Source organism: Phalacrocorax aristotelis, chromosome Z (genome assembly GCF_949628215.1).
Source record: "Phalacrocorax aristotelis chromosome Z, bGulAri2.1, whole genome shotgun sequence".
Taxonomy (NCBI): domain Eukaryota; kingdom Metazoa; phylum Chordata; class Aves; order Suliformes; family Phalacrocoracidae; genus Phalacrocorax; species Phalacrocorax aristotelis.
In genome coordinates this window covers 12,070,334-12,142,422 of record NC_134311.1, presented here as the reverse complement: position 1 = coordinate 12,142,422, position 72,089 = coordinate 12,070,334, and the positions used below count along the sequence as shown (strand labels likewise).

Here is a 72,089-nt window from a genome sequence, read left to right as displayed (position 1 = left end):
TCAAATGTTGATATCTAGCCATGAGGAGGCATTCTGTTATTTATTATTAGAAGAAAAATATTATGACACTTGTGTAATAGTTCGGTTTCTAATGTGATAGTTTATTTCCCAGGACTACAGACTTGTGGCTGCCATATATGAACTGGAAACCTGAGTCCTTTTTACAAAATCGTGTGTTAAGCTCTTAAACTGTTTTCCGTGTAGATACCTTATGTTACCTCTGCAAGCGCAGCTTCTAACTCAGAAGAGAACAGCTGTCAATAAGGGTCTCAAGATCATAAAACATGGAGAAAGGTTCCTGGAGGACATAAAAATGTAAACCGCTGGATAAAACAGGAGCAAAAAGCCCAGGAGAGAACCCTTCAGGAAGAACATAACTGGAACTTACTGACATAATTGGAAAGCTATTGAGGGGAAATATTTAGAGCAAAAGGTGATGACAGAGGTGGTTGGGAGAAGAAAAGAGGTTATAAAATGAATGTATGAAGTTTTATCTGTAAGAGTTCAGGGAAAGGGTTCCTGCTCTAAAGTTTACATTGTATTGTGAAACATCTTGAGAAAAGAAAATTGGGGTTTGACTCTTCATTATTAGAATATGAGGTTCTTTACATATATGATACTTACATGCTATTTTCCTTCTATTTTCTTAATATGAACCTTTATTTGTATTAAAAATTTTCTAGCTGCCCGTGTCTTATCTGTAGTAATGACAATTATATTCTTTATTTTAATTTACTGATGTGTTAAATACATTCAGAACTACTTATCTTTAAATTTGTTAATGGCTTTATTTTAGATGTTTGGGTTTTGTGTTTTGTTTTTTTTTTTTTTTTAATATATCTTATCTAGTTTCTGTCCTTTACTTTCTCCATGTATGAGTAATGGTTTGATTTCTTCAGGAAACATTTGTAAGAAAAATTTCATTTTCTAAGCTTTTGACCAAGGAGTGACTTTCTTTCATCTAACCTCAAGGTGCCAAGAAAGGAAGTCATAGAGGCGTAAGATGCTCTCCTATAGATATGGAAAGGGGTCATCTATCACTTCAAGTATTTGAGATGCATTCACTTTCTCTCATAATCTTCTTTCTTTTATGACTAACGCCTTGTCAAAACACCATCTCTTCCAAATTAAACCCATTTTGACTAACATAACTGAAATAAAAGCCTCTTCTGTGGCTACTTTTCAAATATTTGTGTAATATTAAAAATTGCTGATCTTTGTTTTTTCTTTTCCTTTAAAAACATGAATGGCAAAAACCTCTCTTTCTAAGCGGTGTTTACAACAGACATGCTTTAATGAGATGAACTTTATGACAGTAGCCTTTTGAAAGGTAAAAATGGCATGAAAACACAAGATAATACTCTTAGCATGAACCCCGGGGCCATAATTATGTGGATCAAGGAAGAAATTGTGTTAACAGTAGTTGAGACTCATTCTGTAAATTATGGAGAGGAATATGTTATTATAATATCTTGTAATAGTTGTGAAGCATGAGTTTTAAGGATATGCTTTGTATGCATGTTGTTGATGGGTTTTAGCACCACTTTTAAAGAAACTTCACTGATTCTTCATGCAGCTGTTTGAAGTATAGTTCTGTTACTGAGATCCTGTGCAGCCACAGAAAAGGCTGTAGCTGGGAGGCAGATTGCTTTGTGCGGGTGCTTTGGAACCATCTCTGTAGAAGAGTCAGCCTTGAATCATGTAGTCTCTATGTCTCAACATCTGCTTTGTTGAGAGCTCAAAATGCCAGTGTTGAAAACAAGGAGGAAGGATGATAAAGGCCAGATGGATGTCTTTGTACATGTATTTGTTCAGGCAGTACTCCTTTACATTGTATATATTGCATTATATATAATATATTATGTATACAGACAATATTCCCACTGGTAGCTGGAAGCGGCCAAGTCCACAGTGATAAGCAGTGGAAAATGGAAATGAACCCAATACTTACGTTTTCTAGGAAGAAGCTCAGATTCTTCAGGACTCTTTGACTCCTTTGATGAAAAAGCTGACAAAAGCAGTCTGAATTTGCAAAAGAAGTATTTTAATAATCCATGTCTTTCAATGTGAAGATTTTGAGGTGGCATATATACTGGTTTAAATATGCAGAAAACCAACATAACTTTTTTGATTCTCACGCAAGAAACCTGTACTAACCAACTAACCAGTCTTTTTAGTATATGTTCTGAACATTGTTATGCTCTTGATATTTATGACCATGTAAAAATGAATCTGACATGGCTTTTTACAGAAGAGTGATGGAGCAGCATTTGAGTGAGCAGGAGAACCTTTCTCTTGCTATTATGCTGTTACAGCTGGGCAGTATTCGAAAATGAACATAAAATGGAAGCAGAAATCACCTTTCCTAAAAATCTTAGCATAAACAGGTGTAATATATGCATTCTGCAATTATGAAGAAAAAATCATTAATGATGTTGTCTTGCATCTGCCTGCTCAAGCAAATGACATTGTAATAGCAATAGTATATCTCTAAGGTATTGTACCACCACAGAACTGACTTCACTTTATTTGGTCTAAAATGTACAGATCCTATGGTGTTAGAACCATAAAAAATATCTTGCATGGGCAAGTGCTTTTTCATTGTCTTTTGGACTTTATTTTTTTCTTTACATGGAAGTTCTGGCTTTGTGCTAACACTAGAATCATATGGGTCTTGAGTCTCATGACTCATCTATTATGAGTTTGTTTAAGCAGGATTGCAGAATATGCAAACTGTAAATCTCGCTCTCTGTAATACCTTGTGCAAGTACCGCTGTGGTTTTAGGTGCTTCTGTACCAAGGATTGAATGTCCAGCTTTAATGGAGTACAAAAAGAGGATGGAAAAGATACAAGAAAAGTATTATTACGTGGAAAAAAAACCAAAACAAAACAGATTGCCAAAATACGCATTGTGCAAGCAAAAACAGATACGGTCAGAATGTAGAGTTGTGTGGGGGGGCTATGATTCTCTTACGTCACACGGTATTGTCTTTGCAGTGAGGAGATGTTGATTATTTCGATTTATACATTGCATTAAATGAAACAGATGCAAAATAAAACCTCTAAATGCAATGTAACTTCCTGCTTCCTGTATTCAATTAAATAAATAAATAAATAATTATAAACCAGAGAAAATAGTTTTTCTACATGACAGTCCTGAAAATGCAGAAAAAATTACAATTAAACATTACCTTCTTTAAAAAAAATCACATTTTATTAATTCTTAAAGTGTTGCCTGGATGCTGAAGAAAAGCAACAAGAAGAAATACAGCTGTGGATAAATAATGATGGACTTTATATATATATGTGTGTGTATATATATATATATATAGGTATCTGTGTATATATATATATATGTGTGTATATATAGATATATTTAACAGAATCACAGAATCCCAGCTTGGAAGGAAACTCAGGGATCACCTAGTCCAACCTTTCTAGGAAGAGCACAGTCTAGACAAGATGGCCCAGCACCCTGTCCAGACAACTCTTGAAGGTGTCCAACGTGGATAGGTCAACCACTTCCCTGGGGGGATTATTCCTATGGTGACTGTCCACACTGTGAAAAATTTCCCTCTCGTGTCCAACTGGAATCTTCCCAAGAACAATTTCTGTCCTTTCCCCCTTGTCCTCTCCATGGGACTCTGTGTAAAAAGGGAGTCTCCATCTTCTTTGTAGCTACCCCTTAGGTACTGGAACATGGTGATGAGATCCCCTCTCAGCCTCCTTTTCTCAAGGCTGAACAAACCCAGCTCTCCCAGACTATCCTTGCAGGGCAGCCTTCCCAGTCCTCTGATCATCTTGGTGGCCCTTCTCTGGATCCCTTCCAGCCTGTCCACATCCTTTTTGTAGAGCGGCGACCAGAACTGTACACAGTACTCCAGGTGTGGCCTGAAAAGCGCTGAGTAGAGAGGGGTGATGACTTCTTTATCTGTGCTGGTGATGCCCTTTTTGATGCAACCCAGCACCCTGTTGGCCTTCTTGGCCACAGCAGCACACTGTTCGCTCATGCTGAGCTTTCTGTCCACCAGGACCCCCAGGTCCCTTTCCACAGAGCTGCTCTCCAGCCAGGTGGATCCCAGCCTGTACTGCACTCCCAGATTATGTTTTCATAGGTTCATGATCTTGCACTTCTCCTTGATGAACTTCATGAGGTTCTTGCTGGCCCACTCTTCCAGCCTATCCAGGTCTCCCTGCAGAGCAGCTCTCCCTTCTGGAGTGTCTATTTCCCCACTCAACCTGGTGTCATCGGCAAACTTCATCAGGCTACACCTGATGACGTTATCCAGATCACTTATAAAGATATTGAATAACATTGGGCCCAATATTGATCCCTGGGGGACTCCACTTGTGACAGGCTGCCACTTGGAAAATGAGCTATTTATCACCACCTTTTAGGTGCGGCCTGTCAGCCAGTTCCCCACCCACTGCACAGACCACTTGTCTAGGCCATAACCCATCAATTTCTCCAGGAGGAGACTGTGGGGGACCATATCAAAGGCCTTGGAGACGTCCAGGTAGACAATATCCACCGCCCGCCCCATGTCAACCAGGCAAGTCACTTTGTCGTAGAAGGCGACCAGGTTTGTCAAGCATGATCTGCCTTTAGTGAAGCCACGTTGGCTTTTCCCAATCATGTCCTTCATTTGACTTGTGATGGCCCCCAGGAGGTTTCATTCCATAACATTCCCAGGGATTGAAGTAAGGCTGATGGGCCTATAGTTACCCGGATCCTCCCTTGAGCCTTTCTTGTAGATAGGGGTGACATTTGCCTTCCTCCAGTCCTCTGGGACATCCCCTGTTCTCCATGGCTTCTCAAAGATTATGGAGAGTGGCCTTGCAATGATGTCAGCCAGCTCTCTCAACACCCTTGGGTGGATGGCGTCAGGGCCCATTGATTTGTAGGGGTCAAGCTCCTGTAGTAATTCATGTACTCTTCCTTCACTGATGGTGGGTTGGTGTCTGGATCAACCAGCAGTTTTGTTCCCAAAGCCTGGGAACCAACAGTGCTGGTAAAGACAGAGGTGAAGAAGGTGTTGAGGACCTCTGCCTTTGCAGCATCATTGGTGATTGACCCTCTTTTTCCATTTAACAGTGGGCCTATGTTTCCCTTCTGTTTCTGCTTATGGTTGACGTACTTGAAGAACCCTTTCTTGTTATTTTTGACATCTACAGCCAGTTTCAATTCGAGTTGGGTTTTTGCTTTTCTAACTGAACCTCTGCACACTCTGGCAATGCCCTTGTAGCTCTCAACAGATAATCCTCCACTTCTCCATCTCTGGTGCACTTCCCTTTTGGATTTGAGTAGACCCAGGGAGTCATGGTTGAGCCAAGGGGTCCTCTTGCTCCGCTTACTTCCCTTTCCTTTGTAGGGGATAACTTGGCTTTGTGCTTCCAATAGAGAGTTCTTGAAGAATTCCCAACACTCGCTAGCTCCTTTGTCTTCCATGGAAGCTTCCCATCAAATCCCTCCCAACTGAGCCCTGAGTGAACTGGAGTTTGCTCTTCTAAAATCCAGAACCCTTGTCTTAGCGCTGACCTTCAGCACACTCAGCAGGACCCCAAACTCCACAATATTGTGGCCACTGCAGCCAAGGCTGCCACTAACCGAGCTACTACAAAGCAGGCTTTCTCTGTTTGTGCATATCAAGTCCAGCAGCGCCTCCTTCCTGGTTGGCACATCTAACATTTGTATCAGGAAACAGTCCTTTATATATTCCAGGAACTTGGTGGACGACATGCGAGCTGCCGTGTTGTTGTTCCAGCAGATGTCTGGGGAGTTGAAGTCACCCATCAGGACCAGGTTCTGTTGACCAGAAGTTGCTTTAGTGCCTCAAATATCGCTTCGTTGGCATCGTCATTGTGGTTAGGAGGTCGATAGCAGATGACCACTGTGAGGTCCTGCTTGCAGATGACCCCTTTGACTTTAACCCAGAGGCATTCGATAGAGCAGTCGCAATCACCATAGTTGACTTTGGTACATTCAAGGTGTTCCTTAACGTAGAGTGCAACTCCTCTACTTCTTCTACCTTGCCTGTCCTTACGAAAGAGCTTTTAACCATCCATTGCAATCCCCCAGTCATCTGAGTTGTCCCACCATGTTTCAGTTACTCCTGTGATGTCATACCCTTCTGAGTGGGCACGGAGCTCCAGTTCCTCCTGTTTGTTACCTAGACTGCATGCATTCGTGTACATACACTTGAGGTGATTACTCTTCTGTTTCACCTCTTGGGAGACAGCTAAGGAACCTTTATCACCACACTGCTTGGCCTGACTTACTCCCCTGTTGGACGTGCTGGTGTGAGCGTTTTCTCCACAGATCCCACCCCCAAGTCCTTTAGTTTGAAGCCCGCCTCACCAAGTCAGCCAGCCTACTGCTGAAGATTCCCTTGCCCCTTTTAGACAGATGGATTCCATCCCTCCCTAGCATGTTGTTGTCATTGAAGAGCACCCCATTGTCATAAAAGCCAAACCCCTCTTGGTGGCACCAGCCACGTAGCCAGGAGTTGATATATGTTATGCACCTGTTTCTGGCTGCTCCCTTCCCTCAGACTGGCAAGATGGAAGATAACTTGGGCACCAATGTTTTTCACTTGCTCCCCCTGGGCTCAAAAATCTTCCTTGATTTTACCCAGGTTATGGCTCTCATCAAGTCCATCAAGCAATGGACCAATATTATCTCTGACCCTTCTTTTGCTGTTAACTTATTCAAAAATTCCTTTTTGTTTTCCTTCCCAGTGATGGTCAAATTGAAGTCCAACTGAAATTTGAAGGCACAAATTTCCTCCCTACAGTGGTGAACAGCATCTCTATAGTCCTCCCGTGTCACCTGTCCTTGATGAGTTTTTGCTGGGTGGTGTTCATAAGAGGTGGCACATTGATTCTTCCATCGTAGGGTGGGGGAGACACCAAGGACTGCTTTGACACCTGTATGCAGATCTCTTTGGAAACCAGTGTGCTTCAGTCACCTCTGGATTACTGGTTAAAACCAATTTGCCCTCTAATAATGAGACACTGTTGCAAGTTTTCAGACTTTCAGTTTCCCCTTGGTTTTTCTTTTTTATTTTTTTCTTCTTTTTCCCACAGGCCCTGTCTGATCATATATTTCTAGCAATGCAGGTGTATGCTTCTGTGTCCCCACCACTGGTAAAGTCAATGAACACCTGCATTCATACAGTCATGGGCTCATACACAGAATATGCCTTTTTCCATTTCAGGTTTTTTTTTGTTTTGTTTGTTTGTTTGTTTTGCCAAGTTCTTTTCACCTATTCAATGTCTGTTTATTTTCCTGTCATCCAGATCCTCTCAGTGTTTGTTCAAATGGTTCCTCCATAGGACCTGACATCTGTGCTGTACAGGATGTGCACTCTTCTCCTAAGTGGCATGTTAATTTGTTTAAAAAAGAATGTTTTTAATTTATGGACAATTACAGCAGGAATGTAAATGGACTGGACTTTGTGTTTTAAAGAGAGTTGAATGGATTAAGAATGAATCACTAGCTCTTTTCTTTGAAAAAAGAAAACATAATTTTAATGGTTCTCAAATATAAAGTTGATTTTTCTGCAAGGCTCTGCATTCTTTAATTCTCTAGGACTCAGTGTGCCAGGAATCTATTATTCCTAGAAATGCCAAAAATCTTCTTTGAAGGGTAAGAATATTTCTGAGAGTAATAAAGGATGGGATTTCCTCTCCCCCAAAATTTTCTACTTCTCTCCTCCCTTCTCAATGATGGTAATGATAAGGTTGAGTGTTTATAGGTAAGGATCAGGGGGAAGGCTAACAAGGCAGATATCCTGGTGGGAGTCTGTTATAGGCCACCCAACTAGGACGAGGAGACAGATGAAGTACCCTATAAGCAGTTGGCTGAAGTCTTACAATCTCTAGCCCTTTTTCTCGTGGGAGACTTCAACTTACCAGAAATCCGCTGGTAATACAACACAGCAGAGAGAAAGCAGTCTCAGAGGTTCCTGGACTGTGTGGGAGATAACTTCCTGATGCAGCTGGTGAGCGAGCCAACCAGGGGAGGTGTCCCGCTGGACCTGCTGTTTACAAACAGAGAAGGCCTGGTGGGTGAGGTGGTGGTTGGAGGCTGTCTTGGGCTCAGCGACCATGACATGATAGGGTTCTCAGTTCTTGGAGAAGTGAGGAAGGGGGTCAGCAAAACCGCTACCCTGAACTGCAGAAGGGCAGACTTTGGATTGTTAAGGAGTCTGGTTAACAGAGTTCCTTGGGGGGCAGTCCTGAAGGGCAAAAGAGTCCAGGAAGGCTGGATGTTATTAAAGAAGGAAGTCTCAAAGGCACAGGAGCAGGCCGTCCCCATGGGCCATAAGTCAAGCGGGGGGGGAGAAGACTGGCTTGGCTGAATAGAGAGGTTTGGCTGGAACTCGGGGAAAAAAGGAGAGCTTACTGCCTTTGGAAGAAGGGGCAGGTGACTCAGGAGGACTACAAGGATGTAGTGAGGTTATGCAGGGAAAAGATTAGAAAGGTGAAGGCCCAGATGGAACTTAAACTGGCCACCACTCTTAAAGATAACAAAAATTGTTTGTATAAATATATCATTGACAAAAGGAGGGCCAGGGAGAATGCCCCTCCTTTGTTGGATGTGGAAGGTAACCTTGCCTCTAAAGACGAGGAAACAGCTGAGGTACTTAGTGCTTTCTTTGCCTCAGTCTTTAATAGTCAGACTGGTCATCCTCGGGGTTGTCAGGGCCCTGTGCTGGGAGACGGAGATAGTATGCAGAATGAAGTCCCAGTTATTGAAGAGGTGGCAGTCACCAACCTGCTCCTCTACCTGGATGTTCACAAGTCCATGGGGCCGGATGGGATCCACCCAAGGATACTGAGGGAGCTGGCAGAGGAGCTCACCGAGACACTCTCCATCATTTATCAACAGTCCTGGTCAACCGGGGAGGTGCCAGATGCCTGGAAGCTAGCGAATGTGATGCCCCTCTACAAGAAGGGTCAGAAGGAGGATCTGGGGAACTACAGGCCTGTCAGCCTGACCTCGGTGCCGGGAAAGGTCATGGAGCAGGTCATCCTCAATACCATTACACGGCACATGTGGGACAACCAGGGGATCGGGCTCAGCCAGCATGGGTTTATGAAAAGGAGGTCCTGCCTCACTAACATGATATCCTTCTATGATAAGGTGACGCTCTTAGTGGATGAGGGGAAGGCTGTGGACGTTGTCTACTTGGACTTCAGTAAGGCCTTTGACACTGTCTCCCACAGCATTCTCCTGGAGAAGCTGGCTGCTCGCGGCTTGGACACGTGCACTCTGCGCTGGGTTAAAAACCGGCTGGGTGGCTGAGCCCAGAGAGTGGTGGTGAATGGAGTCAAATCCAGCTGGGGGCCGGTCACGAGTGGTGTTCTCCAGGGCTCAGTGTTGGGGCGGTCCTGTTCAATATCTTCACTGATGATCTGGATGAGGGGATTGAGTGCACCCTCAGTAAGTTTGCAGATGACACCAAGCTGGGTGAAGTGTCGATCTGCTGGAGAGCAGGAAGGCCCTACAGAGGGACCTGGACAGGCTGGATCATTGGGCCGGAGCCAACGGTATGAGATTCAACAAGGCCAAGTGCCGGGTCTTGCACTTGGGTCACAGCAACCCCATGCAACGCTACAGGCTTGGGGAAGAGTGGCTGGAGAGCTGCCTGGAGGAAAAGTACCTGGGGGTGCTGGCTGACAGCCGGCTGAACATGAGCCAGCAGTGTGCTCAGGCGGCCAAGAAGGCCAATGGCATCCTGGCTTGTATCAGGAATAGTGTGGCCAGCAGGGGCAGGGAGGTGATCGTGCCCCTGGACTCGGCACTGGGGAGGCTGCACCTCGAGTACTGTGTTCAGTTTTGGGCCCCTCACTACAAGAAGGACGTTGAGGTGCTGGAGCATGTCCAAAGGAGGGCAACAAAGTTGGTGAAGGGTCTAGAGAGCCGGTCTTATGAGGAGCAGCTGAGGGAGCTGGGGTTGCTTAGTCTGGAGAAGAGGAGGCTGAGGGGAGACCTTATCGCTCTCTACAACTACCTGAAAAGAGGTTGTAGTGAGGTGAGGGTTGGCCTCTTCTCCCTAGTAACAAGCGATAGGACAAGAGGAAATGGCCTCAAGCTGCAGCAGGGGAAGTTTAGCTGGGTATTAGGAAAAACTTCTTCATCGGAAGAGGCTGCCCAGGGAGGTGGTGGAGTCTCCATCCCTGGAGGTATTTAAAAGAAGGGTAGATGTGGTGCTTGAGGATATGGTTTAGTGGTGGACTTGGCGGTGATAGGCTAGCAGTTGGACTCGATGATCTTAAGGGTCTTTTCCAACCTTAATGATTCTTCCTTGTTTTTACCCGTGTTACAGCTGTCGGTGTAATTCATGCCTACATGAAATAGTAATAGCGGTTAGTAGTCTTTTTGGCTGATGAGCTGTGGCACCCTCTCAGCAATGTCTCGGACCTTGGCTCCTGGAAGGCAGCATACCTTTCGTGTCTCCTTGTCAGGTTGCCAGCAGGGTGCCTCAGTACCCTTCAACTGAGAGTCACCCACTGCAAGCACTTTTCGTGTCTTTTTACAATATCCACTGTATGTTGCTGGTACAGTTTCCCCTTGTGAGGGACTTTGCAGACCTTGATCATGGGTGTCCTCAGTGGTTAAGCCTTCATATCTGTTTCTGATTGTGATCGTGGAGGGTGCAGGCTGATCTGGAATCCTGCTTCTGTGAGTCACCAGGGTCCATGGTCCCTCATTCTTGGTGGTGTCTGCCACAGGAACATGATTCTGGAGCCATCTGTCTATCTCTGCCTCAGCTCCTCTAATACTGCACAGCCTCTTAACCATTTCTTGCAGTTCTGCCACCTGATGTAGCAGGTCATCAGCCTGTGCACACCTCGTGCGAGTACTCACCTTATTGTCAGGAGAGGGGTTTGGGCAATTGCTGCAACCCACTGCCTGTACTGATGTTTCCTTTCTTACCAGACCTGCCTGGGTGGATGTGTCTGACATCTTGGGGGCTTTTGCTGAACGAATACTGATTTTAGCTCTGAGGCGAGCGCCCACCATTAAGCCCGAGACCAAAGCAGTTGCCTGAGCTGTAGATCTACAAGTGGGCTGTGGCGTCCCTCCTGCTCACTCTGTCTACACAAACTGCTGTGCAAACTGCCATGCCACACCCTTCTGACACGCCAAGCCCTGTTTGTCCATCTTGTTCGCCGTGCTTCTGGTCACTCATGCTCCTTAGGGGCCATTTCAATCTCCCGCCATTGCTGCTGGCAACGCCCCACGCCATGTCAGCTTCATGTCAGCCTTACAGACCTATCCAGTTTGTAGGTTTTCAAATGGATTTTTGCAGTTGAAGCTCATGACTCTGTTTTCAGCAGTGTGGAAACCTTACAGAGATGCTTTTGCCCTTGATGGCCTTCCCACCCCTTTGTCAGTATTCACCTCATTGTTCTGATACATCTGTCTGAGGGATCAAGCTGTGCTTTTTGGGTATATGAAACTATCAACTTCAGGTGTAGACCTTCCTGGCAAGAGAACTAATACTGTGGAGCTCATGGAATAAACACCCTTATAGTTTTCAAAGTAAGGCATAAAAATGAGGACTCCAGTTTAATTTTTTCTCCGTATGACAAATGGCAAGCTAATGGCACAGCAAGAAGAGCTGGAGCATGAGAGAGTAATATAAATTTAATTGACTGTATTGGGCTGCAGGTTAGCTTTGATTAATAGGATCTTCTGTGCTGAAATGCATGAATCCTTTTAGTTTATGCTAAAGAACAAAATCTTCTACCAGAAAAGAAGCCAGTTGTATTCCACCTCTTCGCTGAAGAATATCAAGGCCCATACTCTTTAAGGGTATTAACTTGCTTGTGCTTTATATCAGGCTCTTAGAGTTGGACATATCGGTGAGGAAAGACTGACCGTAAGAAATGAAAAATGACAGTCAAGGTAAGTTGCAGCTAGTTCTGGATAGAGTTTGCATTCTCAGGTCCTTAAGTGCCCAAGCTTATTTGAGAGTTTAGGTTTCAAATACAACGGGTGAATGCAGTGAAAAAACGTGTGTTTCTAGGTGTCTGTCAATACAGAAAACTCTGCACCCTATCAAGTTTAATTTTCTCTTCTGCTTTAATGATATTTGATGGTTTCACGAAAATTCATTTAGTAAAAAGCCATTTTTCTTTTGAAAGCAGTGTTTTCATAAAAGTTTACTCAAATGCATATTTTTCTTAGCTGTGTTATTCCTGTGCTTCCTGATGCATTTTACATTATAAAAACAATTATTTTCTTCTGGAAAATGCTAACCCTGGAATTCAATAAGGTAATACATAGCTTTATGTTTGTGTGTCAACCCCAAGTCATAAAACACACAGGCATAGGAACCTTTACAATATAGCATAAAATGAAAGACCATAAGCAAGTCTTTTGTGCTAGCAGTCTTCAAAATTCTCTTTCACTGCATCTGACTCTGCTTTGTATAACTATTTACCTGACTACTTCCTCTGTAAGTGATTAATTTATAAACACATTACTGTGAAAAAATACTGAAAGCTACTTCAACTTATCACACTATGGAAATTTTTTTTTTACCTCTTTTTTTTCTTTCTTTAGGTGTTACATAGGACACATGCCTTTGTGTGAACTTGCATGTCTAAGTTGTTCCAGTAGATAATAGTTGTCACTCCCTGACCTCCAGTCTATCTACTTCTAAATAGTGTATGAAAGGAGATGAAGAATGCAAATGGCTCTAAAGATTCTACAATTCATAAGATGGATTGGTTATCAATGACATTCTCATATATATTCATGTTTAGCTGTGGTCTGTCACTCAATGCACATGAAGGAATACAGGAATTGTAACTTATTGTAACTTGAAGGGACCACAGGTGCCTTGCATCTGGGTGTAAACTTTCTCCAGTATCTGTGAAAATGCTGCTATAAGATGTTTCATATCCTTCTAATCACAAGAATAGCCTTGGATCAGAAAAGTGTAAAGAAACTGCAGGTGTGCTGTATTTCCAAAAAATGTCACATCCTCTGCAAAGCTAATAAAACTCTAATCTTATTAACAGCAATGGTCTTTCTGCTGTAATTGTAAAATGTATGTTATTGCTCATCTCACCAGCACTGAGGTGCGAGGAAAAAATAGAACCAGATCTGTGTGAGAAGATTTGTAGAAGACTGCCACAGCATAATGCATATGAAAAGAGTTTTGCTATCAGAAAGTTGTAGGCCTAATTTCCAAACTGACAGCTTGTGTTCACCAAATTTCATCATACTGGGGGTCAGATAAGCCCTCTGAAAAAGAGTCATACCAGAACTGCTAATTTTTTAACCCTAACCCTAACTTCAAATTTTTGTAAACCTCTATCCAGCAATCTCCATAGAACTGTTTTACAAACACTTCCATGTGATCTTTTCTCTTGAATATATTCATAGAGTTTTCACTATGACTGGATATTAGTTATTCTGTTCTATAATGTTTTTGGCATTGCACTTCACCTGACTTGTAACACTGTATTTGCACTGCAGTTCTCTATGCATCACCATTTGGTGAAGCCACTGAATAGTTAAGAACTAGACAACTAAAAACCTACTTTGCTAATTATTCAAATGCTTTCTAAACTAATTAGGCCAGGAGGAGTGGAACGACAGAATAATCTCCAAGAATAAAAATAATATGGGCCAACATATGTTATTTTGTCTTGGCTAACAAGGTATTCTTTTTTTTTTTGTGGCTGTTTTCATTTTCAGGTTAAACAACTGCATAAAATTAATCAACACGGTGAGCTTTCATTCTTGTATTTTAGCAGAAAAAATCAGTGAATTTGCAGAGTTTTCTAAATGAGCTTGGGCATGTTATTTACAGGTATCTAAATTTCTTTCCAACTATATTAAAAAATTATATCTTTTTCCTTTTCCAGAATTCATTCACGTGATGAGTGAACAATCATAATCCTACACTAGTCTACACAGAGTGGAGTGAGATGAATGTATAGAAAAAAATAGAGTAGGCTTAGATTTTAGAAAAAAGCCTTGGAAGGAGCAAACACATGGACAATATGTTCAGTCACAAGTCTCAGGTATGTTCACATGCACATTTACATTTGTAGTAAATGGCACCTGTCAACAACCTTCACTCTTTTCAAACAGGCATAGGAAAACTTCATTATCAGCCTTTCTATTTCTTCATTTTTCACATTTAAGTATTAATCTGACTACCCATGTCCTCCAAGTAAAAGCTAGAATTTACAATCTAATAGAAAGTGGAAAGATGAGAGAAAAAAATGTGAATAAATAAATGCTATCAGTCTAAATGAACTCATAATCCATTAGATAAAAAGGTGTGTGAGGATAGTTAGCTTATGCCAGTTATAATGTCTTTGTCATTACTAGTGACACTATACTTATAAATCTTAGCTGAGAATCCTGTCCATATATTACTTTAAGAAGACTAAATTACATTCCTCTGACTTTTAAGGGAGGGAACTTTTGCCTATTTATTTAGTACACATTTAAAAAGATGTATTCTGGACCGGTTATATGCTTCTTATCCTATAAACTGTATGCAAGCATAGCTATTTTATTAAGTATATGTCAAAAGAAATATTAGATTAGAAAACTTTGGGTACCTGTGCTGATTTTGGCTGAGAAGGGGTTAATTCTCCTCACTGTGGGGGTCGGCTACCTTTCCAGCTTCCCACGCTCTGCCGCGTGGCGGGGGGGAGCTGGGAGGGGCAGGGCCGTGGTGGGGGCGGCTGACCCCGACTGGCCAATGGCAGGTTCATTCCGTACCACGTGACACTGTGACCAGTATATGGAGGGGGGGCAGCTGCGGCTCGGGGGCGGCATCGGGTCGATGGGTGGCTGCGGCGCGTGCGGTTTGTTTCGGTGGTTCATTCCCCTCCTCCGTCCCTTCCCCCCCCACCCCCGGAGTTTTGTGCCTCTCGTTCTCCTTTACATTGCATTTCTGTTGTTGTTTCTTTTAATTTTAATTATTAAACTGATCTTATCCCAACCCACGAGCGTTACCCTTCTGATTCTCTCCCCCATCTACCGGTGGGGGAGTGAGCGAGCGGCTGTGTGGGGCTGAGCTGCCGGCCAAACCACAACAGTACCTAACAAACCTTTCCTTGCAGATATGCCTGCAAATGAGAACCCATCCTTTCTCCACAGATGAGGTATAGCAGATTCAGGCACTGGCAAGGGAAATTTTCTATTATCTCAAACCAGTTTTGTCCTTAGCATTTGCCCAAAGTTGTCCTTAGCCCTCTGACTGAAGCTTTTGCGTGATTATTGGAGGAAGCTGGTGCAGCTGATTTTAACTGAGTTATTGAGGCAAAAGAGAAAATTAATGGAATTCAAACCAAACCACTAGCTTATATGACAGCTAGATGTTTGTCTACTGACACACATATAACTTTTTAAACAAAATGTCTTGACCCTCCATTATTGTATTATATGACTGAAAATAAACTGAATAATAACGCTCCAGGAATACTTCATTTTAACTCCTGAGTCTCATTCTCCATGCAAAGTGTGTGCAACACTAAAGAAGAAATTTTGTTAATGAATGCAGTTAGTATCTCTCCTTGCTTAGAAGATCCCTTTGGGCAAAGTGCTGGTCCTTTAATACTTGGCAGGGATTTTGCTATTGACTTCAATGAGTCCCAGGTTTACATGTAGTTTAGCCAAACAGAATTTTGTTACATACATTTCCCCAGAGGTATAATTGACACTTTTCGAACCTCTGTGTGCTAATTTAATTTATACACCTATAGCAATTGTTTACCAAAAAAAACCAGAAAACTAATCTACTCTGTCCTTGTAAATAGAGTCTTCTGTTACACTAAAATTTCAATTAGGCTACTAATGCAGTGCGTTGCACTTGACATTAGTGGGACCTTCCATGCTCCCAGAACAGTGACTGTTTAAACAGTGAACTGCTGTACTTAGAAGCAAACTTGATGGATGGATGTTAATTTGCTTTCCACACAATTGCTTTTGTGAAGTATACAGTTACAAACTTCTGACAAGATATTTGGGTGCTGACCTTCTTCCTCTTCCTTAGGGTTTCAAAACTTCCTTTTTCTATTTCTTTTTTTTCCTTTTTACTTTTTTTTTTATTAGACAAGAATAAAAAGAAGCTTTGTCTTGACATTTGACTCCATGCTGAGATCTGCGAGCTTTTACCATGTGCAGGCTCACCATGTGTTCAGCCTCAAACATATGCCAGTGAAGTAATTCAGTGTAAGTTACTAACTTTAAACTAAGCATTTGAATTAAGGTTTGCAACAAATACCTTACTAGAAGCACAGTACAAGCAATCCTCATTTTGGGAACACAGACTTGTATCCGAGCTAACATTGACAGTAAATGCAGAAAGCCATCTTCCTGAGGTGTTAAAGAATATAATAACTTTTTTTTAATGCATTTTTCAACCCCCTTACAATTTTTATTCTTCTGTAGGATCTTTCAGAATTTTCAGTTTCTCCATCTCCGGCTTTCAGCTACATATGTAAAGAAAGTATATTCTTGCATCTTTTTGATGAAAACTAAGCAAATTTTCTTGGTAATGTTATATTCAGAAAACTTTCCACAGGAGGTTAGGAAAGCAGGCAAGCTACACAATATCTAGTTTGAAAACCTGTCATCTGCATATTTCTCTACACCTGTTGCCCATAGACCAGAGTCCAATGCTTTTTAACTGGCAATTTTTCTCTAAAATATTATCTTAGAATTACGAATACCACCACAGTATCAATGTCATCCTGAGTATGCAGACAACTTGAAACAATGATCCCTTTTCCAGCTCAGTAAAGTATTAGTTCAGCTCTTAAGTCACAATCTGATTGTCTCCTAGTACACAGGGCCTGGAAAACCATATGGAAACAGAACACGTTTTTTCATTTGGGTGCTATTACTGATGGTCATTACTGTCTTAAAATCACCACCAACATACCTGGCAAAGTCTCCATTTATCTCAAATACCCTATTTTGAAAATTTCAATTTTATAGAAGGAATATGGACAAGATTTTTCTGCTGTGTTTGTCAGTCAGTTTCTTTCTCTGCAATACTGTTTTAAAATATATTAACAGCTTGTATGTTTGAGGAATTATTTTACTGGCAGTTGGTAACAGGATGACATTAACTAGTACCTGGCTGAAGGGCAACATTTGTCCATGTTCACAGTACATTAAGGATATAAAGCTACTAGAGATTGTCCAGAGGCGGGCCACAAAGTTGGTGAAAGGTTTAGAGGGGAAACAGAATGAGGAGCAGATAAAGTCACTTGGTTTGTTCAGCCTAAAGAAGAGGAGGCTGAGGGCAGCCCTCATGGCGGTCTGCAGCTTCCTCACAAGGGGAGGAGGAGGGGCAGGGGCTGATCTCTCCTCTCTGGAGACCAGTGACAGGACCCGAGGGAATGGCAGGAAGGTGTGCCGGGGGAGGTTTAGGTTATATATTAGGAAAAGATTCTTCACCCAGAGGGTGGTGGAGCACTGGAACAGGCTCCCCAGGGAGGAAGTCACAGCACCAGCCTGGCAATATTCAATAAACACTTGGACAACGTCCTCAGACACACGGTGTGAATTCAGGGTTGTCCTGTGCAGGGACAGGAGTTGGACTCGATGTTCCTTGCTGGTCCCTTCCATCTCAGGACATTCTACCATTCTATGATTCTATGATTTTTTTTAACAATGATGTATTACATTAAAATATTCCTGGAGTGACAGCTCTCTTGGTAGTACATTAGACTAATATGGCTTACCATAGCAAGAGTGCTATGAGGATAAATTGCAGAGAGATACTGTCAGAGCACTGTAGTCTTCTTATTTTCACTAATCCAAATTAAGTCCATGCCTATGCTGAGAATGCAACTGTAGTACAAAGTTTAAGATTTTGTTAATTTTTAAGGATTTGCATGTGAATTTGAAAAGTGTGGTATTTTAGAAGAAGTTAGAAATGTTCTGTCCAAATAACATATTTACCTGCATAAAGGAAAAAAACCCCACTTTTCTGTATGAGGACCCTACTTCATTTTAGCCCTATGCAAAGAGAGGAGAAACAAAGCAATGGCTCAGCTGACAGCACTTTTAAAAGACCTACATTTTGTTGTGTGGATTTAGGTATTCCTAGAAAGCATACGAAAGTATGAATTAGATTCATTACAAACTTCCTGAGACTGCAAGGTTGCACTGGAAATCTTGCCAGAATAAGTTTCTGAGATTTCAATATTTTTTTGTGCTTTCAATCTTCTACGCTTCATTAAAAATTCCAGCTAAGCCAAAAATTCAATAAAGGTACAAGGAGAGTGTAAACAGCTCAGATAAAAAGAGGATGTGGTGTTTGCCAGGACAATAGTGGAGGATACCCTTATTTTCTCCAAACCAGCAAACCCACCTCCAAGTTTTCAAACTGTACTGTTACAGTCAAATCTTTGCATGGGAAGTACAAGGTTGACATGGATCCAGCGCCCTGTCCAAGCAGGATCATCAGGGAAAATATTCAGAAAGATTGTTCCAAAGGTAAAATAAGGTAAAGATTTCTGCCTTCCCAGCTAGACTAAGTGGTCCATGGGAATTGCACAGAGAAGGCTGGAAAAGCAACACAAAGCCTAAGGTCAGTGAATGCCTCATTTTATTATTATCTGGTTAATTATCTGAAACATGTTTAATTCCCTGATAATCTGTTTTTTCAGCTGCCCCACATTCCCAGTAGCTTCCACCTTACTAACTACTTTGCCCTCAATTTCCAGGGCCCCAGTGTCCCATTCGAGCCTGAAGCATGGTATCTGAAATGGGATTGTAATGCATTAATTTAAAGTGCTGTTACTGCAGTGCTTACCAGATATGTCAACGATGCTGCTGGAAGCTGAAAGAAACAGATGAACAGCTTAAGGACACTGTTGTATAAAACACTGCCCACCAATGACTTAGTAAACAGCAAAACAGAGCAAGTAGGTATCACGATGCACTGCAGATAATGATCGTGGAGGTGAAAGTCCCATTTGGAAAAAAATAATTTATTTGGTCTCTTGGTACTGGGGTAATTCATTTGCCCAACAGGAGAAGAGTATTTGCAAGTGCAGCAGAAAGAAAACATGATGAAATTGTCGGGCATTTTGTGCAAAAATTTTAAACTCTAGTTTAGAAACTGAACAAATTAAGTACAAGTTCACCAAAAGCTCAGAAGAATCTATTTTATACCAAAACATTTTTAAATATGTGTAAGGCTTTTAAGGGCCCCAAAGTTTAAAAGTTATTAGCCCTGACACAGTAACACAGCTGGTTTGATTGCATTATTTGGCAGCCCAACCCACCCAAAAATATATAAAATTGTGAATTATTAAGAGTAAGGATAGTTTACATTTTGTGTTAAGTTATTGCATATACAAGATGAATAACAAGTTCCTTAGTCACCCATGCAGTAGTTTTAAATCTGGGAAAAAGCCACAGTAAGCAAATAAGAAGATGTGTTTCTGAGCATTCACACCACTGTAAATTAATATAGAATAAGAAGAGATGAGGATTTAAAACTGAAGGGAAGTAGCTGGCCACTTGTACGCTTTCCTTCCTGAGACGAATCAACAATAAACTTCTGCCTCTGGAGGCCTGAATTGAAAGCACATAATAAGTTAATAATGGTGGTGTCTGACTTCCCCATTTAGCTAGCATTTTCACTATTAAATAATCAAAAAAATTTGGCATGATTACTTGCCATGACTGACAGAAAGCAGAGGGCTAGCAATAGCATGGGACCAGAATAGGAGGAGTATGACAGGCCAAAACTGAGGAATATTGGCAGGTCTGTATAGGGATACACACAGACACACAGTCTGTGGTGGGCTGAGCTCTAATTAGTGCCATTAGGTTCTAAATTTCAGGAGTCAGACATGCAGTACACAGATATATATTACAAAATCCTCATCATGCCAAGAGCAAAGATTTTGCGCGGGAATGGGAGAGAAGCTGTGGTGGTTCCTGCTTGGGATGGCCAGTGGCTGGCAGAGATGGTGGCCAGGGATTCTGGTGGCACACCTGTGATGCAACGGCTGCTGTGTTGAGTTTCTGCAGCTGCTCATGTGTCATGGTTTTAGCAGGGATAGAGTTAATTTTCTTCACTGCAGCTGGCACGGTGCTGTGCTTTGGATTTAGTATGAAAACAATGTTGATAACACACAGATGTTTTAGTTGTTGTTGGGCAGTGCTTGTACTAGCCAAGGACTCTTCCAGCTTCCCATGCTCTGCCGGGCGCGCAAGGAGCTGGGAGGGGAGGGGGCACAGCCAAGAGAGCAGATTCAAACTGGCCAAAGGGGTATTCCATATCGTGTAACGCCATGCCCAGTATGTTACCTGGGAGGGGCCGGCCGGGGGAGGGGGGCAGCAATCGCAGCTCGGGGATGGGCAGCATCAGTCGGCAGGTGGTGAGTGGTTGTATCATTTCTGTTTGGTTTTTTTTCCTTTTGTCCCTTTTCCTTTTAATTATATTATCATTATTGTTATTACTATAATAACCATCATTATTATCATTATTATTTTATTTTAATTATTAAACTGTTCTTATCTCAACCCACAAGAGTTTTTTTTGCTTTTGCTCTTCCTATTCTCTCCCCTGTCCCAGAGGGGTGGGGGGAGTGAGCGAGCGGCTGCGTGGTGTTTAGTTGGTGACTGAGGCTGAACCACAACATCGTGTTAAGTGAGACTGCCGTGACACCACCTTGAAGTCAGAAAGGCAGGGACCTTCTGATGATGGTTCCTGTGTGAAGGTGGCCCTGGGTGGCTTTGCCAGACCCCTACAGCCTTAGTCACTGTATGGCAGTACAAATTTCCACTGCAATTCAAACAAAATACATTAATCTTCTTGTGCATCAAATTCTTCAGATGACAACTAACAGTATAAAAAAATCATAAATATTTTTAAAGACCCTGTAGTAATGTGCCTCACCATAAAATTTCCCTGCAGCAACTCTTTACTGGAAACTATTTTGGCTTTAACATTCTAACATTAGATATGACACTTGAAGTGAAGGAAACCTTTTTTTGCCTTTTTATTCCGTGAGAGATGTCACTTGGTCCAAAGGTGAGATAGCATCTGCTTAAACAATTTATTGCCTTCAACCAAAAAGTGGGTGTGTGAATGTGTCTTATTGCCGTGGCAAACTGTAGATCATGGAATAGTACATATGATGTAATTATCATTGGACAGTTGAGAAGGAATCGCTAAACACCATTTTGTTTTTTAGAAGGCACTATCTTTAATGGTTCAGCATCCGAGGTGGTGATAATGAGCAGATTTTGTTGAAATATAATTACAGAAATACACTGAAATATATTTACAGTATGAAATACTCTTTCCTGTGAAAAGACATGTGTGCATATTCATAACAAAAGATTTCTAAACATAACTTAAGGGCTAAGACAAGAAGCAAGGAGATACATAGTATATTATGAAAATATGTACAGTGTAGCATCTCCAAAGTGATATATGGAGAACTTCTCTGGCCTGGGAGTTCATAATAATAATTGGTTCAAGACAGTTGTTAACTCTGCAGAGAAGCTAATTATTATAATTCTTGTAATGCTCTTAACTGTCTTGAATATTCCATCTCCTAACAAATCAGAAATATGTTCAGTTTAATAAATTGATGAGAGTGGGGAGAAAAAAAGACTGAACTGCAGGATGAAGGAGATTACTATATTGTTAATATTACTGCATGTATATTTTTAATATTGTTGCAGACATAACACAAGACTAACATAAAATCAGCACCCAAACGAGCTAATCTGGAATAAGACAAATTCTATTAGATGAATGCACTACAAGTGAGCAACCAAAGTCACATAGTGCAGTTGAGCTCAAGACTGAAAAAAATTCAGTTGCCCAATAGCTGTCCAGTATGTTAAATAACCAATAGGTTGTCAGGTTTTTTTAAATCATCTTTTTATGCACAAGAGACTGGTTCATATTGGGAATTGAAGGTCTCAGTAACAGAAACATCTTTTCATATCTACAGGATATGTCACTTCAGACTGCTTGGTACTGTCCTGGAAGCACCACTTTTGCAGAGATGAGGAATTCCACAGTGGATGCTTCTTCTCCACCACATCCTCCTTCTCTCCCAGCTGTCACATTCACTGTCATCATCTTGCCATGACATTTGAGATGGATATAATGTGGGTGGAAAAATCAGATTATAAAGGCTTCTTATTTGGCTCACCTCAGAAATACATAAAAAAAAAATAAATTCCAGCTAACACTAGTGAATAACTTCAATTTTGCATATATTTCCAAGGTGCAATGTCCACAAGAAACATCTTTCAACCTGGTATTTACATGTATTCTACTATACAGTAAATAAAAAAAAAAATAGTGTCATAGTAATCATGTTATGTTAATTAAAAAAAAAGACAAATTTAGAATAATTTTGATGCTCATATTTCTATTAAGACTAAGTGTATTTGCTTAATATCTAAAAAGAGTCATTAAACCAAGGGGGAAACCTGTATAAGACAGGAGACATAATCAGGTCAGCTTTTATTTGACTAGGTCTGGTGTAGATACAGTGAAGGTATGGTGACGTGGATTTAACACTTGTTAACTGCCCATATTCCTTACCAGGCTTATATTACTCTACCGAACACTATTCTTCTGTGCTTTTTGAGATAAAATGAGGCTTGTCATCAGTGGTCTACATGTGCTACAAACCATTCTGTTCCCAAAATAAAGTTTTTTGAGAGTCCTCGCCTGCTCCTTGGATAAACATTGCTAATTGTTGCAATTAACAGGCTGCATTTCAGAATGAGTAGTTCATTATAAGCAGGATTTTTAATCCTATTTTCTTACTCTGAGAAGAATATTTTTGGACTCTGACAGAGTATTTTCTTACATGGATTATGCTTACTGGCTGAGGAAACTGAACTTACATTGTGCAGGTGGAGCTGTGCAGTAAGGATCAGCCTACCTCAAAGAAAATGCCGGTGAAATAATTTGTGGATCTCATGAGCATTTACTCCTTTTGTAGCTATGAAGTACACAAGTATATCAGGGTGTATTAAACAGCTTCCTCCTTAACAACCATTTTCGTCATAAAGTGGAGAAATTAAATAAGAAAAGAATTAGTCATCTAGCAGTGGTTTAACAATTTCTCTATCAACAGCAGATAACAACTTCTTCTACAAAAGTAATTAAGAAGAGGCGATGCTTTCTTTTAAGACTAACAAAGGGTAAAGTTTCCATTTATGGTTTACGCCACAAAAGACTTATGAGGTCAGAATAGCTTTGCATAAAAAACATGAACAAAAAGATAAATCTGAGATTTCAACTCCTACTAAATTTTGATAGACCTAAGAGGAAATCAGATTTTAATTTGGAGATAAGATACCTTTGAATGGATTTTGGACTATCTTGTCATAAAGCCAAAAGTAGAAAACCTTCAAGTTGAGGAAAAGTCCTATGCTCGTATGCATAGAAGCATAGCACCTATTCATAAATTAAAACTAGCCAAGCAATCTCATGAAGGTGCTGAGAAAATGAAAGGATGACAGCCAGGGATATTTTAAATTTGGTAAGCCTTGACAGAAATATGCTTTCCTCTTTCCAGAAGAAAAGAATATAAAATGTTTAGCAATGAACAAGCAGCAGCATGCTCTGATCCCATTACTCAACTTTACAGCACAGCGCTTTCCTGTTCTTCCCTGCCAGCAAGCCACTAACAACAGCAATCAAATTGAACAAACAGAAGCAGAGAAGAACATCAAGGAATGGCAGCCTTCCACTTCAGTGCCACAGAGAGGTGAATTTTGCCATACTGCTGATAGCGAATGAGATTAATGTTTTCATTATCATCACTTTAATTTGATACTGATTATAATATACTGATGGCTTATCCTATTAGTAGACTGTCTTGGACACAGTTGTGTGGACACGGAGGCTTACGATAAACTTGACAAATAAAGAGAAATTATAAGACTGATAGGAATTCGGCATTCTTAATGATCATATATGTCCCAAGACTTTTCCTTGAATTATTCCTTCAGAGAAAGTAAGATGGATCATGTGCCTCAACCTTAAAGACTCAAAAATTCCACAGATAAGTGGGAGCCTCTATTAGTTTTGGGAATAAGGTTCTTGAATTTTTTTCAAAAGCAAGTCTGTATTGAAAAAAGTGTAAGCTCAACTGAAGGCTTCCACAAATGAAGACATAAGAAATATTATAACTAAGGCAATATTTATATGCCCATGTTCTTCTTTCTTTTTCCTTCTTCTTTAATAAGCATATAGTAATGAGAAATGATCACCTGTGTTTATTTTCCTATGTTTTTTCTTCTAATGACATTTTGTGCTAAAGCATGATAGAGCTCTTGCTTTAGCTTGTGCTTAAGTAGCACAAGTCATTTCCTGGATCACTAAAATTTGGGTCCCAATTTTTGCTTTCCTTTACGTTAAGAATCATGTTTGCTTTCTTAAGATAAAAGCACTTGCCTGTCAGACTGTCAAGTTGCATATATCTGTCACGATCCACTGTTGGGTTGCACAGTTTGGCAGAAGTTGAGGCCCCTAGCTTTCTAACCAACCTCAGATAATTCTGGGTGGCAAGGGGTGGCTGGGTTAACTTCTGAGTGATGTTCAATTGGATGTGTTATCGTGACCAGGTTTGTTGTATTTTCAGGAACAGAATTAAGACTCAAAACGGAGTCAAGTCCCAAGTCACTTTATTTGGCCGCCAACAAGTACGAAAGAGAAACGGAAAGAAAGAGGAAAAAAAAAGGAAAAAGAGAGACAGAGAGTTACAATAGCTACCACCATGGATCTGCGGCGTCCCGTCAGTCCGATGTCTCTTCAGTCCGGTGGGGGAACGTTCCAACTGGCCTCTGCTGGTTCCGCCTTTTATAGCATTGTCCCGCTGCGTAGTCAATGAGCCGGTTTGCATGGCCACATCTCCCACTTGGCAGAGGGGCGCATGCGCAGTATCGTCACTAGAGGGTGCTTGACGGTTCCAGAGGGTTCCAGGGGGTCCTAGCCCCCCTCCCATATGTTGTAAGATGACCCTGGGGCCAGGCGCATGTGCAGAGGACTGGGCCTATGTGCTCCGAGACAACAAGATACAGATATATATGTTCCTGCTGGGTAGAACTTCCTCAGTTGCCGTCGTGGTGAAGCCTTGGTAGTCAAGCCATTCTGCTAAAAATGTTGAGACAAGTTTTTAGTCCCTTACAATATCTTGCTGATGTAACGTTTACTTTGTTTTAGTAGCAGAGTGGACTGATGTAAATCAAGAGAAAGAATGTAGTGAGATGACTTGTATCTACAATACTACTCTCACCATAACAGTAAAAAACAACAGTTAAGTACAACTGATAGTTCTAGTAACTGCAGTTAATCACCTGACCTATGATCTTTACAGGTTACCAATACAAAGTACGTTTCATGCTTTTGTACTGGATGCCATAGGCTGGATTCTTCTGACCATTACACCTGAGTAAGAATGGTATGACAATAAATTATCAGGCTCAATACCAGTGTAGCTCAACTCAAGAAGAAGGTGAAAATAACACTGGTGACTTCATGTACTTTGGCAGGCACAGTGTCATCTAACATCAGTAGTATGCCTCTAAGTCAATACCTGTTATTGACTGAAAAAGTTGTCTGGGAATAATTCCCTGATTTAAGCTTTTATTTAGGCATCCATGCAAAATTGAAAAGTGATGCCACTCATTCTCTCAGTGCTTTTGTAGGCTATACACAGTTTATTGAATGTTTAAATAGCATAAAATAAAAGAAACACTACATTATTTGCTCTGCTGTTAACACTTACTGAGCAGTAAGGTTTGTGCATGTTTTTGCTCTCACACCCAAGGAAGCAGTACTCCCTTCCCTAAAAGACTCAGAAATAGAGGAAAACTAGTGTGCAACCAATAAATATATCTGATAATAATAAATTTGCTTTTAAATATCAATAGACTTTGCTTTCTCTGACCCCATTAACAGTTTATTTTCTGGTCAGGTACACTATTGATTGTTCTCACTGAAGCTATATTTTCCTCATTAGCTTTCCAAAATTTTCTTGCCTCAATTTTAATTGGATAAAAAAGCTGAGCAAGATTATGTGAGACTTGTTGCTTAGCAACCGTCTTATTCCTAAAATGATAATCGTTGAGCACTCCATGTCATCTTCTTGTGAAAGAAGTCAGATATTCCCACTTTGCTCCACACTGTTTCAGGACCTCGGTCTCCCCTCTCCTCCTCCCTCCCCCCCAAAAAAAAAAAAAGTAAAATTATAACTATTAACATTTCATGATTTATATTATGCTGCACATGCAACTTACATCCAGTTTAATTTTGAGGTATATATATAAGTCTGTGTGAAAATAAGTGCTTATATTTTATCTACCTAAAGAGTGGGAAAAAGTATCTAGAAGTGTTGACCACAACCAAAATGGATGGAGGCATCAGAGAATCATAGAATCGTAGAATCATTAAGGTTGGAAAAGACCCTTAAGATCATCGAGTCCAACTGCTAACCTATCACTGCCAAGTCCACCACTAAACCATATCCTCAAGCACCACATCTACCCTTCTTTTAAATACCTCCAGGGGTGGAGACTCCACCACCTCCCTGGGCAGCTTCTTCCAATGCCTGACAACCCAGTGAAGAAGTTTTTCCTAATACCCAGCTAAACTTCCCCTGCTGCAGCTTGAGGCCATTTCCTCTCATCCTATCGCTTGTTACTAGGGAGAAGAGGCCGACCCCTGTCTTGCTACAACCTCCTTTCAGGTAGTTGTAGAGAGCGATAAGGTCTCCCCTCAGCCTCCTCTTCTCCAGACTAAGCAACCCCAGCTCCCTCAGCTGCTCCTCATAAGACCGGCTCTCTAGACCCTTCACCAACTTTGTTGCCCTCCTTTGGACACGATCCAGCACCTCAACGTCCTTCTTGTAGTGAGGGGCCCAAAACTGAACACAGTACTCGAGGTGCAGCCTTCCCAGTGCCGAGTACAGGGGCACGATCACCTCCCTGCCCCTGCTGGCCACACTATTCCTGATACAAGCCAGGATGCCATTGGCCTTCTTGGCCGCCTGAGCACACTGCTGGCTCATGTTCAGCCGGCTGTCAGCCAGCACCCCCAGGTACTTTTCCTCCAGGCAGCTCTCCAGCCGCTCCTCCCCAAGCCTGTAGCACTGCATGGGGTTGTTGTGACCCAAGTGCAGGACCCGGCACTTGGCCTTGTTAAATCTCATACTGTTGGCTCCGGCCCAATGATCCAGCCTGTCCAGGTCCCCCTGTAGGGCCTTCCTGCCCTCCAGCAGATCGACACTTCCATCCAGCTTGGTGTCATCTGCAAACTTACTGAGGGTGCACTCAATCCCCTCATCCAGATCATCAGTGAAGATATTGAACAGGACCGGCCCCAACACTGAGCCCTGGGGAACACCACTCGTGACTGGCCCCCAGCTGGATTTGACTCCATTCACCACCACTCTCTGGGCTCAGCCACCCAGCCAGTTTTTAACCCAGCGCAGAGTGCACGTGTCCAAGCCACGAGCAGCCAGCTTCTCCAGGAGAATGCTGTGGGAGACAGTGTCAAAGGCCTTACTGAAGTCCAAGTAGACAATGTCCACAGCCTTCCCCTCATCCACTAAGCAGGTCACCTTATCATAGAAGGATATCATGTTAGTGAGGCAGGACCTCCCTTTCATAAACCCATGCTGGCTGAGCCCGACCCCCTGGTTGTCCCACATGTGCTGTGTAATGGTATTGAGGATGACCTGCTCCATGACCTTTCCCGGCACCGAGGTCAGGCTGACAGGCCTGTAGTTCCCCAGATCCTCCTTCTGACCCTTCTTGTAGAGGGGCATCACACTCGCTAGCTTCCAGGCATCTGGCACCTCCCCGGTTGACCAGGACTGTTGATAAATGATGGAGAGTGTCTCGGTGAGCTCCTCTGCCAGCTCCCTCAGTATCCTTGGGTGGATCCCATCCGGCCCCATGGACTTGTGAACCTCCAGGTTTTCAATAACTGGTTTGTTTATGTATTATTGTGTTGATAGAGAAAGAGATTTTTCATGGAATCTTTGCTTTACTGGGTGAAGGAGGATGGAATTACCAGTGTGATACAGATGCATCTCAGTTTTGCTTTGTCATAAATGCAAGTTTGGTTTTAAGCTCAGAAGGCACAGGTGATACCCTGACTGTTATTCAACCTCAGATCCTTGCCCTCTGCTAACCTCTGAGGTGCCAATATAAGCAGAGGGGGATCGAAGCAAGATCTGCTTATCAGCCTCACAGAGCTGCTGTGAAAGGTCCAAAGCCATAGAAATCGGTCTCTGCCTGCCTGAGTGGCTTCCATCTTGCAGTCAAGTTGTGCACCAAGTGGAAGGAGTTCAGTGTTCACTTAAACTTTTCACATGCCCACAGTTTTCCAGGCAGAGCATTTGACCCAAGAAACCAGAGGATGTGCAACTTCAGCCATGATGCTGACAGGAATCTGGAAGCCAGCTAAGGTTGGAGCAATAAAAGTACTAAATTTATATGATAGAAGCTTGAATGCTTGCTAGGTATCTTGAAGCCCTGATAGTGTCCTTGCTTACAAGTAAACGTGTCCTGGTGACATAATAATAATTTGCTATAACAGTAGTAATGTACTGGGTTATCCACTCTTTTCCACATGACATAAACATTTATTAATCACTTCAGCCATTTTTTTTTGGCCCTCTTCTGTACTTCTGGTAGAAAAACTGTCCTCTATTCATCCATAGTTTTGCCCTCTTACATCAACTTCTTTGGCTTCCTCACTGTTAAAACAATGGATATAATGCATGTGTGATACGATTCTTAGAGATTAATGTAGCCCCAAAATCATATTTATGAAAGCTACCAGGAAAAAAGCCTTTAAAATTATTTTCCTCTACCTTTCTGGAAGACTGAACCATGTGCTTTTCATGCTTTGCTCTCCTCATTTAATACAGAGTCAGCCCAAGTCAACAGCTCTTTTCTAGAAGACATTAGCTGCAGTAGCACACACAAAAAGGGGACTTTAAAAAGATTGAAGTAATGCTGCCTGTTTGATGTACTAAACAAAGCATCTCACTGCAATATTAAAGGCACTGTACGTCCCAGGAACTTTGTATTCTGACAGAATTTATAATGTGCAAAATAAAACAAGAAAAAGTAGTTTCGCAAATATATTTTAGCTGTTCAAATGAACAGCTGCAAAAGGCATAGAGTTTTGTGTTTCAAAGGCAGAGAGAATAAAAATTTCCACCTTTACTTTTTCATCTCTGCATCTTGTTGTACTCTGTATTTCTTTTTCTCCTTCCAGTTACCGTGGCCTTTTCTGCAGAGCTTTCACAGGTCATGTTTTAATTTCGGCTATCTATGCTCATAACATGTACATAACGTCTCTTGTTGCTCAAATTAATGTGGCCTGTTCTACCTAGCTACATATTAAATGAGGTATAAACTGTCATTACTTCTCCCTGCTAGCTTATTTGACCACTGCAATAACTCATGCTTTGTGCATACACAAGAGTTTTGGCAGTGGTATGATAAGTTTATACAATATTCCATGGTTGACTTGTGACTGACAGTATCATTAGCAGTTTAAGGTATTATGGCCTCTCTTCATCCACTGACCTCTTCCCCACTGTCACCTTTCTTTCGACATTTGTTCCACAGCATTCAGCTGTAACAGTTACCCATTCAGCTGTACCAATTAGTTGCATGTCTCCTTGCACACACACACAAAAAAAAAAAAAAGATGGGGGGGTAGTTTTTTGGTTTGGTTTGGCCTATTTTCAGATAGAACTTTTGCTTGACTTAGTTCCCACTGCAACTGTACAAATAGTGTGCTGTGGTGGAATCAGTGGGGTGTAAAGAATGCGAAGCAAAGAGAGACATCAGGGTTTGTGTTGTGTGTGCGTTGTTCCCTAAGTCTGTGGTGGGTTTCTATGCATGATGTAAACAGGTTTGAGAAGTCACAGCCCCTCCATTGCAGTTAATTCCCCAGAGTCAGTATGTATTGAATTGTATATTGAATAAACTTATCAAACCTGTTGTTCTTTGACCTTCAGCAACCCCACCACAGAAGGGTCTTTTGAGAGACCAGGCAAGGTAGACAGATGTTTAATTTCCTCCGTCTCCAAGGCAGCTACACCAAAAGCCCACTTGTACTCTTCTGGGTCCTTGAAATACCCTCTCCTGAGGTAGTCTGTGCCAAGGATGCACGGAGCCTCAGGGCCAGGCACAATGGGGTGCTTTTGCCACTCGTTCCTGGTTAGGCTCACTTCGGCCTCCAACACAGTTAGCTCTTGGGATCCCCCTGTCACTCCAGCAATGCTGATGGGTTCTGCCCCTGTATAGTTTGATGGCATTAAAGGGCACTGTGCACCGGTGTCCACTAAAGCTTTATACTCCTGTGGGTCGGACGTGCCAGGCCATCGGATCCACACCGTCCAGTAAGCCCGGTTATCCCTTTCCTCCACCCGGCTGGAGGCAGGGCCCCTCTAGTCCTGATCAGGGCAGTCACAACTCACTTCCTGTAAATGTGAATCAGGAGTCCCTCTGTTACACTTAGAAAGAAAATCAGCGCTTCTACTCTTCTGTCTGGGGACCTGCTCACTGGAAATTGCAGCAGCTTTCCTGGAAGAGCCTCCCTGAGTGACTGTTCTTCCTTGCAGTTCATGCACTCATGCCTGTAAGGTTGAGGCAGGCTTGCCATCCCACCTCATCATGTCCTCTCTGTGGTCACGCAGGTAAAACCATAGGGTGGCCCGAGGTGTGTATCCTCTCCTTTGAGCCAAAGGATTCTTATTCCTAACAGCTGAGACACTGCTCTGTCGAGGTGGGGAGTAGGACAGATCTTCTTTGAGTTGCTGGACCTCTTGGGATAGTTTCTCCACAGCAGAGACAAGCGAGGAAGAGATATTTGTGTCGTAATCCCGGAGTCTATCTATCACCTCTGCCACCGTTGGTGTCTCGTCATCTTTCCAGGACATCACTGCCAATGAGTTTGCATGCGAAGATGGTGCGCTCCGTACAAACTTCCGCCACATGGGTCGTGTGCGCTGGGCTTCATCTGGATCTTTGGATGACCGTTGATCGTCCAGGTCACCATAAATCACCTCAAGCACAGCTAATTCCCTGAGATACTGGATGCCTTTCTCCATAGTTGTCCATTTTCCTGGGCGATATGTAACATCTTCTTTAAAGGGATACCTTTCCTTCACTCTGGACAGGAGTCGCCTCCAGAGGCTGAGGGCGTGTGGTTTTTTCCCAATTGCTTTGTCAATGCCCCCTTCTCCAGAAAGGGATCCCAGTTGTTTGGCTTCTTTTCCCTCTAGTTCCAGGCTACTGGCCCCATTATCCCAGCATCGGAGCAGCCAGGTGGCAATGTGCTCACCTGAACGACGCCTGAAATCTTTTTGCATATCTCGCAAATTGCTCAAGGACAGGGATCGGGTGGTCTCTATTTCATTTATTACTTCTCCCTCCTCTCCCCGTGATGGCCCTGGTTCTTCATCATCCCGTTCTAAACGAGTTGATGTCCGCTTCCAATATTTTTTCTTGTCTATGGGGGCAACTGATACTGGTACGGGTTTATTTTCTGAGCCATCTCCAGTAGTTGTCATGGGGTTTGAGTGGCTGCAGTGCCTGTTGTCAGGGCTGGATTGTCTACAGTGCCAGTCACTTTGCCTTTCAATCCAGAGACATTCTCTTCCCCCTGGGAGCACTGAATACTCTGGAGCAGGGCTCGATATGCATCGGCCAGACCCCAGCATGTTGCAGTGATCTGTGTCTCTCTGGAGTTCCCAGCGTAACAACATACTTCCTCCAAATATTCTACTAGTTTTTTAGGATTCTGCACTTGTTCAGGGGTGAAACTCCAAAACACTGGGGGTGCCCACTGCCCTAGGTATTTGCCCATGCTATCCCACATGCCCTGCCACTCGTAACTATCAAGCCTCAGGGCAGATTTCTGGATGATATTCTTAAATTGTTTAGTCAAAACCAAAACAACATGCCCCAAAACTAACAATAAGTCCACCTTAACCACCCAAGGATGTTCAAGATACAAAAACGTTGTTGTAACAAAGGCACAGACATCATAGAACAAAGTTGCAAAGGTACTATTCTGTACTTCCTCCATATAAAATGTCTCAGAGGAGGAGGTATAATTGTTAATTGCCTCAACAAGGTGGCATCCGAAGTACAGTAACGGTTTCAGCAAAAACCCCAAATACCAGATAAAGCTGAAAACGAGTGTTTGTATAACAAATCCTGTAGGCAAAACATTACTAATCACAGCAGAACACAGCAGACTCAAACAACCAACACCGATCTTTAACACCAACTGCAAAAAGGACAACATGGTGCTGTGACCAGCAGCTGTTGTTATCTCCAACCCTTGAGCCCCACGTTGGGCGCCAAAAAGACTGTCGTGGTTTAGCCGGCAGCTCAGCCCCACACAGCCGCTCGCTCACTCCCCACCGGTAGATGGGGGAGAGAATCAGAAGGGTAACGCTCGTGGGTTGGGGTAAGAACAGTTTAATAATTAAAATTAAAAGAAACAACAGAAATGCAATGTAAAGGAGAACAACGAGAGGCGCAAAGCCCCGGGGGAGGGGGGAAGGGAGGGGAGAGGGGAACAAACCACCAAAACAAACCGCACGCGCCGCAGCCGTTCACCACCCGCCGACCCAACGCCGCCCCCGAGCCGCAACTGCCCCCCCTCCATATACCGGTCATGGTGTCACGTGGCATGGAATGAACCTGCCATTGGCCAGTCGGGGTCAGCCACCCCCACCATGGCCCTGCCCCTCCCAGCCCCCCCCCGCCACGCGGCAGAGCGCGGGAAGCTGGAAAGGTCCCCGACCCCCCAGAGTGAGGACAATTAACCCGTTCTCAGCCAAAACCAGCACACTCTTGTGTGCGCACAAAGGTTGATTTTTTGCAGTGGTCAAATGAGATAACTATGACAGTTTATGGCCTGACTACTGTCAGAACGTTGTTTGTAAAACAGCTCTTAAACACTAATCTTTCTAATTCTGAAGTGATTATAAGGCTGGTTCAAATGGTAAGGTATGTCCACCAGTCCACCAGGTAGAAATCCTCCTATATTCTAAATAACTGAAAATAATGAGAACACTTGGACATCACCTCCACTTGCAGTAGATTTTGAACCAAAGCCCTTCTGTACCAAAATCATAAACTCTTGTTATGAAGCTTTTGCTATCAGCCTGTAACAATAGCGTATTGTTTCCTGGACAGCAAAGAGATTTGGAAGGGAGTAGTCACTCCACAGTACGGGTATGCAGATTTTGCTCTAGCTTCCCAACACTTGTAGCCAGATTGCATGGCAAGAGTTGACTCTTACAGTAAAGCAAGCACCCTGCCCAATTTTACACACTTATAACACCATTAAGGCCCCTACTTTTACCTATAACTACCAAAAGTCTATGGCAGATCTGGCTCCTGCATATGCAACCCTGAAAACTGATGCTGTTGATTTGGAAACTGTGTATTCTCTGCCTCCATTTCATTTCTTCTCTTTATCTACTTGTACCTGTGAAATTAAGATCAACAAGGTATTCTTGGTGTGTATAAAGTAGGTGAACATATTGATCATATACTTGAGAATTTCTGTGCAGCATCAATAATTTAATTCCTTTACATTTTAAAGGTAATCATTTTGCTCTTGGTGTAACTTCTGGGTATGTTAGTTTTATTGCATGTGGAATAAATCCTGCATTTATTATTTCTAAACTAATTTTATGCAGCTTCCTGTAGCACTTAGGAAGTATCTTGTTAATTTTCCCTTGTTTTGCCAAAATATTATTTAGTTTAATATATTTTCAATACAAATTTTAATTATTAATGAATTATTAAATTTTTCCTCCTTTAGTTTTTTTTTTTTTTTTACTAGAAGTCCTGCTTTATCTTTTCCTTCATAATGGATTTTTCTCCCTTCAGCTTGTATAGTGATAATTTTAGTTTTGTGCTTTCAAGGTTATTTGATTCAATGTCTTGCTGAGAGTATTTTTGCACAGGTCATTCATCAGGATATCTCCCATATACATTCTTTTATTTTAATCTTCCCTGTCATTTCTTATTCTGTTACTATTTCTCTTTCTCTTATCAGTCAAAATACTGTTACTTTCCCTGTTATGATGGTCCTGCTAGTATCTCATAAAACCATGGATCATATTTATTGTAGAAATGCAAATAGTTACCCATTTATTCTCCTAATAATAAACAACAGGTCTTCTAAAAGAAACACATCCAATGATCTGGATATATATTTTGTTCTCTTTAAGTCACTATTTAAAGTCTTACTTGTGTCATACTGGTCCATGTAAAGAAATTCTCACACATATGGAAACCTAATTCTAAACCTATAGAAAGAGCTCTCAGTTCCCAGGTGTAAGAAATCATTCAAGGAAGGGAAGAGGCCAGCATGACTGAGCCAAGACATGCTGCTGAAACTAAAGAGCAAGATGGAACTGCACAGGCAATGGTAGCAGGACAGACATGCTGGGAAGATTATAGGGATGCTGTCCAGTTGTGTAGGGATGAGGTCAGGAAGGCCAAGGCACGGCTGGAGCTGAATTTGGCAAGGGATGCAAAGAATAACAAGGAAGGCTTTTACAGGTATGTCAACCAGAAAAGGAAAGTTAAAGAAAGCTTCCCCTGCCTGATGAACAGAAATGGTGGCCTAGTAGCAACAGGCAAGGAGAAGGCTGAGGTACTCAACAATGTTTTTGCCTCAGTCTTCACTGGTAACCTCTCTCCTCACCCATCCCAAGCTGATGGACCACAGAATGGAGACCAGGGGAATAAAGCCCCTCCCAGTGTAAGGGAAGATCAAGTACGTGACCACCTGAGGAACCTGGATATGCACAAGCCTACAGGACGTGATGAGATGCATCCCAGAGTCCTGAGGGAAATGGTTGATGGAGTTGCCAAGCCACTCTCCATGATATTTGAAAAGTCATGGCAGTCAGGTGGGGTATCTCGTGACTGGAAAGAGGGAAATACTGTGCCAATCTTTAAAAATGGTAGAAAGGAGGACCTAGGAAACTACTGACCTGTTAGCCTCACCTCTGTGCCTGGGAAAATCATGGAGCAGATCCTCCTAGGACCTATGCTATAGCATGTGGAGAACAGGGAGGTGATCTGATGCAGTCAGCATGGCTTCACCAAAGGCAAGTTCTGCCTGACCAACCTAATGGTCTTCTATGATGGACTGACTACATCGGTAGAGAAGGGAAGAGCTATGGATATCACCTACCTGGAATTCTGCAAGGCCTCTGACACGGTCCCCACAGCACCCTTCCCTCTAAACTGAGGAAATATGGATTTGATGGGTGGGGTGTTCGGTGGATGAGGAATTGGTTGGATGGTCACATCCAGAGAGTAGTGGTCAATGGCTCAACACCCAGATGGAGACCAGTGGTGAGTGGTGTCCCTCAAGGTTCCGTACTGGGACCAGTACTGTTTAATATTTTCATCAATTACGTAGACTGTGGGATCGAGTGCACCCTCAGCAGGTCTGCAGATGACACCAAGCTGAGCGGTGCAGTTGACACACCAGAAGGACAGGATGCCATCCAAAGAGACATGGACAAGCTGGAGAGGTGGGCCTGTGAGAACATTTTAAGGTTCAAAAAGGCCAAGTGCAACATCCTGAGCCTGGGTCGGGGCAACCCCCAATATCAGTACAGGCTGGGGGATGAAGGGATTGGGAGCGGGCTTGCAGAGAAGGACTTGGGGGTCCTGGTGGATGAAAAGCTGGACATGAGCCAACAATGTGTGCTTGCTTCCCAGACAGCCAACCGTCTCCTAGGTTGCATCCCCAGCAGCGTGGCCAGCAGGTCGTGGGAGGTGATTCTGCTGCTCTGCTCTTGTGGGACCCCACCTGGAGTGCTGCATCCAGCTCTGGAGGCCTCAGCACAAGTAGGACGTGGTCCTGTTGGAGTGGGTCCAGAGGAAGCCACAAAAATGGTCCGAGGGCTGGAGCACGTCTCCTACAAGGACAGGCTGAGAGAGTTGGGGTTGTTCAACCTGGGGAAGAGAAGGCTGTGGGGAGACCCTACTGTGGCCTTCCAGTACTTAAAGGGAGACTATAGGAAAGGTGGGGAGAATCTCTTTAGCAAGGCCTGTTGTGACAGGACGAGGGGTAATGGTTTTGAACTGGAAGAGGATAGATTTGGACCAGACAAGGAAGAAATGATTTGCTATGAGTGTGGTGAAACAGGGGCACAGGTTGCCCACAGAGGTGGTAGATGCCCCACCCCTAGAGACATTCAGTGTCAGGTTGGATGGGGCTCTGAGCAACCTGATCTGGTTGAAGATGTTCCCGTTCACTGCAGAGGGATTGGACTAGATGACCTCTAAAGGTCTCTTCCAACCCAAACCGTTCTATGATTCTAATATATAGACCAATAAATGAGAATAAGAAGACACATCCATTAATAAACTGAAATGTGGTGTATTGTTAAAACAAATACTTTTGGAAATGGATCTGGCTTATTTGAAGTGGGAAATTAGTGAAAGCAACCAGATCAACTTGATTTGCGTCAGGCACATCTGAGATCTCAAGTTTTATGGAGTGATTTTCTAGAGGAGACGAATGTCAGTGCTCGTCTTGGTTAGGAGGTGGCTTGGACCTTCAAATGTTTTACTCACATATGAACAGGCCCTGTCAGGAGCAGCCAAAGCTCTTACAAATGTTTATGCAAGGGACAGATTTTGACTGACATACTCAGCTCTGGGAGAAAAGTGCCTTCCAGTATATTAAAAATACATAGCAAAGATGTCCATTTATTTTCATTACCTGCGTGAACTTGAAACACAACAATCCGTGGACCTTATCTTACAAAACTCCTTAACAGATGCTTGCTTACTGTTGCCTCTGTGCATAATGTTAAAAGCGTTTGATTAAAATTACTTCTATGTATGTTTTTGTAATTTACAGTGAATACTTGCCTCTGACAAGTAGTGACTATGAGAAACTCAGGTATTGCCTATTAACTTTTCCCCTCAGATGTGGCTGTGTATTGAATGAGCTGTAGTGATTCTACAATTATTCCTATGGTGGAAAGAAAAAAACCCAAGAGCAACAACAATGAAATAAAAAGAAAATGAAAATTGTGAAGATTAATCATATTATACATTACAGCAGATCAATCCTATCTCCCACCCTCTGAGATGATTTTAGAGTTGGGGATGTGTTTATGTTATTACATAGATCATTTCATAGTGAGCAAACAGATATGCTTCTGCTTCTTCCATGTTAAATGTGGTTGTATTTTATGCCCAGTGATTCCTGTGTAAAAGGGAAGCCAAGTGGCTTTACTCATTTGGTTTCCACTGCTCCACATAGAATCTGGTTCTCCTCCTTTTAAGAGAAAGTTCATTTAACTTGGAATTATGTGCAAGAATTTGGTTAAAGACTGCACGCAGAGGCTGAAATAGGTAAATCAAGAGCTGCCTTCTTTCCAGTACAAAGGTAGAAGGAGAAGGACAAACTACACAAAGATTATCAAGAAGAGGAAGTTGATGAGGCCTTCTACAGCCAGCTGGAAGTAGCCTTACAATTGGAGGCCCTGGTCCTCATGGGGGACTTCAACCACCCTGATATTCTCTGGAAAAGCAACACGATGAGTCCAGAAGGTTCCTGCAGAGCATCGAGGACAACTTTTTGATGCAAGTGGTAGAAGAGCCAACTAGGCGAGATGTGCTGTTTGAACTTATACTAACAAACATGGAAGGCTGGTTGATAATTTGAGAGTTGGGGGTTGCCTTGGCTGCAGAGACCATGAGATGGTTGAGTTCAGGATCCTGCATGGTAGAAACAAGGCAACAAGTCAGGGTTCTGGATGAGGAGTTCAAACCTGCTATATGGGGAGGAGGGGTGGAAGGTGAAAAGCACAGTCTTCTTATGGACACTTTGTAAGATAAATAAATAAGCAAATAAATAAACCTCTTGTGTACATTTGATATTGATACCAGTGACCTGATTCTGGCACATGGGATTTTTCAAAGGTGCTGTACTGTTTTTTTCTGGAACAGGAATAATTTTCTTCATAGTAGCTAGTAAGTGGCTATGTTTTGGATCTGTGCTGAAAACAGTGTTGATAACACACGGGTGTTTTTTTAATTGCTAAACAGCGCTTACACAGAGTCAAGGCCTTTTATGTTTCTTCACACCACCCTACCAGTGAGTAAACTGGGGAAGAAGCTGGAAGAGGACACAGCTGGAACAGCTGACCAAAGTGACACCCCATACTGTATGACATCATGATCACCATCAAAACTTGGGGGGGAGGAAGCAGGCCATGGCTGCCACTGCTTGGGGACCGGCTGAGCATCACTTGGCTAGTGGTAAGTGATTGAAAGGGAATTTTTGCACCACTTGTTTTTCTTGGTTTTGTTTTTCTTTGTGTTGGGGTTTTTGTTAGTTGTGATTTTTTACTTATTAAACTGTCTTTATCACAACCTAAGAGTTTTCTCGCTTTTACTTTTACAGTTCTCCCTACCAGAGTTGAAACACAATATACACACATGGAGATTCAGTATCCATCCACCTCTGAGATAGAGTTAAGGCAGGATTGAGGGCCAACAAACAAAGACCTCAGAAAAAGATTTGCTGAAACAAACAACGAATGTTGATGTTTCTTCTGCATTCACTAATAAGTGGGAGGAGGAAATTTTATCATGAAACAGCTGAGACATCTCTGTTCTGTTGCATCTCACAAAATAGTGGAGAAAAACTTTTTCTTACAAGAAGTACAAGTTGTTTTCTTCTCGCCTTACTTGGATCAAGGGAAAAGTACCATTTATGTATTAAGACTGTCCAGTGAAAGAAATTATTGGCTTGCCAGAGAGACTGGACTTATATTTTGTAGGTAATAATAGCCACAGCATTTTTTAGTCACTTCTTGATTTAAATATTATTGTTTTCTTTTGGCTTTAGAACTAAACAAAACATTCTTGCTTATAAGCACATCAAATCAGCTCTGAAGGGCTCAGTATTGACTCTTTTATTCCCTTGTGTAAGGCTCTTTTTGTTAATGATTTCTTTTACGAATATCCAACAATTATGTACAAATTATCTAGAGCTTTATAATTTATGGGAAGGACTGTTGCTGTAGCTGCAGCACCTTCAGTTTTGAATAGCCCCTCACTTGCAGGGTGGGTGTGTGCCTGCATATGTAGTTGCATGCAGTGTAAGAGACCAAGTGATTGCATCAGTCTTTGGGTGAGAGAATCTAAGGCTTTTGATATTGGTCTTCATTCACCTTTAAAAATCCTACTCCTCTGAGTCCTTGTGCTAAGATATTTATACCCAGTATATAACTGTCCGTTTGTCATTTTTCTATTAAGTAAGAAATAAATGTCAGCTCTGGGACATTTGACCACAACACACATGGAAAATCATGGATCCATCATGGTCCCAAGGGTTTCACTTCTAATAAATCTTTTTCTTCTCTTCCTCATAAATGAGATCTTTTTAGACAGGGTCTATAGATCATGTCAATAGATGGTCTTATTACAGCAGGATTGATCACTTCCTTTTGTAGATTTCAAGTCATGAAAATCATAAGTTCTTTTTTTGATGAGATCTGACAATGAACTTGAATTTATTAAATACTCAGATTCTCCCAGAAGAATTTGTTTTTAAACCTCCATCCACTGATGTCTTGTCAAAAGACCTCAGTGACAGTGCTCTACCTAAAAATCATTATTCACATCTGAATGTTTTTAATTCAAAATGAAAGTGGAAAATGCTGCAGTTTGAGGCAATGTGAAATCTAGTCTGAAAAAATAAATTATTTAAAATATGGGTATAAAATACTCTTGGGATCTCTGGAAGGCAAGGGTCAGGCTGTACAATACCTGCATTAGACAGAACTTTTACATAGTATTTTTCAAATAAATATTATGTTAGATGAAATTTTCCATCTTTAGTTCTATTTTGGGCTAAGGTGAATAAGAGGGTGAAGAAAGGTGGCAAAATGCTGCCAAAGCTAATTTAAGGGGTCAGAGAGTCTAATTATTTGGATAACTGCCTTATGGTCATGGACAGAAAGAAGATGAATGCAACAATGAGATAAGTAATGAACTGTGCTTATAGAGCTAAAATAAGGCCAAGCCGCATATTAGAGTACTGTACAAGGTGCCAGCATTGATTCCAGATGAATACAGGTACAAAAGAGGACAAAGTTTGTTAGATTTCTTTAGCAGCCTGTTGTTAAGATTGTTATATTATTCTGAGGACTAAACATTCAAGCTTACATTTTAACTGTGCAAAAAACCACATTCTTTTTTACCCACAGATTACGATTTTCAGCTTGGACTATATATCTCTTTAATCTGGACACTATTAACCGTCTGTTTTGTTTTGTTTTGTTTTGTTTTTTAAATCTGGTTCTTGATTTAAATATCATTGTTTCCTTTCGGCTTTAGAAGTAAACAAAGAAAAGACAATCTATTTACTGTGAATTTCTTGAAGTGATAAATCTGTTCATCATATCATTACTTCCACAGAGCACTTACAGTGTTAAAAAGAAAAAAAAAAATAGACCCAGCTTTGAAAGCTGATATTCTTACAATGCCTTTCAGACATCCCACCTGGCAACCCTATGTGCCTATGTTATGAATGTTTTCTGGCTCCCCCCAAAAAGGAACTTTGGACTAATGGTAGGACAAGGACTCTTCATTGTCTGGGGAGATTTTCTGTCGCTGTGAAATTCATTCTTAACACCCACAATACTGATTTATTTAGAGGTTACCTGGACCACAGCCAACTGAGAAAGGTTGCTTTAAGCAGTCAACATATACATTGTAAAAATAAATAAATAAGCCAGTTTTCTCCAATTCATGATCCCAGAGAGATTTGAAAATATGTGTCAGCTCCCTCTGTTAGCTCAATGTCACTTGTAACTGAGATCTCAGTTCTTTTCCTTTCTCCCAGATGTTTTTTACTGTATAAGCTTGGAAAACAGCTGCCATAAAACAGGGAAAACTATCTTCTAGGGACCACATATTTTAGAACATTTAGACAGTTTTCAAGGGGAAGTTCATAGTTTTACCCTTGTAAGGCATATGAATTACCAAATAAAGTGGTATTTCTAGTTATCTGACATATTCATAATCTCTACACTCCGACCCCCTGCCCAGAGCAAGCTCAGCCACAGCGTTAGACCAGGTTGCTCAATGCTTTATCCAGCATAGCCTGGAAACCCTCCAAGGAGGTAGATGGCACAAACTCTTTGGGCCCTGGCCCTATTGTCAATCCATCCTCTTATTTCCAGCCTCCCAGGCCTTTCTCTGCTTACTTCCCTCCAGGGCCCAGAACCTTCTCTGTAAAGCTGCCCCTGGCCGCCTGCCCATTACTTTTACCCCAGGTGATGGGAGCCCCATTGGGTCCTTCCTCCCACCGATCCCAGTCCTTCCAGATGGTAGCCCTGTCCTCACGGGCATCTTTGGTCTCTGCCCTTGGCACCACCTGCAAACCTGACAGAGTGCACTTTGTGACCTCCCTAAGTCACAGATAGAGGTGTTAAACAGGACAGGCCATAGAAGATAGCCTGTGGAACTCCACGAGGCACCATCCTCCAGGCAGATACAACCTAGTGCTTACCACCTCTGAGTCCAACTGTCCAACCAGCTCTTCAACCACCTGGTAGGGCACCCATATGGACACCCTAACTTGCAGCTTGGATAGAATGAAATTCTGGAGACTGTTGGAAGCTGACATCCCCTCTTCTCCACTTATCCAAGAATCCAGGCATTTTATCACTGAAAGCAACAAGGTTGGTCAGGCACCAACTCCTGCTCAAACCACATTGATTGTTCCCATCACCTTCTTCTCCTTCATGTGCCCAGAGATGTTCCCCAAGAGGATCCACTTCATGACTTTCTCAGGGAACAAAGTCAAACTGACTGGCTGGCTGCTCCCCACCTTTCTTGTCCTTTTTGAAAGTGGGTGTGATGTTTTTCTTTCTCAAGGCAAAAATTCTCGACTAATCTCCACAGCCGTTCAAAGATATTACACAATGGCCTTAAAAACACACCAGCCAACTTGCTCAGGTGCAGCACTCAAGTCCCACAGAACTGTATGGACTGAGTTTGTGTAGGTAACCTCTGAATCAACCTTATCTTCTGCGGGTTCTTCTGCTCCTTAAACCCTTTTTTCTAAGCACAGAGGCCTTGAAGATATTGGTGAAGACTGATTTTATTTTTTAAATTAGATTCTTATTTTCAAGGGGACTACAACATGATACTTTTCTGACAAAAATTTCTGTTAAATAACATCTGTACTCTAAGAAGTGTGTGTTTTATGTAGAGACACAGCCCATATACACAATAGATATACACATATAACCCCAAACCCCACACACATTTATGTGAGTGCTAGGACTTCATACTAGGAAACATAATAATTTTCTAGAAAAGATGTTGACAAAAGAGTCCCCGTAAGCTTCACAAAAATACAAATATTTTTGTTCTCAATTATCATCATAAGGACACCCATCTTTTTAATAAGAAAACTTCCCTTTCTTATATTTGACATGCTGTGTGTATTTTGTTTTATAGAAATGGTTCCAGTCTTGAAAGCCTTTGAAAAAAAACCCTGAGTGCCATTTAGGTGATATTCTGAAGACAAAACTAGCCCAAATTTTAATTTAATTTTTTTCTGTTATAATACATGATTTAACTAACACATATGCAGTAAAAGCAACAAAAATAATAACTGAATCACATGAGGAATTACACTATGCAAATGACACTGTACTATACCATGATTTTTGTGTACCCATTTAATTCATATATATGTGCCTAGCCTGAACAAAGGAGGGGAAGAAATCTGTATTCTATGGTAAACTAAAATTAATGTATTGCAAACCATTTACAAGCCACACATGATGAAGGTTGAAAAGCTTGTAGACTGTGTTATGCATTTAGTGAGAAATGCTACTAATGGTTGGCATGGTGACTCAGAATGAAAGCTCACTTGTAAATCATGGTGAACTCCAGAGACAGTGCTTTGATTCCTAGAGCTATCAGTCAAACTGAGAATCACAGCCATGGCAATTAGCAGCATGTTTCCAAAGCTCATCACAGAAAGCAGACTCATTGCTTCTTGGAGTGTTTGCCTTCCTGAAACATGCTGTAGCGGAGGGAGAGAGTATTCAACATGATCAACAGATTGACAATCAACAAAAGTCTGCTATAGGGAATTTCAAACAGGGTTGCAATCTCATTATAAGACCTCAGCAAGTTAGTCAATCCAATTTCCCTACCAGGGGTTACAGAAAGACATAGAAAAGCAGAAAAACTGTTGAGGGGTTATTGTGATGGTGCTGGTACAGCAAACTTGACAACTTACAGAAGTGTAAAGTTGTGTCTTTCTGTCCTTTCTGTTCTAATGCACAGCTTTACTTGGGGCATTGTTCTCATCTATGGAGTACTTTTGCAGTACTCCTGGGACTCAGCTCTGTGCAAGAATTCAGGGAATGTGCTGGTAGGAATTCGTATTTGCTTGTCTCCAAGAAAAAAACTTGGTTCAACAGCTGAGCTGGGAGGAAAGAGGAGGGCAGCACCTTTCAGCATAGGAAAGAACTCTTAGGGAAGAGGAATGTGGTGGTGGGCAGGGCAGGGCAGGGCAGGGCAGGGCAGGGCAGGGCAGGGAAGGGAAGGGAAGGGAAGGGAAGGGAAGGGAAGGGAAGGGAAGGGAAGGGAAGGGAAGGGAAGGGAAGGGAAGGGAAGGGAAGGGAAGGGAAGGGAAGGGAAGGGGAAAAAAATCCCGAAGTTATTTCCTGTGCCTGGTCCTTTCTTACAGCTGCAACTGATACCATAATTTGGAAAAAAATAAGAACCCTCTAAAACTGAATTTGTAGTTTTAGAAATCAGTCATTCATTATTGCAGTGCCAGGTACACAGTGGATCGCGCCACCTGATACGTACACCAAGTTGCTCGACTACAAGGGTCATATGCAATCAAAATAGATACATTCATTAGACTTCTAGGAAATTACTATCATATTCATACTATTCCTGGAACTCATTAATATATGTAAATGTCCTTAACACATACACATTCGTGTTCATTGGTGGTCTTCCAGGGTCCTCCAGAGGTCATTGATAGTCTTCCTCACCGTGTCGACTGGTTGAACTCAGTCTTTGGGCATGCTCAGTTTTTGCTTGATTACACAGTTCTTACTGATACTAAACTAGTTTATTCTAGCACATCTTCCTTACTTATTCTACTCAAGGATACAGTGTCTCCAGACTCCCTTCTATTTAATCACATATAGCAAATTCTATCTGTTCAGAAAGTTTTCCAAGTATTTCAGACTTAGCTATGTTGCTCCAATTAGAAGTGGACCATAAGTTCTTTTTGAACTCAGTATCACTACAATGGCCACAGTTACCTGGGCTGAGTAAGTTTCAAACAGGAATTTAAAACAGAGGTACAACTAAGCTGGGAGATCTCGAGTTCCTCATTTTGCCACAGGGAAAATTCCCAGGTTCAGCTGGGGGTGAACAGTTGTTCAGGTGTTCTAGAACCCTGAATTATCTGTTCTGTGGTAATCTTGCAGCAGCTGAAGTGAGAGCGAATGTATCTTCTTCAGAGTATCTCCTGGTCTTTTCAACTTCAGCAGGACTGAGAAAGCAGAGACAAAGGACCAGTTCTGATGCACACTTCTTTGGAGTTCAATCACCTTTGTGGGGGAGAGACAGGGGAAGATATGGAAAAGTGAGAGATACTTCTGCATAGCTTTCAGTAAAAAATCCCTGAGGTGTCCATGCTGTCATTTACAGCAACTGCCAAGCAATAAGAAAAAGTTTTAATTTCTTTCTTTCTTTCATATGAGCTGACATACGGAGATTAAATAATTAGTAGCAGCATCAGTTAGTATTCATGCAGCTTCTGGATATATTAAACTGAGTTGAATTCTTTTAGTTCTATAAAAACCTAAAGATAGGAAGACAGATCATACTGTCTTCCTAGTTGAAAATCTGAAAGTTGAAGCACAGGAAAAGCAAATCATTCCTTCAGTCTCCTCCAGAGTGTCCTTCTGGTAGAGTTTAGACCTGTGCTCAAGTGGAGCAAGAGTGGATTTGGAATGTCCTGACTGATGTTCACATTGCAGTGAAAGAGAAAACTTTTCCTAATTCTCTCCCTCTCTGTTTTGTCCACATTGTATATTAGTTAAATGTAACACTTCCCAAAATTTTTTCTTAGAGAAAACGGAAAAAGACATATTCCATATTTTTTTACTGTATCTTCATATTAAGTATTTCTTACACTGCTCCACAGAAAGAATAATGAGTGAACCCATACTGCCTGCTGGCCCCATGCAGAACACACCAGGACAGTTTAGGAGTATTAGTCCTGGCTGGACAATGGACCTCATCAATGTAGAATTACAGAATCATAGAATGGTTTAGGTTGTTTTAACAATACACCACATTTCAGTTTATTAATGGATGTGTCTTCTTATTCTCATTTACTGGTCTATATATTAGAATCATAGAACGGTTTGGGTTGGAAGAGACCTTTAGAGGTCATCTAGTCCAATCCCTCTGCAGTGAACGGGAACATCATCAACTAGATCAGGTTGCTCAGAGCCCCATCCAACCTGACACTGAATGTCTCTAGGGGTGGGGCATCTACCACCTCTGTGGGCAACCTGTGCCCCTGTTTCACCACACTCATAGCAAATCATTTCTTCCTTGTCTGGTCCAAATCTATCCTCTTCCAGTTCAAAACCATTACCCCTCGTCCTGTCACAACAGGCCTTGCTAAAGAGATTCTCCCCACCTTTCCTATAGTCTCCCTTTAAGTACTGGAAGGCCACAGTAGGGTCTCCCCACAGCCTTCTCTTCCCCAGGTTGAACAACCCCAACTCTCTCAGCCTGTCCTTGTAGGAGACGTGCTCCAGCCCTCGGACCATTTTTGTGGCTTCCTCTGGACCCACTCCAACAGGACCACGTCCTACTTGTGCTGAGGCCTCCAGAGCTGGATGCAGCACTCCAGGTGGGGTCCCACAAGAGCAGAGCAGCAGAATCACCTCCCACGACCTGCTGGCCACGCTGCTGGGGATGCAACCTAGGAGACGGTTGGCTGTCTGGGAAGCAAGCACACATTGTTGGCTCATGTCCAGCTTTTCATCCACCAGTACCCCCAAGTCCTTCTCTGCAAGCCCGCTCCCAATCCCTTCATCCCCCAGCCTGTACTGATATTGGGGGTTGCCCCGACCCAGGCTCAGGATGTTGCACTTGGCCTTTTTGAACCTTAAAATGTTCTCACAGGCCCACCTCTCCAGCTTGTCCATGTCTCTTTGGATGGCATCCTGTCCTTCTGGTGTGTCAACTGCACCGCTCAGCTTGGTGTCATCTGCAGACCTGCTGAGGGTGCACTCGATCCCACAGTCTACGTAATTGATGAAAATATTAAACAGTACTGGTCCCAGTACGGAACCTTGAGGGACATCACTTGTATATTGATAAATATATCGATATCTATGTATGTGTATGAAATATATCAGTATATCGATAGTTCTGAACTTCCACTATATAAAACTATTTTCTACTGAGTTGTCTGAATACGTAGCCTTTCCATAGCTGCCTAGTAGTTTAAAAAAAAATGTAAGGCCAAAGCTGAACATTTATCATTTAGAATCAACTTGTTTTAAGTTCAGATAAAATCCACCCAGCCAGAACAGGATTTTTGAGTTTCCTTTACAGGGCAGTGGTGATGCTCTAGCAGCCAGCCAATAGACAATAAGACAATAGTTCAATTACCTAAACACTGGACTGTGCTACTGTTAGTGCGCTGACCTTGGCTGATTGCCAGTTGCTCTATAACTCTCTCTCACCAACAGGACAGGGAGAGAAAATACAACAAAATGGTCATGGGTCAAGGTAAGGACTGGGATATCACTCAGCCATTACCATCATGGGCCAAACAGACTTGACTTGGGAAATTAATTTAGTTTATTGCCAAGCAAATCAGAGTAATATAATGAGAAATAAGAATAAATCTAAAACCACCTTTCACCCTGCCCCTTCTTTCTTCCTGGGAGCAATTTCATTCTTGATTTCTCTAGCACCTTCTGCCAAGAAATGCAGGGGAAGAGGGACCAGGAGTTGTGGTCAGTTCATTAAGTGTTTTCTCTGCTTCTCTTTCCCCCTCATGCTCTTCCCCTGCTCCAGTATGGAGTCCCACCATGAGAGACAGTTCTTCATTAACTTCTCCTATGTGGGTTCTTCCCACGGGCTGCAGTTCTTCACAAACTATTCCAGTGTGGGTCTTCTGTGGCGCCACAGGCCCTGTCAGAAAATCTCCTCCTGCATGGGCTCTGTTCCATAAGGTCACAATTTCTGTCAGGAGCTTGCTTCAGCATGGGATTGCCTGTGGGCTGTATGTGGATACCTGCTCCTCCGTGGACCTCCGTAGGCTGGCAGGGATATCTCTGCTCTGGCTCCTGGACCACCTCCTCTCCCTCCTTTTTCAATTACTTTGATGTCTGCATGGTTGTTTCTCTCACGTTTTCTCCTCTCACCCAGCTGCTGCTGCACAGAGTTTTTTTTTTTACCCTTTCTTAAGTGTGTTATCACAGAGGCACTACCAGTGTCATTGATTGGCTCAGCTTTGGCCAGCAGCGAGTCTGTCTGGGAGCCAGTTGGCATTGGTTCTATTGGACATAAAGGCAGTTTCTAGTGTCTTCTCATCAAAGCCACCTCTGCAGCCACCCCCCACCCCCAGCCCCACACCCACTACCAAAACCTTGCCATGAAAAGCAATACAGCAACACACGAAGATGCAGGAGTTAACTTACACTCATAGAATCATGGTAGAAAAATGTGATATTTCTTACCGCATTACTTTGGAGAAGGCCTGATGTAGAAGACAAGAATCCAACTAGGGAGATCTCTGTGAAACATTTTTGGAAGAAGCTTGGCCTGGTAACTCTAAGGAATAAAGGAAATTCTTTAAAGTTAAACCATATAATGATAAGGATTGGTTTACATTCTTTTTTTCCCAGGCTTGTATAACAGTAATGGTTTTATTTAGTTTTCCCATGTACAAAAATGCTGTGGGTTTTCTTTTCTTATTCTTAACAAAAGCCTGCCTAGGTTGGACATTGAAACCAGGCTGTGAAGCAGAAGATAAACAGTGAATAGGTTGGTAATCACATGCATTCTCAGAAAAGCCTTTTGACTGAAAACACAGTCCAAGTCCCAACAAAGATGTTTTTGCAAAATTATCTGTGTTAGTTGTGTAGAGTGTTTTAATTCAGGAGAGGCAAGCACAGAAGTAAACTGTTACTGATTAAAAATTAATTCTTGTCTCATTTTTGCATTAATATCCCTGCTGACCAAATTAAAAAGTACTGAAGCAGAGCATTATGTGACACCTATGAGACATGGATGGAAATGGAGAAGAGTAAAAATGGGAGCCGTGCTTGGATTTAAATCAAAGTACTATATATAACTAAAAATGTTGACAGGTGGTTTTGTGGAGCAGACTCAATAAGTTTGATATAACTGCACTGAAATATCCTTTCAGTAACATGAAACTTAATAGACTGGAAGTATATTTCCCATTATAATGAACCCAGTGACATCTGTTGTTTCAAGATATATGGTGCCTGAATAATTGCAAAATCACTGATAGTGATAGCTAGCTTTAACAGGCAGAAGTCTTCTCATTAAGCTACTAAGAACAGTTCTGTAGTTGTAACAGAGAAGCTTATAAAATACCGAGACAAGCTGCTGCTCACAGGCCCTTGCAGTCTGTGGATATGCCTCGTCTCTGCCTGCTCTTTTCCCCCAGAACCACACTTCTGCGTCTTTTGAACTGGCAGTGAATTACCTGTTTCGAAAACTTTTCTCTGTTACTAGTAATGATGAACATTGCATTACAGAATGATCTACATCTTCACCTCAGATGGAGTTGAAGCCTTACACTGTTTGTATAGAGTAATCCTCACCTGGGAAAGCTTAGTGCCTAGAAGGACAAAACAGGATTTTTAGCACAGGCTGAGGTGAGATAGCTTGACTAGAGCCAGATAACAATTTGGTGGTAGTACCAGGAAACGTGAGTCCTGATCAAAAGGCATTTGGCTCACCCTCTGCAAAAATTTAGACCTTCCAGACTGACAGAATGGCTGAGAATTCACTCTTTCTCTTATCTTTTTTTTCTTTTGGGGTGGGTGTGGGGAGGTTTGTTTGGGGTTGGTTTGTTTTTGTTTTGTTTTTTAAATTCTTGACAAGAATTCAGAAAGCATCTCTGGTCCTGCCACTTTTGAATTAAATAAATCTGCTTCTAGATTCTTAAAAAGATACTGTAAGTGTTATTGCTTCCAGGGTCCATTCCTGTAAATGAAAATCCTGTATTTCAAGGTTGCTTATCTTTCTAATCTCACTTGCAGGTGAATTCTCCCCTCAAAAAAAAATCAGGAAATTCTTTATGTTTAGAGTCTTCTTTCACCATGGAAGAAAAACTACTGCACCTAACATTTCTTTCTTGCTAATAAGTTTATACCAGAAGACCACATACCTCTAACAGGATTAAGTTCTGCATGAGTAGTCTCGAAAGCCTACTGACTGTCATCTCATTCTTGTTGCTACGTATGTTTGACACAGATTGGCTTAAAACCATTTGTAAATTCTCATTGCTGTAGTAATATTTGTCTTTCAAAATAAATTAATTCTTGGTATAAATCTACTGACAGACCACTAATGTTAAGTGATAATGAAATCTTATTCAAGGCTGAAACCTTTGTGCATTTTTCCAATAGTATTAATTTTTCCATCTTTTTTTGGAAAAAAGTGAACAGCAGAAGAGACAACATAGCTTATAGATGGTATAAAGGCTATATAATCTCTCTCTCTTCTATATATTCTAGAATGCTTCACTCCATACCAGAGAGGTATCCTTTTGTAACGGTTTGGCAGAAAATGACGGGAGAATAGTCCTCTGTTGGCAGAGAAGCACAGCTTTCTATTATTACATTCTTTTCTTTTAAGACATTAGAAAAGATTCAGCCCAATGTAAACCACTATTTTTATTGCTTCTTGGGTAACTTAAGCTCAAGTAATCTTATTTCAAAAATAATAATATATATTGTTGTCAGTATTTTTCTTTAAACTGAGGATATTTACTGCCTTTTCCTTCCTGTATAAATATCTAAGAATGGATTCAAGTATTTATAAAAACATGGAATCAAAATATAATAGTTGTTATATTTTTTATTCATTTATTTTTGCTATTGTATGAGTTATAAATACAGGCAGACACAGTTTTGCAGTATAAATAGGCTGTCTGGGAATAAAGTTTAAACTGTTGCTCTGGGTTGCTTTGCAAATTCTGATGACAGTTTTATTGTAAGCAGAAGGCTGTGGGAACAAAAAAAAAACCACAAACCTGGTGCCATGCTGCCATATCTCTCACTGACAAAAATAAGTCAAGAAAACTATGTGTTATCTCCCTGAAGGTGGCACCATGGTAACTTTACAGTTCTAAACTGATAAAGAGATGCAACCCATCTCCTTGTCAACTCATACTCTGTGATGCTGTTCCTCCCCACCTTGATACATTTCTAGATTCTTGTATATACTTGTGTATTCCTCCACATAATATATAACATAACATAACATAATTAACATAACATAACATAATTAACATATATTATAGAAGGGCCTGCCTAATTTTGAACTGGTGTTAACCAGCTTAGGGAAGGATCTGTCATTCTGACAGGGTCTGTAGTGTCAGCCTTGTGGGAGCAGAGTTGAAGTTTAGCTTGTTTAGCTTGTTTTCATATAGTGCAGAACTCATCTGCAAGGAGTCCTGCCTACAAGCTGGTGTTTTACAGAGATAGGCAAGTGCCTTACCTCAAACACTGAAGCACAGACCTGTCAATATCCCAAAAATATGTGGCTACATTGAAATCCAACTGAAATTATTCAAGGTTCAAAATTTACTTTTATGTCTGTGTTTCTTCTTGTGGACTCCAAAATTCCCAGAGAAATTTCCTTGGGAATTCCTAGGGTTTCCAGGGGAAAATGTTTGCATTGATTACAAAACCTGTAGATTAAGTGTAAAAAACAATCAAAAGCAAAACCAACAGAAGCGTCTTTTGAAATATTTTTTTCGTTAACTGAAAATGAAAGTGTCACCCTAGATATAATTGATTGAACCTTCCTGCATAATAAAAGATGGTCATACTCCTGCATGTCTATCTATTTCAAATATGTCTAACAGCTGAAGTGTAGCACAGAGCTCTATATGTCTTGTGTTTAAGAAACATTTTTTTTTCTTTAGCAAAAATCTGCTTACTTTCATAGATTCCATCTCTTTGCTTTTCTACCTCACTACAAATTGCAAACTAGTTTCTTCATTTATTGTACTTTCACAGTGGTGAGGTAGATGGATTTATGGTTACATTTTCCCGGTTTGGTTTCCATGTTTGAAACTTATAATGTGTCTGGTGCTTGGAACATGATAGGGCACTTGGATTGGGCCAAGTGTGGTCAACAGAATCATAGAATGGTTTGGGTTGGAAGAGACCTTTAGAGGTCATCTAGTCCAATCCCTCTGCAGTGAACGGGAACATCATCAACTAGATCAGGTTGCTCAGAGCCCCATCCAACCTGACACTGAATGTCTCTAGGGGTGGGGCATCTACCACCTCTGTGGGCAACCTGTGCCCCTGTTTCACCACACTCATAGCAAATCATTTCTTCCTTGTCTGGTCCAAATCTATCCTCTTCCAGTTCAAAACCATTACCCCTCGTCCTGTCACAACAGGCCTTGCTAAAGAGATTCTCCCCACCTTTCCTATAGTCTCCCTTTAAGTACTGGAAGGCCACAGTAGGGTCTCCCCACAGCCTTCTCTTCCCCAGGTTGAACAACCCCAACTCTCTCAGCCTGTCCTTGTAGGAGACGTGCTCCAGCCCTCGGACCATTTTTGTGGCTTCCTCTGGACCCACTCCAACAGGACCACGTCCTACTTGTGCTGAGGCCTCCAGAGCTGGATGCAGCACTCCAGGTGGGGTCCCACAAGAGCAGAGCAGCAGAATCACCTCCCACGACCTGCTGGCCACGCTGCTGGGGATGCAACCTAGGAGACGGTTGGCTGTCTGGGAAGCAAGCACACATTGTTGGCTCATGTCCAGCTTTTCATCCACCAGGACCCCCAAGTCCTTCTCTGCAAGCCCGCTCCCAATCCCTTCATCCCCCAGCCTGTACTGATATTGGGGGTTGCCCCGACCCAGGCTCAGGATGTTGCACTTGGCCTTTTTGAACCTCATGATGTTCTCATAGGACCACTTCTCCAGCTTGTCCATGTCTCTTTGGATATCATCCCATCCTTTTAAAAGATGGGCACAATGTTTCCGTTCTTCCAGTCCCGAAGGACTTCACCTGCCTGCCATGATTTTTCAAATATCATGGAGAATGTCTTGGCAATTACATCAGCCAGTTCCCTCAGGACTCTGGGATTCTTCTCATCAGGTCCCATAGACTTGTGTATACCCAGGTTCCTCAGGAGGTCATGAACCTCATCTTCTCTTATAGTGGAGGGACTTTGATTCAGCTGTCTGTGTGTTGAGGTCTCCCACTTGAGAAGTGTTGGAAGAGTGGTTAGCAGTGAAGACTGAGGCAAAGAAGCTGTTGAGTACCTCAGCCTTCTCATCTAGTTTTACTAGTTTGCCAACTGAGTTCACTGGCATGCTTTCTTCAACCATCCTTTTCTGTCTGACATACCTGTTGAAGTTCTTCTTACTCTTTGCATCCTTGCCAAGTTCAGGGCATTCATGCCCTGCCTTTCCTGACCCCATCCTTATACAGCCAGGTAGCATTCCTGTATCCTTGCCAAGACACCTGTCCCTGCTTTCACTGCCTGCACACTTCCTTCTTGCCCTTTAGTTTGACGAGGAGTTCTTGACTCATCTATGCTTTTCTCTTGCCTTCCTTTTCTGCTTTCTTACACCTGGGAATTGAGAACTCTTGCACTCTATGGAAAGTGTCCTTAAAGATCTGACAGCTCTGTTTTGCTCCCTTGTCCCTGAGGGCTTTTTACTAGGGGGTCGTATTGACTAGCTCCTTGAAGAGCTGGAATTTTGCTTTCCTAAAATTCAGGTCCTGACTTTACCCTTCACCTGACAGATATTCCTCAGGACTGCAAACTCCACCAGCGCATGATCACTGCATCCTGATTAGATCACTTGTTTTGGTGACCAACAGGTCCAGATATGCATTCCGTCTGGTAGAGCTGTCTATTACCTGACTTAAGAAGTTGTCCTCAATGCACTTTAGGAGTCCCCTGGATTGTCTACTGTGGCTACTCTGCATGAATATTCTTGCTGACACGTTGCATGCCCTGTGATTTTGTTTAAGGCAGGATAAATTCAGTACAGACCATTTTTGCAGAATATGGTTAGTGCAAAGAGAGCACAACAAGAAAGGATCAGAAGTAAATGAACTGACTCTTTAGTGCAGGCAAGCCTTAATGAAATAACATCTAATTCTGCCTGGTTTTAAAGTTACTAGAGTAGAATCCTGCCACGTCAGGTGTTTTTAAAAATCATGATAGCTTAAACTGCCTTAGCATGCCTGAATATCACATTGCAGCTTGCACAATCTGAGTTACCTACTGCTTACTTTCAGGTAATTAAAGCTTTTCACATGTACAGAGTCAGATTCTGAAAACTTAGCTATTTTCAGTGAAAAGCATTGAGATTGTCCCAAGAAGTCTCACTTTGCATAGAAACAGATTTTTCCTTGGTTTCCACTTCAGCAAAAGTGACTAGTTGCTTTCTAAAGGATTTTCCCTGCCAAAATGTTTTTGCACTGAAGAATTATTTGTACAGGTTTTTCTTCTAAAAACCTATATATTTCAGTTAACTAAAATACAGACATATTCAAGGGCTTAGGAGTGTTACTGATACCGACAGATGCATCTGTGCTTTCTCTTAATTTCATAAGGAAGAACTTGGCTTATACATTTTTATGGGATAAAAAAATGTTGAGTCCTTCATTGACCATCTCAGAATAAGAGCGTATTAGCTAGGGCTGTGGCTGAAAATGCGCAAAGAAACCACAAACATTAAAAGAATAGAACAATGTACTTCAGAAAGATACAATGCTGTTTGGGAAGGGTGTTCACTAGTTAAAGCTTTAAAGAGTTTTACAAACAACACAAAAACATTGTGGGCTTCTTTTTCTTTCTAACACCCCTGAGCTTTGACCTGAATTGGTCCCCAAATAATAAGAAGTCATCAAATAACTGCGATGAGGACAGACTAAAGGTTTAAGCAAGTCTTCTGAGGATAAAAGATCAGAAGCAAGCCCTTCAGATACCAATACTCTTTGACAATAATACTAAGTTCTTCCATTTGTTTTCTGCATTATGTTCAGGATATGAACATAATGTTTCTAGATGAGAACAACAAAGAGGATGAACTTAAGTGCATGGACTGGTGACAAGCAAAAGTTGATACTCTAACACAGAAGAAGAATGAGAACAATACTTATTTTTTTTATAATATTCATATCCCCTCCTGCCCTACTTTGGATGAGGGGAGACTGTGTACACAGTGAACTAGGTTCCCTCCTTAATTTTCTACTGAAGTTGCAGGTAAAGACCATCAAAACCCCAAACTGTAGGAACAAGTAATTTCCTCATCTGCAAAAACAACCAACATTCACAGAGAAAAAGGCATCTGTAGCTAAATAACCTTAATGAACTTAACATATTTTTCACAATGGCATTACTAGCTATCTGGAAATGTCTTAATTAAAAACTCGCTTAAAGCTTCACCTTAAATTTCCCAAGGTTTATGTCTTGATCAATAAAACATGTTAGATATGGTATCACTGTTGCTATTGCACTATGGTTAAGACTTAAAGGTGATGGTTATACCACACAGAGAATCATTGGTGTACAAAAGCCCCAAAATGGCTTATCTATACCCTCTAAGAGTGGAGCATAAGCAAGGAAGGATTTCTGAAAGAAGAAACAGTTAAGGGCAGAGAAATTACTTGTTGGTTTTGGACTTTGCATACAATTAAACTTCTGGCCATGATAGCTGAGAACTGGATTCAGGAGACCTGTTGTAGTCCTCCCCACTGTGCTTGGATGAGTCTGGCTATCTGCCAAGAAAAATGCAGAAAAGAAATTAATCACCTGCTGACAGTCCTTGTAGCTGTGCTCATCAGATGTATATTTGTGCAGGAGTTCAAAAGAAGTCTTTGATAGTTACCACACTATGCTCTGAGTAAGAAAATGGAGTAATATGGCAATGAAGGCTATGGCTGTCATTCTAAATGATAATGGCATTAATCCAGGAGTCCTGGCTAAAGCTGAAAACTTCATGTCCTGCTAACAGAGTTTGTGGATGGATCAGTGGGTATTCTTTTATCAGTGCTAAAATTCAACAATGTAAAGAAAAAGTGGCTGAGAGTAGGGGGATGAACAATCCCCAGATATACAGCACTTCCTTTATAGAAGCATAGAAGGATATTAATATATGCAAAGACGGTTGAGAGGAATTATTTAGACGCAGTAAAGTACGAATATACACTCAGAATAAGTCTATTTCTTTTGATGAAATATTTGAATTTACAGCAGGATAGCAGAGGACATTCTCAAAGGAATGCCTTTACTAGAAAGGCTCAGGAAAAATGTAGATATTCAGCTCTTGTTCATTCTCCTTCCCAGGTTCTATAAGATACTAAGCAGTTTAATCTTCTTCTCAGTTTATTAACAGAGGTATTCAATCATAACTAGTCAACATTGGTCCCTATCTTATTCTAGAAACTCTAAAGAATGATACTTCTTTTATTAATCATGTAGCCCTTCAAGTGTTTGAGTATTTACTTTTTCAACAGTAACTTTTTGCTTAGGCTCCCCATGGCAGTCCATGGTTTTTAGAAACTGTGAATAATCTGACTTCACACTTTTTCCAAGGAATATGGCAAGGTTAAGAAACACACTACTCAGGCCATCTCTGCTCCTTTATCTCACCTAAGAGTGGTTCTTGGAGGGATTATGAGAGTGTTAAACACAATATCAGGGGATTACAACAGGATAATTGGCAACTGTACACATGAATTCAAATTAATATTTTCTTCACAGAAATTTATAATTGTGTGACGTTTAGGACAGTGGTGCTGTGAAGGTTGTGGTTCTTCAGCAAACAAATGAACAATCTCATAGAAAGTCTAAGATAAAATGGGGGAAATCTGGTGGGCTAAAGGAAAGCAGGAATTTTCTAATGGATGTCTGTAGAGCAGATCGATGTGTCTTCCCTTCTCTGCTGTTATTGACCCAAGCTGCTTTCCCATAGCAAGAAGGAATCCTCCTACCACTCCTATATCTTGAAATTGAAGGTAGAAGGAATCAGTTTCATGGTACTTCATAAAAGCTCACGAGTGAAAAAAGCTATCTGGAAATCCACCCATACCTCAAAAGCAACCTGCAGTTCCAAGTTTTAATGTATTCTGAGGTGCCATTATCTATCTATACTAATCAGTAATCAAACTATTAAATTTTATATCACAATAAACCAGTTGCGAAGTAAAGACAGTAGAGTAGTACACAATATAACAGCAAAGAGCATCATAAAATTAATGTATGTTGCAGGGGTTGTTTTATCTTCTAGTCTATCAGCTACTGTTTAATCCTGGTGTAACTCTCAAGAAGAATTCCTGTGAAGTAAGAACACAGATATATTCCAACATGTGGAAAGTATTAATTATACTAAGTTTGAAAAAGAATGGGCAGAGGCTTTTCATTAATGACCTTATGTTTTTTTCCATATTCAGTAATTTCTCTGTCTTATTATAAACGCAAAAATCAGAAAATGGAAAACCAGAAACTGACCTCTGAACTTCTTATTGTAATGAAAAAGAATAAGGTATTTGAAATATATAATTAAATTCATATAAATGGTATCTTTGATAGAAAATAGGTAAAAAGCATCATAGTGGGACAGTCTCTTGGTAACGTATGTAAGTCTATCATGTTTATAACCTTTAGAAAGATGCACTAATGCATAAATAATAAAAAATTTTAAAGGTTAAAATAAGTCTTTAAATCCTTAAAGGACTGTATATCATACTTCTTTTTTTCTTGTCCTAAATGCTCCCAGTCTTGGATGAGATAAAATATCTTCTAGGCAAAAAATCATTAACACCAAATGTGATTTGAGCTCCTACAAATATTAAGTGGGTTGATAAATAATAGCTGATATAATTTTTAATGTTTTAGGGAGGATTTTATGGTTGTGAGAAGTTGAATGTCTCCCATTTCTTGTAACTATATAATAGTATATAAAACCTTCCTTTTTTTTCAAATCTATAGTGCTGTTTCTCTTATGAAAACACAATATGAAGGGAAGATTTAAATGCTGGACCAAGAGCAATTTTGAATTGTGAAAGTCAGTGAGTTACATGTCACAAAACAAAAGGGACATCTTCCTTAACATGTGGCTCAAATGTTGATATCCGTATCTAAGTTACAAATCAAAATGCATCATCTCCACCCTCCAAGGAGACCTTTGACTCTATCACAGACTAAACATAGAGAAAAATATTGTAAATATGACAAATGTAATTCCCTGTTTAAAGCAAATATTAAGGGAAGAAAATAAGTTACTGCTTAAAGCACAGCCTTTGAAGTGAGAGTTGAATTCACAAATACTACGGTTCTACTTCTGCTTATGAAGTGAGGATGTACTGTAGCAGAATTTGGAATATGTAATTGAAACAGAAGATACTACACTCTGGTTAGCTGTAAACGAACATTCATTACCTCTGATGAAGGAAGCAGGGACATTACTCAATTAGTCTATCAGTAAAGAATGAGAAATCTTACATGTCTATACTGAGAATGAAAATTCCATCTTTTCTCATTTTGTCAAGGACTCTTCGCTCTCCCGTGGTAACAAAGTCTGATTTTCAGTCATTCCACATCCCTCTGGCTGTGGCACCAGCCAGCATAGGAATAGCCCCAGATTCAAATTTCTTTTCATTTTGTATAAAAATGTCTTTCATTCCAAATGGTGCCAAAGCAGACAAAACAGAAGTCTTGGTTTTGCCTCTTTTCTAGACAAGTCTTTGCTACATAGTTTGGGTTTGTGAGCACAGTATCTTGTTGAAAAACTGCCTTTTTGCCAAGCACCTCTAGCATTTCGTTGACTCCAAAGGCCTTCCTATAATTATATAAGTATTTAAGTACATACATGTATTTAAGTACATAGATATGTAAGCTTATACTTAGCTCAGTAAATTACAGTTCTCTGGGAAGCCAGTGTTTCTGGCAAAATTTCATCTTTCAAAATCACGCACAACTCACAAATTTCTTGCAGGCTCAGAATTAGGTTGATTTTAATAGGAATTAAATTGCATTCCATAGTCTTAGATCACATAGATGAGCTCAGACAGTTTTGTGTAGTTTCAAGAGTTAAACAAGAATCTCAAAAAAAAAACCAAAAAAACAAAACGAGGACAATGTCACTGTTTACAACTGTTTTCTCTGTGTTTTCTACCTCACCCTGAGGACTTTTATATTTACAGAAATTTGTTATCTGAACTTTGAATTTTTTTCAAAGTTCCACAGCTGAAACTTTTGTTGGTGGTACAAAACAGAACACAAACATGAGTAGAAATTCAAGAACATGTCTATAAAGTGTAAAAAAATATCCTTGTGACAGTGGTCAAAATCATGTGTTATATTAAAACATTTTTTCTTAGATGCTTTTGTACAGAGGTTAACTGCCTTTTACTGTCTTTTTTTTACATTTCAGGTTGATATTTTTTTGTTCTTGGTATGTTGCCAAAAATACTGAACATGTAATATTTTGCAGGTGTTCTTGTGCAGTGTTTTGCTTGTGGGCTTCATTTTCATCTCTCTAATTTTGTGGAGTTACTAAAACTGTTGGAGCATTTCAACACATTACCCTTGTGCTTCAGGTTGAGTATCTCAACTGTATGTTTGTTTTGTGTAAGAAAGTCCGTGTTTGGATCACAGTTGCATCAGAATATTTTTTTGCGCCTCAGCAACCCAAGTTATTCTGATATGTAATAAAGATCAGAAATGAATTCAGATTATCCTATAGCACAGGATTGAGGTGTGCCTCTGGTATAAATAAGGTACTAATGAAAACAACAAAGCCTTTTCAAATTCCAAGCTTAGAAAAATTCATCTTCCTTGGCACTGTGGCCATGTGAGTTTAGCAAGGGTGGCTGCTTAGTAGCTTAACAAAATATCAGAGTGTTCTTTGATGTATAGTTAGGTTGGATGCATGCAGACACCATTATGGATTTTTGACAAGCAGGAAGGAGCACCCTGTGCTGGTTTTGGCTGAGAAGCGATACATTCTCCTCACTGTGGGGGTCGGCTACTTTTCCAGCTTCCCGGGCTCTGCCGTGTGGCAGGGGGGTGCTGGGAGGGGCAGGGCCATGGCAGGGGCAGGTCACCCCGACTGGCCAATGGCAGGTTCATTCCATACCATGTGACACCACGACCAGTACATTAAAAGGGGGCAGTTGTGGCTCGGGAGCGGCGTTGGGTCGGCGGGCGGTGAGTGGCTGTGGCGCGTGCGGTTTGTTTCGGCAGTTCATTCCCCTCCTCCCTCCCTTCCCCCCCACCCCCACCCCGGGGTTTTGCGCCTCTCGTTGTTCTCCTTGGGGGGAGTGAGCGAGCGACTGCGTGGGGCTGAGCTGCCAGCTAAACCACGACAGCCCCTACGTATTTTTAGTACACAGCAACCAAAGCTCATAAAGGGGTTTTATAATAGTCTTTGTCAGATATTTCTCATTACAGAATATCATAGAATCATGGAACTGTTAAGGTTGGAAAAGACCCTTAAGATCATCGAGTCCAACTGCTAACCTATCACTGCCAAGTCCACCACTAAACCATCTCCTCAAGCACCACATCTACCCTTCTTTTAAATACCTCCAGGGGTGGAGACTCCACCACCTCCCTGGGCAGCCTCTTCCAATGCCTGACAACCCTTCCAGTGAAGAAGTTTTTCCTAATACCCAGCTAAACTTCCCCTGCTGCAGCTTGAGGCCATTTCCTCTCATCCTATCGCTTGTTACTAGGGAGAAGAGGCCAACCCCCACCTCACTACAACCTCTTTTCAGGTAGTTGTAGAGAGCGATAAGGTCTCCCCTCAGCCTCCTCTTCTCCAGACTAAGCAACACCAGCTCCCTCAGCTGCTCCTCATAAGACCGGCTCTCTAGACCCTTCACCAACTTTGTTGCCCTTCTCTGGACATGCTCCAGCACCTCAACGTCCTTCTTGTAGTGAGGGGCCCAAAACTGAACACAGCATCCAAGGTGTGGCCTCCCCAGTGCCGAGTCCAGGGGCACGATCACCTCCCTGCCCCTGCTGGCCACACTATTCCTGATACAAGCCAGGATGCCATTGGCCTTCTTGGCCGCCTGAGCACACTGCTGGCTCATGTTCAGCCGGCTGTCAGCCAGCACCCCCAGGTACTTTTCCTCCAGGCAGCTCTCCAGCCACTCCTCCCCAAGCCTGTAGCACTGCATGGGGTTGTTGTGACCCAAGTGCAAGACCTGGCACTTGGCCTTGTTCAATCTCATACCATTGGCTCCGGCCCCATGATCCAGCCTGTCCAGGTCCCCCTGTAGGGCCTTCCTGCCCTCCAGCATATTGACACTTCCATCCAGCTTGGTGTCATCTGCAAACTTACTGAGGGTGCACTCAATCCCCTCATCCAGATCATCAGTGAAGATATTGAACAGGACCGGCCCCAACACTGAGCCCTGGGGAACACCACTCGTGACTGGCCACCAACTGGATTTGACTCCATTCACCACCACTCTCTGGGCTCAGCCACCCAGCCAGTTTTTAACCCAGCGCAGAGTGCACGTGTCCAAGCCATGAGCAGCCAGCTTCTCCAGGAGAATGCTGTGGGAGACAGTGTCAAAGGCCTTACTGAAGTCCAAGTAGACAATGTCCACAGCCTTCCCCTCATCCACTAAGAGCGTCACCTTGTCATAGAAGGATATCATGTTAGTGAGGCAGGACCTCCTTTTCATAAACCCATGCTGGCTGAGCCCGATCCCCTGGTTGTCCCACATGTGCCGTGTAATGATATTCAGGATGACCTGCTCCATGACCTTTCCTAGCACCGAGGTCAGGCTGACAGGCCTGTGGTTCCCCGGATCCTCCTTCTGACCCTTCTTGTAGAGGGGCATCACATTCGCTAGCTTCCAGGCATCTGGCACCTCCCCGGTTGACCAGCAGTCCTGGTCAACCGGGGAGTATAATACGTTTTATACTCACACTTTCATTACATACTCTGCAAAAATAGCTGTTGATATGTGGATGAATGTTTATTCATCCACACTTCTTTCAATAATATTTTTGAAGTGGACACACCGTATTTTCAGAGCTGTCCTTAAGGACCTACTCCATCAAAATGTAAAAATAAGTTTAATTATAAGAGTCTAAAAATTTTCTGGGATTTCTCGCATTCTTAGGACAAATTGCTGAAGCCTGGATTGTTTAGCTTGGATACAAGAGGATTAATTATTAACCTGCTCACTGCACTGACCAGTTAACAAAAGCCTTAACACTGTCCTTGTTCCGTCTCTCAAAGCTTGTCCAAATGGTTGCATATTTTTTTGCCAATGAAATGATAACAGTAAAATGAGCAGTGTATTGCATGTTGTTACATAAAGTACTTTTCCTGCATTTAAGAGACTCAAGTCATGTATAGTTTAGCAGCGTGTGTGAATGAGTATTACAAGTGCAAAAAAATTCCCATATTTCTTTGTTTGAAAACTCCGTCATAACTGTCTATATCAAAATCCTTCATTAACTTTATTACCACCATTTTAACAGTTTTTCAGGCAATGTTCATGAAAAGAAGCTTGTAAATGAATCTGGAATTTGGTTGCTCACCATCATGTAAGCTAACCCTGGCTCAGAATGCCAGCCCACATTAGATATCCAGATAGTAGAAAGGTTTAGGCTGAAAGTTAAATGAGTACTGTAGGAGCTCTAGATGTCCAACAAAGAAAAAAAAAAATGCTTGTAGACACTAATCACTCCTGAATCCAGTCGAAGGACAGCAAAACATCTATCAGACTACTTAATTAAGACAATCAGTCTCTGTTTATCAACAAGACTATTTGAAAAGTTGCTTTTAAACTGAGTGCTGTGGAGGATTTTCTCAAGGATTACAAAGGATAACCACTCAGTTGCAGCATGATTAGAAGCAGAAGACCTGGAGAAGCTGTTATAAAGAAGCAGTCACACAAATATCTTGCACAGTGTGGACAGACATGGGGATTCTGAGTAGGGAAACCAAGGTGGTGGTTTGCTTTTGGAAGCAGGCTTTTCTTGTAGATGACTGATCCAAAAGAAAGTAATTCCAAGTACTGAATATCCACTCAGACCAGTATGCTCACATTTTTTTTTAATACCAGTAGTACTGGAATTCTAGTAGTGTTTCCTAATTTATGTCTTTCAGTTAATACTTTACAGAACAAGACAGACACTGAAATAACATATTCCACAGAGTCCCTTCTAAGGTACAGTAATCACATTTTGGAAACTAATACTCTTTCAAAAGTATAGTATAAAGTAGACATGTCACATTAGGATTTAACTCAGAATCAGCTTCCTTATGGCAATACAAACTTTGGCATAAACTACAAAACCTACCTGAGTCAAAAATACCCAGGAAACAAGATTTAATAGAGCATGTCTGCAGAGTGTTGCAATCATAAAGGCAATTGCATACCTGCAGATGTACCGCTTAACCTTTTGTAATGTAAAGTGGACATGAAGCATCCTTGCTATTAGGTAAGATTCTGGAGGAACATCCAGTAAGAAAAGATCATGCACGACTGTGGCAGAAGTCTAAAATTATGTTGTTGCTTTGACATAATAGCATACTGCTCTGAAATGCTTGCCGCCAGTGAGAGCACCAACTGCTGCAAAACTGCCCTGGATTCCTTAGTGGGCAAAGTCCACACAGTCCACTATCTCTCCTGCCCTTCTGTCAAGCAGGCAGATAGTGTGGGCTGAGCAGTTGCCATGAACACTGTTCATGGCAATCCCATGGATCACTACAATGCCTGGATTTATTCTTTCTTTTGTTCTGTACAAATTCAATAAGTTAAAAATGATGTGGCAGTAAACAGAACGTGTGAATAATAATTCTTTCAATTATTTTTATTCAGTTTGTTTCTTTCCATGTCAGGCTTATCTGTGTGCTAGCATAGTAATAGCAATATGCTAGCACCAGTAAAACTAAGCAGGGGTTTGAAGTAAAATTTTATTAACTTTATGGATATTTTAAACCATGTCCACCAAAAAAGTGCTTTTTTTCACCTTATTAAATAGCAGAAGAAAAAAAATAGATTTTCAGTAATTCATCACTGATAGTTGTTTTTTAAATGTGAAAGGCATTAGGTACCAAAAGCATACAAAATCTTTGTCTTCTTTGGAGCACTAGGTACCTATGCAATCTGAAAACCTGGCTGAGGCATTATCTGCACAAAGAAAGTTTTTATGCCTCTGAGTGAATTAACCTACAAAATGGTTACTTAGATTGTGCAGCAAACTTCAGTAATATTGTTATTATTATTACAAATCTTATTATTCTGTATACAGTTATTTAAAAACAGTGTAGAATATACCAAATTTCTCCTTTAAAATTTTCTAGGTACGTGAGGAACCAGTGAGGTGGTCTTGAAAAGCCTCATGGATTTACAGCAGGAATAGGTGCTTGCAGAGGGAATAGGTATAAATTTTGGTGTATTTTTCAGAAAATGTATTAACAGAAACAGGTATCTAATTAATTAATAAAAGATCCTCTATTTATTTTCTTATCATATGGAAGGGGAGGAGGGATAAGGAAAGTTTGCCTTTCATAAGTCTGAGGAAATCAATATCATTTTTTAAAAATAAAATTTGTTGTTCAAAGCTTTTTGTGAAAATTTAGTTTGACATGCTAGACCATTTGGAATATTATAATAATGTGTAGTCTTAAAAACGAAACAAAAATTTTACCTGATAAGCATGCCAATCAGCATCAATTAATTTCAAAATATACCTTTCAAATATTTTTTCCAGAAATGGAAAAGCTTACACAATATACCAACAATTTATTTCAGAAATTAACATTACCAAAACGAATACATTACTATTCTCATTTTTGAAAACAAGTCACATGAACTATAGGAATATCATTAGTTACATTTCATCAACGCAACCAGAAACAGAAAAAATAAATTGCAAGGAGAAGGAATGGCTTGAGGCAAGGGTAGAGTAGAAGTATCAGTGGTGATTCACCTTCCTAGAACTTTGGAAATATAGCAAGAAAAGTTATTCTAGCTGTGGTTAAGGATCTTCTGAAATTCTGTTATGCTGAAGTCAGGGATTTGCATCCAGGCTTGAAAGATGCATTTTTCATGGTGTTTACCCCATGTAAACGAGCCCTTGGGAAGAAGTAGGCAACTCAGACCTCTGCAGCTGATTTGGTAGTACATGGTCCCTGCACAGAGAGTTTAGGAGAAATCCAAGAGGTCTGAGGTCTGGAAGATGGTTTCATCATACTTTCTGTCTAAACAGAAACTGCTAAATTCCAAGTGAAAAAAGGTTGTTTCTTCCATTAGCTGTATCACATTGCTGGCTCAATACATTTTAAATATTCCTTTCTGGGTTTTGTTTGTTTTCATTTTGTCTTGTTTTGCTGTATTTTCCATTAAGCAAGAGATTTTGGGGGAGTTTATCATATTATAAACTGAAATTCTGAGACATTTCCAAAGGGAAAGATAAGAAACTTTTCTCAGAAGATAGCTTTTCAGCTTTTTCAATGAAATTCTAAAGCAAATTCTAGATAATTTTGTTGTTGGATGATTTTATAGACTTCAGGTGCTCCAATAAGCCTAATAATCACATTTCATAAAGCCATTCAATGATTTATTTTTATTTTTCTGTGTAGACAATTGATCAGCAAGTTTATGTCTCAGTGTACAAAACCAGTGTATAAACAGGAACGGCATGGTCAAGAAAAGGTGCATTTGAATAGGAGTTCTCTGTATTAGTCTTGAAAATGTCCCATGAGGGTCTTTGTTGTCCCCACTCACACAGATTCTTAGAATTACTGGGGGGGGGGTTCAGATTACTCAGTTATCTGCAAGGATGTGAATCAAATTTTTTTCTGTTGATATGATCATTAAATCGCTTTCTGCAACCTGTCATTTCACATATTGATTAATGTCCCCATTACGCTGTAAGTGTAGATGGTTTCTTATCCCTTTTTAAAAACGAAATTGCAGAATTTTTTTGAGGACTTGAATTATTCTATTACTGATACATAATTGCTACAGGAAGCTGATGTTAGCAGCAGCAGCAGCGGCAGCAGCAGTTGCCGTGTGCTGGTATGAATGTGAGGCTTGTGAGGTCCCCAGGGAGTGTCTGAGGGGGGTTTTAGGTCCCTTGGGCTGTGTGTGTGTGCCTGAGGTCTCCAGACAGTAACGGGCTTCTTAGGCAATGTTTTGATGTTGTCAGAAGCGTGGTCTAGAGACCAGGCAACAGCCTCTGCAGCTAACAAGAACCAGCTACCTAGCCAGGCTAGCCTGGCATGAGTGTTAGTTGACAGGTGACTCTGCTGAGAGGCAATGAGGCACCCATATGCTGGCATGATATACAGTCAAGGAAAGTTTGCAGCTTGCTAGGAGCCAAGGTCAAGGATGCCACAGAGACTGCCACAACTGGTTAAAAGTGCAGACTACTATCCTCTACTCCTTTTCCATGTGGGCATCAATGCAAGCAAAACCTGAGCCAGATCAAGCAGGATATCAGAGACGTGGGGGCCCAAGTGAGAGGAACAGGTACCTGAGTGATCTTCTGCTCTGTCTTGCCCATCAGGGACAGGGGTGCAGGCAGAAGTTGTTGTATCATGCAGACCAATGCCTGACTTTGTGGCTAGTGTTGTTGCCAGGGCTTTGGTTTCTGATCAAGGGACATTCTTCAACACGTATAACCTATTGTATGTCCTACAAGGACAGGCTGAGAGAGTTGGGGGTGTTCAGCCTGGAGAAGAGAAGGATCTGGGGAGACCTTACTGTGGCCTTCCAGTACTTAAAGGGGGACTATGGGAAGGATGGGGACAATCTCTTTAGCAAGGCCTGTTGTGACAGGACAAGGGGTAATTGTTTTAAACTAAAGGAGGATATATTTAGACTGAATATAAGGCTAAAATATTTTACTATGAGTGTGGTGAAACACTGGAACCTATTGAACAGAGAGGTTTTGGAGGCCCAGCCCCTAAAAACATTTGATGTCATGTTGGACGGAGCTGTAGGCAACCTGATCTAGTTGAAGATGCCCCTGCTCACTGCAGAGGGATTTGGACTAGATGACCTGAAAAGGTCCTTTCCATCCTAAACCATTCTATGATTCTATGATTCTACTGGGGAGAAATGGGATCCATTTATGTAGAAGAGGCAGGAGAATCTTCATTAGCAGATTGGCTTAATGAACTGTGCTCTAAGCCAATTAACTTGGGGGTAGGGTCCACAGATGTGACACCTGTATATCCGTTAGTAACGGGGTGGATGAGCACTCTTACCAGAGTACTGGAGAATACTCTCCAACCCTTTCCAAAGGTAAGAAGCCCAAGTCCAGACACTTTAAGTCCATGTATACCAACACATGTAGTCTGAGCAACAGACAGGAGGAGCTGGAGCTCTGTGCCCAGTCTGAGAGTTATGATGTCAATAGGAAACACAGAAGCATGGTAGGGAAATTGCCATGACTAGAAGACCATGATGGGTGGCTACAAACTCCTTCAGAAAGATAAGGGAAGAAGAGGAGTTGGAGTTACCCTTCATTTAAAAGAGAAATTTTATTGTACAGAGGTAAGCTATGGAGATCATGAAAGTTCTATTGAATGCCTTTAGATCAAGATTAAAGCAAATGTCAGAAAGGGGGATCTTATGTTAAGTCTCTGTTACCAACTTCCCAGTCAGGATGATGAGGCCAACACAACCCTACTTTGGCTGCTCAAGGAAGCCTTGGACAAACAGAATCTGGTCCTCATGACTGACTTCAATTACCTGGACATTTGTTGGTAAAACAACACAGCAACGCACAAGTTGCCCATCAGGCTCCTGGAATGCATAGAGGAATGCTTTCTTTCTGAGACCATTACAGGTGCTGGACATTCTGATTAAGAACAGCGCATTTCTGGATTTACTGCTCAGAAACTGGGAAGACTTACTTGACAACTGTCATGGTTTAGCCCCAGTCAGCAACCAAGCACCACACAGCTGCTTGCTCACTCCCCCCGGTGGGATGAGTGAGAGAATTGGAAGAGTAAAAGTGAGGCAACCCTTGCCCCTGCTCTGGTTTGGACTTATCCACAGCCTGTAGTCCTGTAGGGTTGTACCTGATCCAAGTGGAGCCTTACCCAGGAGCCACAGTATCTCCAGGGGCACACCTGCTGCAGCATAGACTTCTCCAGAGCCACAGTCTCTTCGAGGTGTGCCTGTTCCAGCATGGCCTTCTGCATGGGCCTCAATGCTTTCAGAGCTATACCTGCTCCAACATGGTTTTGCCCCATGACTGCAGTCCCTCCAGAAGTAAGCCTGCTCCAACAAGGCCTTGCCCGTGGCTGCAGTCCCTCCAGAAGTAAGCCTGCTCCAAGATGGTTTTGCCCCATGGCTGCAGTCCCTCCAGAAGTAAGCATGCTCCATTTTGGGCTTATCCATGGCCATGCACTTTGAGGCGCTCCGGCACGACCCTATGCACAGCCACTGATGCTTCGAGGTGTACCTGCTGCAGCACCGACTTATCTACATCCACAGACACTTTGAGGTGTACCTTCTCCAAGATGGATTTATCCTTGGGCCACAATTGCCTCAGAGGCATACCTGCTGTGGCACAGACATAACCAAGGCCACAGATGCTTTGAGAGATACCTGCTCTGGCACGGGCTTATACACAGCCACAGATGCTTTGGGGTGTCCTGCTCCCACATGGACTCATCCACAGGTCACAGTCCCTTTGACTCGAGTTCACGCTGGAGTCCCAGCCTGTCCAGTGCAGCCGCACAGAAGCAGCAGCGGGGCCCTGGCCATCTGCCAGCCCAGGCGCCTGGCCGTTGCTGTTATCAGAGTGTTCCCAGGCCCGGCAGGGTAAGGTGATAAGCGGTACAGCATTGCAGCAAGCAGCGAAAGCAAAAAGCACCACTAATGAGCACTAGATTTTAAGGCATACAGTAAGTCAGGCAAGCCCCATAGCAAGCACAGAAGCCTGCCAATTACTAGCTAAACAGCAATAACCGCTATAAATTCCATCTAGCACATTCCAATAAAATCTGTCGTTATCTCAAACCTTTCGTGCCCCACGAAACCAGGACAACAACATACCTGGAAATGATAGCCCTAGATACAGCATCCACAACATTGTGGGCTTTAAGATCCTCCTAGGCACACTGGAGACCAGTGGTAAACAAAAACCCTGGATTTTAGAACAACCAATTTCAATATGATCATACCCCAGCTGTGAGGGAGCCCATGGGGAGCAACCATGGAGTTCAAAGTAGCTCGTGTGTGCTGGGAGTTATTCAAGAGCAGCTTCCTGAAAGCACAAGGGTGGCTACAAAGAGGTTGGAGGCTCTCTCTTCACAAGGATCCACATGGAGAAGACAAGTGACAACTGGTACACATTGCACTGTGAGAGATTTCGTCTCAACATAGAATGAACATTCACTGGAATGTCCTCCCTAAGGGGCATGGTAGAGTCCCCATTGCTGAAGGCTTTTAAGATGCAATTGGACAGAGTCCTAGATAATCTCATCCAAGCTCCCTTTCCCATGAAATGTTGGACCAGATGATCTTGCAGGGAGATCCGGATAAGCTGGAGGAGTGGGCCAGCAAGAACCTTATGAAGTTCAACAAGGAGAAGTGCAAGATCATGAACCTGGGAAAACATAATCTGGGAGTGCAGTACAGGCTGGGATCCACCTGGCTGGAGAGCAGCTCTGTGGAAAGGGACCTGGGGTCCTGGTGGACACAAAGCTCAACATGAGCAAACAGTGTGCTGCTGTGGCCAAGAAGGCCAACAGGATGCTGGCTTGCATCAAAAAGTGCATCGCCAACAGAGATAGAGAAGTCATCATCCCGCTGTACTCAGTGCTTTTCAGGCCACACCTGGAGTCCTGTGTACAGTTCTGGTCCCGGCTCTACAAAAAGGATGTGGACAGGCTGGAAGGGGTCCAGAGAAGGGCTATGAAGATGATCAGAGGACTGGGAAGGCTGCCATACGAGGACAGGCTGGGAGAACTGGATTTGTTCAGCCTTGAGAAAAGGAGGCTCAGAGGGGATCTCATCACCATGTACCAGTACTTAAGGGGTAGTTACATGGACACATGGTTGTTACACAGAGTCCCATGGAGAGGACAAGGGGGAACAGACACAAATTTTTCTTGGGAAGATTCCAATTGGACAAGAGAGGGAAATTTTTCACAGTGAGGACAGTCACCATTGGAATAATCTCCCCAGGGAAGTGGTTGACTTGGCCACGTTGGACACCTTCAAGAGCTGTCTGGACAGGGTGCTGGGCCATCTTGTCTAGACTGTGCTTTTCCCAGAAAGGTTGGACTAGATGATCCCTGAGGTCCCTTCCAACCTGTGATTCTGTGATTATGTGGCTCTGTGATTCTGAGGTCTCTTCCAACCAGGGCTATTCTATGTTTCTGTCTACCTGCATCTCAACCCTCTATTTTCAGGGGAGAAAAATGTGGTACAGAACATCTGCTGTTTTCCAGAATATGTTTAAAAATGTATAAAAATATTTATTCCAGCATACAGTTGTCTATTTTTATATCTTCAAATGACATATCTCTTTACTGTTTAAAATTAGTAAATCAGGTCTGCCAGACTAGATCTGCTTTTGTATTTTATTTAAGCCTGATTTGGATATTTTCCTGGAATCTGAGCATCTAAGAAAGTGAAAACAATCACTGAAAACAAGTATAATTTGTTTCTTTATTCCTCTAATAAGATTGCCTAAGTCTGGGAGTCAGTTAAATAGAACTTTAATAGAATCAATATGGAAGAATCAATACAAGAATCAACGGTAGTGAACCCCCTCCTCATTGGACTGGTAAGTTTTCTTAAAAAGTGGAAGCCTGTGTGTTTGTTTAAGTGTTTAAATTTCTTCTGCAGGATTTTAATATAACAGAATTAAACCATTATTTTTATATGTGCTCCTTCATCAGCTGAAATAGTTATGAAGAGAAATAACCAGACTTATCCCAACGTATCCAATAACACTTCCCCAGTCCTACAGAAATAAATTCTTCCTCATGGGGGAATGGCGGTACTGTGTAATCTATACTTATATTTTGCACCTATAGCTCACTACTTAGCTAATCTAAACACATCTATTCCTGTCTACAAAGCAGCACAAATGCCTCTTTAGACAGATAGTTGACAACTAAGTTTATCCCCAGAAGCATACATTCCCCAGTATCTACTAGTGACTCTAAAATTTTTATTTCTATTTAAGATACTCTTGTTCAAGATCCAACTATAGATTTCTGAATATATATATATATATATATATATATGTGAACCTAACAATTCATGTAAGGAACACTGTATGTTCCTAACATATACTGAAACGTTTCAAAATCAACTGCTAAACAATAAATATGTAGCAAATAAATAGTGGAAGAAAATTGCACTCTGAAATTAAAATGTGATATGTATATGAAACTGCTATGGATATTGCTGCAATTAACATTTTCCTGTAAATGTTGTAACCCAGGGAAGTTAATTGGAAATGATGCATATTCAGTCTTATAAATATTTAAAGAATGAAAGATTATGGAAAGGTTTAATTGCTTTTGGAAAAATGTATTTTTATATATACAAACAACAAATATATATTGCAGCACTTTCAGTACTAGCAGAACTCTTATTTAGTACTTTCACAGTAGTTTACTGGATTTTTAACCATGGTCCCTGGTAAGATGTGAGAAATTTTAGATTTCAGGCACATCTATATCAAAGCAGCAACATAAGATACTCCCAATCTATTTATTTATAAGTTCGATTATTTTTTTATGTTCAAACTTAATAATTAAGGGTATAAATCAAAGCACTCATAAATTTGAAAATAATAATTTGAAAACTGAAAAGCAGTATCATCTATCTTGCTTGTGAAGATTATCATGCAGTCTTTAAACACACAGTCTAATTATCACATGGTCCTGTTCTCATTTAGTTTAACCAGGTTGCCCGGCTTTAAGAATGCATTAGAACTGCTGACTCCAGGAGGACATTGCTTATATGCTTTGGGTTTACTTGTTGAATAACCCAAAGTTTATGAGTGAATGTGGCAAACACCTCTTCCATCTGGTGGGGGAAGCAAGGAGAAAGAATGGTAATTCAGCTGAAGCAGCTGAGCAGTGTCTTGTAGCAGTTCTGCCACAGGGCTTCTATAGGAGCCTTGACAAATGACTTAAAACTGGGCTTTGCAGCATACATCACAAGTAGTTTGTTCTGCTACAGGAGATTATAACTGGTATCAGTCACAGTTAGGCAGAGTCCCATACTCTACCTCTCTTTCCTCAAAGCACAAATGACTATAAATAAGCACTAACGTCATCAGGGTCAAAAATGGATTCCCCATCATCAGATTTACAGATGGAAGTATTGTGCAAGGTTTCGTCCCTAAGCAGCATCTAACCAGCAGCTTCACATTATCTAAAACCTGCTAACGATGTAATTCTAACTTGAGTAGAGAGTCTTACTGTTGCAAAGACAGTAGTACATATCTCTAACATCTCAGAACAGCCAACTTACTAAACCTGAGTAGTAAGTTGTGTATTTACTTATAACATTGAAAGCCAGAAAACCTGGTGAAGTGGGAATACCTCAGTCTAATGTTGAAGTAGAGTAGAATTAAAACATACTGTGTCCTCTTGAAAGGACAGTCACCATATAATCTCACAGTATCTCTGAGTTCCATACCCTCCCCAACCCAACCCTGTCTCTTTTCACAGAGCCCGTCTTTCTCACCGCTCTGTGTGGGA

The 72,089-nt window shown here is 41.7% G+C and overlaps 1 protein-coding gene and 1 long non-coding RNA gene across 4 annotated transcripts; one reads left to right on the top strand and one right to left on the bottom strand.

The window, feature by feature from the left end:
• The first annotated feature begins 35,496 nt into the window (after positions 1-35,496).
• On the top strand, positions 35,497-42,998 carry LOC142050278 (uncharacterized). The gene is made up of 3 exons (XR_012657984.1): positions 35,497-35,602; positions 35,793-38,351; positions 38,497-42,998. It is a non-coding gene; the product is annotated as an uncharacterized LOC142050278 (long non-coding RNA).
• Positions 42,999-45,436: 2,438 nt separating this feature from the next.
• Positions 45,437-62,860, bottom strand: LOC142050286 (uncharacterized). 3 transcript variants are annotated; one of them, XR_012657987.1, is made up of 4 exons: positions 62,775-62,860; positions 55,030-55,140; positions 47,861-47,954; positions 45,437-46,108 (listed from the first exon to the last, which is right to left on the bottom strand). XR_012657987.1 is itself a non-coding variant. In XM_075078780.1 (3 exons), the coding sequence occupies exons 1-3, from the start codon at positions 62,822-62,824 to the stop codon at positions 45,539-45,541; spliced, it is 714 nt and encodes a 237-aa protein (XP_074934881.1). In that variant the 5' UTR covers positions 62,825-62,854; the 3' UTR covers positions 45,439-45,538. The 3 variants fall into 3 exon arrangements, 1 of the variants encoding a protein (XP_074934881.1); XR_012657986.1 differs by having other exon boundaries at positions 45,438-46,108; positions 55,054-55,140; XM_075078780.1 differs by lacking the exon at positions 55,030-55,140 and having other exon boundaries at positions 45,439-46,108; positions 62,775-62,854.
• Between the last annotated feature and the right edge of the window lie 9,229 nt (positions 62,861-72,089).

What these genes read in the sequence shown, in the direction of transcription:
- LOC142050286 (XM_075078780.1), bottom strand. Translation starts at nt 62,824, where the DNA reads ATGCTTCATGTCCACTTTACATTACAAAAGGTTAAGCGGTACATCTGC. An exon ending in GTTAAGCGGTACATCTGCAG is followed by an intron (nt 47,955 to 62,774) that starts GTATGCAATTGC and finishes TTTATTCCTTAG; the next exon opens with AGTTACCAGGCCAAGCTTCT. An exon ending in GCCTTCTCCAAAGTAATGCG is followed by an intron (nt 46,109 to 47,860) that starts GTAAGAAATATC and finishes CTTGCTTCCCAG; the next exon opens with ACAGCCAACCGTCTCCTAGG.